Source organism: Rosa rugosa, chromosome 1 (assembly GCF_958449725.1).
Source record: "Rosa rugosa chromosome 1, drRosRugo1.1, whole genome shotgun sequence".
NCBI lineage: Eukaryota > Viridiplantae > Streptophyta > Magnoliopsida > Rosales > Rosaceae > Rosa > Rosa rugosa.
This window is the reverse complement of record NC_084820.1, coordinates 54573304-54643875: the sequence shown is the minus strand read 5'-3', so window position 1 is coordinate 54643875 and position 70572 is coordinate 54573304. Positions and strand designations below refer to the sequence as shown.

Below are 70572 nucleotides of genomic sequence, written 5' to 3'. Positions count from 1 at the left end.
TTTTTCTTTGGATGCATATCTTCCCTCGGCAGGTATCCATTGACCTAAAATCTGAAAAGGTAATACGAAAATTATGGGCTCCGATTGGTGTGACAAGAGGCCATAGAACTTCCAGAGTTGCAGCCGAGACTGGGGTGGTCTCATTGCTGCTCCTCCAGTGCCATCATCGATGTGCTCTTGCATTTAGGTCAACACAAGCAAGACTGGGGATTAGAGCGTCTCACACCAGGATCTCCCCGTAGGTTTTGAAGTAATATCCTGTATGTTCAAATTTAGGTAGGAGGAACAAGAGAGCTGAAAGATTTTAGTTTAGGTGAGATATATTCAACAGTCCCAGATAACAGAGCACTACTGGCCCGGGTTAAATTGTTATTACATTAAGTTAAATTACATTTAATAAATCCTAAAAAAAAAAATTAGATAATGAAACTGAAATAAAATGTAGGGTCCTTGACCCAAAGCCCCAAAATCAGGAAAAATTATCTCACTTACTCCAGCAAGAGATTTTTATTCCTATTACCCTATTTCAAGCAAAATATCAAGTTTACCCTTAACCAAATTGTTTATTCCCTCGATATCTCTCCTCTTTCAGATCGCTCTCTCTCTCTCTGAGATTTTAGATCTCTCTCTCTCTCTCGTCGTCATCCCGGTCAAAACAGTCGGAGCAGGGGTACTTGCCGGAGTCTCCGATTATTTCCACCGACCTCATGAACATCGGGCTCGTCATCGACTTCATCCGCCAGGAAGAGCCACCGCCTGTGGAGAATCTCGCGGCGACGACCTTTTGCTCCAGAAGATTCTGCCTCTCCGGTTTGTCCGCCGGGAAGAGCCACCACGGTGTCAGATTATGAAATATTGAGTTGAATCAAAAGCGAAAAGAGGAAGAGAGAGAGAGAGACCGAGACAACTCGTTTGAAGAGCTAATTGATGTTGCTGGAGACATCACCGCAGAGTAAGATTTTGGGAGGAGCCTTTGCGGTGAGAGAAGAAGCGGGATTTGGAGGTTGAAGAAGGGTGAATCGTTCGAGAAGGTTTGTTTTGATTTCGGTAAATATAAATGGACCTAGTTGTTGAAATAAAAATTGATGGGTCTGATGTAGTTGGCACTTAAGGTTCTTTTATTTAGAGCCCGGTGGTAGAGTGGCTCTAGACTCTCTCTGTGACGTCCCGAACCTAAATTTACCAGTTTACGAGTATTTCGATGGGTAAACGACATTTACATTTACTTTTTTGGTTCCGTTTCGACATTTTAGGGGCCCTAAAAGTTGGCTTTTTGTTCGGGTCAAAATTTGAGAAAATGTTCTTCATGAAAGTTGTAGAGGACGTTAAACCGAGCGCGTGCATATGTGGTACGTAAAAATCGGAGTTCGTATGCGAAAGTTATAAGCGAAAAGGTAAAATTACTGTTTATGGTAACTTTCTATAAATAGGACGAGTTACTGTGGTAACTCGTCATTTTCTCTCTCCCCGATTTTCTCTCCCTCTTCCCCCGCGTCGCCCTCTCTCCTTCTTTTTCTGATTTCTTCACCGTCCGGCGTCCGATGGACGTGATTCCAGTTGTCCTTGGACCGTCTCTTCCTCCTCTACACGATGGTACCAGTGGGTATCGGCGATTTGGCCGGCAAACCCCGAATTTATGCAAGCATTGTTACTGTAGCAGTTTGCTTCTCCGGCGAAATTCTCCAGTTTCCGGCTATCTTCGGCGGTGAAATTGGCTCTATTAGGAGCGCCTCGGGTCACTGATCATCTTCCCTCAAGACTTCTAGTTGGAATTTCCACGTTTGGAAGGTGAATTTGAAGGATTTCCAAATTTGTGGGTTTGGAGATTTCCGGGTTTGTGTTCATCGGCAAAATTGGAGCATTTCAAGGTATTTTCTCACTTGGTCACAGTTATGAAAAGTGCTTAGAATGTTGAGATGATTCTGTGGTTGAAATTTGGTGGCCGGAGGAGGAGTTGGCCGCCGCATGAACAGTGTAGCTGCATGAATAGTGCGGTGTATGAACAGTGATTTATATTCTGTTTTTTTTAGCTAGTTAAATCCTATAAATATTGTAGAGCTTGTATATGAAATTTGGTGAATTTTGGAGAAGCTTGGAATTAATTATGAATTTTTGAAGTTTAGGGTTTCGATTATGAATTACGAGAATCCGGCCGTCGGATATCTCTCGGTTCTGCCTTGGAACCTTTAAATTAACGAAATGGTATTAGTGGTAAAATTTGGGTTGAATCAGAGAAGAAGTGGCGAGATGATTTATGAGGATTTGATTTTGAGAATCGTATTTAATTGTTGAATAGTTATTCACGAATTATAATTGTGTACAGGGCGATATACCGAACTATTGCTCGATGAAGGAACTCGTATGCGTGATCGCCTAAATAGTACTGTGAGTGGACATTTGTTTTTAAATTAATTATGCATGCAGTATTATTATTTCCTTCCAATTGAGATTTAAATTATGTTTTGAATTATTGGGTTTTATGGTTTATTGAGCGTTGATTTATCGGGATTTATTCATGAATTACGAGATTAGTATTGAAATTCCTTCCCGAGGGCTTTTAGTAGATTTTTGAGATAGTTATTCAGGAGTTATTGAGTTGAAAAATGATTTTCGGGAAGTGACTGATTAAGAAAATATTATGAGAATTATTGATTTCGAATATCAGTTGATACGATGATATACGAGTACGAAGGATTTAGTAAATATTTGAGCATAGTTGAATTATCGAGATTTATTGAGTTTTGAGCTTTTCAGCCTTGAAGTAAGATTGAGTTTTCTTTCCGAAAGCATTTATTGATTTACAGAGTATTTGATTTATGCTTTCGAGGATTTATTGAGATATTGAGGTATGAGTTAGCGGGATAATCCTGAGTTATGCTTTCAGTGGATTATTAATGATTTATTGAAGTATTATCGAGTTTATTTCCGAAAGCAGGTAATTGTAAGAGGCTGTTTCCAGTTTATTGAGGAGGCTATTCAGTTTATTGAGGAGGTTATTTACGGCGCATGCGCATATTACCTAGTTGGCAGTCCCTTCTAGGTAATAATCTGGTTGGCAGTCCCTTCCAGACTATATTCCGGTTGGCAGTCCCTTCCGATGCGTCATTTGGGTGGCAGTCCCTCCCAAATGACATGAGATGGTTAGTTGGCAGTCCCTTCTATCCACCGCCTCCTATTCCGGTTGGCAGTCCCTCCCGATGCGTTATCTGGGTGGCAGTCCCTTCCAGATGACATGAGGTAGTTAGTCGGCAGTCCCGTCTACTACCTGTGGTTAGTTGGCAGTCCCTTCTACCACCGCCTCCTATTCCGGTTGGCAGTCCCTTCCGATGCGTCATCTGGGTAGCAGTCCCTCCCAGATGGCATGAGATGACTAGACAGCAGTCCTTTCGAGTTATCAAGCAAGCCTCTTGAAAAGGATGTTTTTATAAGGATTGAGGATGAGATTTTAAGAGATTTTAAGATGTTTTATTTCTACGCGATTAGATTGCAGTAAAGATGATGATTAAAAGTATTTTTCAAGATTGTTACTGCATGCGAGATTTTAGAGAATAACTTGGGAAAACATTAAGTTTTACTTATTCATTCGAAATTACTTATTTTTTTGTCCACTCACTCTAACGGATTTTAAATGTTTTCCCCTGGGCCCTTCGGTTTTAAATGCCCAGTTTGCAGGCCAGTTTAGCTTGAGGTCGAGCGTACTTGGGGTTGAGGCATAGCTGTCATAGCTTCCGCATTATAAAAGTATCGGTCATTTATCTTGCTTTCTATTCTCTTGTTCGCTTGTACATTAGATTGCTCTGATAACCTATGAGATTAATATTCTTAAATTCAGAATTGTTTATGAAATGAGAGATGTGAGATGTTGTGATATAGGGAGCAGGGTGGCTCCAGGAAAATAAGGATGGATGATTTGGAAGTGTGGATGTTTTTCTACAGGTTTTGGGTTGTCCATTTTTAGGGGAAGTTCTGTCAAATTGTTGGTAGAATTTCTTCTAAAGTGGGCCCCGCAGGGCCTCTTCGGATTTCAGGGTGAAATCCGGGGCGGGTCCTGTCAGTTGGTATCAGAGCATTAGGTTGTAAGATTCTGTAGACTTGTTTCGATCTAGTTACCTTATATGCTTGATGTTGCTCAGTACCTCCCGAGTGATGGCCCGACTGCAGCGGTTCCCCATCGTTTACTCTTCGGTGCTGAAGTATTCATCAAGTGTGTAAGGTACATGGTTAGTGATTTTCCTTCAGGTGCTATGCCTCTTATACGCCGACCTCATAGGGATTTCTCTGCGTATCAGGTTGATTATGTGTCTTGCACCTTTTCCTGGTGATTGTGATGTTAGATTACCTTAAAGGTTTGAGTTATGCTCCGAAATGTGATCCGAGGGAATGTGGTGGTTATCTCTCCCTCGATGCCAACAAGTTTGTTGGGGCAAGGTTTAAGGTGCAAGACTGGAGTTCGATTTTGTGTTTGATTGTTAGAGATGAGTGGACATAGCTTTGGGCTGTCTCTGTTTGCTATAAATTGCTTTGGAATCAGAATTGTTGATGGAAATGGAACTAGTAATATTAGTGGTTCTGACGTTGAACCAAGTTTCAGGAGTTATGTTACATGAGATGATATGTTATATAAGCGACATTTGGAATATCATTGACAGTTGTTGGAGATTACTTGGTAATCACGACTGGTTATCTTGGGCCTTTGACCTAACCATGATATTTGGATTTCGTTTTGTCCGGATTGGAAGAAATTGATTTTAGATACATTGACTTATAATTGATCCTTTTGAAGTTTTGGATCGTATTGAGTAAGAAGATAGACAGAATTTAAGTTTGATATAGTTTTATGTTTGAAACTTGAGTATTTAGTTGGACGCATAGAGCTTTACAATCGAGTTACGATCTTTGCCAGTATTTAATTGAGAAGATTAGAAACAACTTTTGTGTATGAGATTGTACCGATGTGTGTACTTGGTTATCCGTTTTTGGCTGTAATGGTTGTACCTAAAATCGGAGAATAGTGGTAGTGATATCGTTGGGTATTCATAATAGTGCAAGTGGAATTTACTTGTGATATTGAGTATGATTCGAGTTATAAATTGTGGAGCCTTCAAGATTAATTGTGATAGATTCTTGGTGAAGTTTTTGCTAGACAGTTGGATTGTGATATTGTAAGAGTGGTTAGTGGAATAACTTTGAGGAAATAAGTTTCCTAGTTGGCTCCGGAAATACTTCTAATTAAGGTTTGACCAGAATTCTTGTTATATGTGGGTCAAACGTAATGCGGTTTGTCTTGGCAGTGACGTATTTCAACAGTGATTAAATGGAGGAATTGGATCACCATGTGGTTGGATTAAATTTCAGATCCAGGTACTGCTTGGTGTGATACGAGATGTTGGACGGGTGTCTGTTTTGCATCAAGGTTGTTGTTCGAGGAAAGATTCTGTGAACGGTGTTTTATCATCTAGGAAAATTGGTTGTTGCTTGAGTTGAATACGTATATTAACAGTTTGCTTTTGAGGAATTAAGTGAGTTTTACTACCTTGGTACCGTTGTTGGTGGTAATGGGTTAAACAGTTTGAAATTTAATTTTTACTTTGATCGATCTTTCTACCGTATGGTGGCCTTGATTGGAGAAGTATAGAAAGTTGTTGGTACGATTGATATTCGGTCACCATCACGGGTTTATAGGTACGATGACTTAGCAAGATGTTGGAGTTGAGTTTGAAAATTAATTGTTTGGACTTGGGTTTTATCAAAGGTTTCAACCGACACTTGAAGTATTAACTGTTGAGCTACTATGGTTGAGATGTGTTGTTGGATTAATGCTTAGCGAGATGAGGATTGAGAAATTTTGGTGCAATCTTAGTTAGCGCAGATTAGTTTTTGAAATTGTTGTTGTAGCTGGAATATTATTGAATAAGTGTTGTTAGAGGGTGGATCTTCAGCTACTTTATCCTCAATTCAGCGAAGACAGTGTGGCTTGGGGGTATCAGCATTGAGCCATGCAAGGAGAGTTGGCTATACTCAAGTACTTGCAAGTTTGACGTTGATTATTGGAATATTATGGTTTGGAAACGCGGAGAAGAAAGAATGGACTACTTTGCTAGCAGTCTGGTACAGCAATTTTGAACATGAGTAGGTGTGCGAAATGTGTCGCCTTATGGCCAGCGGGGTATATATCAAAGAAGTTTCTCTAGTTGACTTAGATGTCATCCCAAGGCTTTGATCAATGTTTTAGTTAGGTATCAAAGTAGCGCAAAGGAAGTGTAGTGGCCCCATAACCTTCATGATTAAGAATTTATAGATTGATTCGAGGCTACTCTTTGATATGCTTGACAACTATGGGACCTCTACGTGCACGACATTCGATCAGAAATTTAAGCACAAACAGACAAAAAGCAAGTGCAGTTTTGTGGTTGCTAAGAAAATTGGTTGTTTCAGACATGTGGGTTATCAGTGAACAGCTTGTGGTGTTTTATTAACTGTTGGACTTTCCATAAACCCGTGTACGAATTGAAATTGTATTAAGTGTGGGTAGATGTATTATCATCATGTTGTTGGTGAACAAGTGGATCTTCACTGCACGAGTTATATGAAAAAGAGTATGAATGCTACTATTCAAACTGAATAGTTTGTGATATTGATACCATGAGTTATCTGGACTAGTATTTGACCTAAATTTCTTGACGCCGGAGTTGTGTACTTGTGAGTATGTACTACTACATAGTTAGGTAAGACAAGGGTATCCGACTTGGAACATTTATAAATTTGGGGTTTTAAGTATATGTTTTTAGTTGCTTGTGTAATTGAGATTGTTGAAATTATCAGTTGCTCCAGTCGTTGACTTAAGATTGCAAAGGGAAAACTTAACCCAAAGAAGATTTGATTTTCGTTATGCAGTTTCAATGTGTAGTTCGTTCAAGTAACCGACCTTGATTTAGCCTTGAGTCTTTATTCTGGAAATTTTAGTAGGCGTTTCTGCTCACATAGTTGAACAGTTTACAGGTTGCTACAAACATAATGCTTTGACGATGTTCTTCCTCAGTTGTTAGGACTGTCAGTAATGAATGGAAGTAAATCTACCTACTATGACACTGAATTTAGTAAGAACACTATGAGAATTATTCAGATCACAATAATTGACTAGATTTCAGCTAGAGGGTTGTTTCTTATAAGGGTTGATCTCCCTGTCCTAATTGGTCAAGTCTTGGATCAGTTTTGAAGGTAATTTCTACATGATTTGAGTAGATTTGCACATCTTTTCTGTGCCTTATCTTCGCCACTGCTGTAGGATTGATGTGCTATTCATCTTCGTGACTGTTTATTATGGATTAACGTGTGCACCCATCTCTACTTCAACAGTATGGAATTTCGAGGGCGAAATTTTTATAAGGAGGGGAGATTGTGACGTCCCGAACCTAAATTTACCAGTTTACGAGTATTTCGATGGGTAAACGACATTTACATTTACTTTTTTGGTTCCGTTTCGACATTTTAGGGGCCCTAAAAGTTGGCTTTTTGTTCGGGTCAAAATTTGAGAAAATGTTCTTCATGAAAGTTGTAGAGGACGTTAAACCGAGCGCGTGCATATGTGGTACGTAAAAATCGGAGTTCGTATGCGAAAGTTATAAGCGAAAAGGTAAAATTACTGTTTATGGTAACTTTCTATAAATAGGACGAGTTACTGTGGTAACTCGTCATTTTCTCTCTCCCCGATTTTCTCTCCCTCTTCCCCCGCGTCGCCCTCTCTCCTTCTTTTTCTGATTTCTTCACCGTCCGGCGTCCGATGGACGTGATTCCAGTTGTCCTTGGACCGTCTCTTCCTCCTCTACACGATGGTACCAGTGGGTATCGGCGATTTGGCCGGCAAACCCCGAATTTATGCAAGCATTGTTACTGTAGCAGTTTGCTTCTCCGGCGAAATTCTCCAGTTTCCGGCTATCTTCGGCGGTGAAATTGGCTCTATTAGGAGCGCCTCGGGTCACTGATCATCTTCCCTCAAGACTTCTAGTTGGAATTTCCACGTTTGGAAGGTGAATTTGAAGGATTTCCAAATTTGTGGGTTTGGAGATTTCCGGGTTTGTGTTCATCGGCAAAATTGGAGCATTTCAAGGTATTTTCTCACTTGGTCACAGTTATGAAAAGTGCTTAGAATGTTGAGATGATTCTGTGGTTGAAATTTGGTGGCCGGAGGAGGAGTTGGCCGCCGCATGAACAGTGTAGCTGCATGAATAGTGCGGTGTATGAACAGTGATTTATATTCTGTTTTTTTTAGCTAGTTAAATCCTATAAATATTGTAGAGCTTGTATATGAAATTTGGTGAATTTTGGAGAAGCTTGGAATTAATTATGAATTTTTGAAGTTTAGGGTTTCGATTATGAATTACGAGAATCCGGCCGTCGGATATCTCTCGGTTCTGCCTTGGAACCTTTAAATTAACGAAATGGTATTAGTGGTAAAATTTGGGTTGAATCAGAGAAGAAGTGGCGAGATGATTTATGAGGATTTGATTTTGAGAATCGTATTTAATTGTTGAATAGTTATTCACGAATTATAATTGTGTACAGGGCGATATACCGAACTATTGCTCGATGAAGGAACTCGTATGCGTGATCGCCTAAATAGTACTGTGAGTGGACATTTGTTTTTAAATTAATTATGCATGCAGTATTATTATTTCCTTCCAATTGAGATTTAAATTATGTTTTGAATTATTGGGTTTTATGGTTTATTGAGCGTTGATTTATCGGGATTTATTCATGAATTACGAGATTAGTATTGAAATTCCTTCCCGAGGGCTTTTAGTAGATTTTTGAGATAGTTATTCAGGAGTTATTGAGTTGAAAAATGATTTTCGGGAAGTGACTGATTAAGAAAATATTATGAGAATTATTGATTTCGAATATCAGTTGATACGATGATATACGAGTACGAAGGATTTAGTAAATATTTGAGCATAGTTGAATTATCGAGATTTATTGAGTTTTGAGCTTTTCAGCCTTGAAGTAAGATTGAGTTTTCTTTCCGAAAGCATTTATTGATTTACAGAGTATTTGATTTATGCTTTCGAGGATTTATTGAGATATTGAGGTATGAGTTAGCGGGATAATCCTGAGTTATGCTTTCAGTGGATTATTAATGATTTATTGAAGTATTATCGAGTTTATTTCCGAAAGCAGGTAATTGTAAGAGGCTGTTTCCAGTTTATTGAGGAGGCTATTCAGTTTATTGAGGAGGTTATTTACGGCGCATGCGCATATTACCTAGTTGGCAGTCCCTTCTAGGTAATAATCTGGTTGGCAGTCCCTTCCAGACTATATTCCGGTTGACAGTCCCTTCCGATGCGTCATTTGGGTGGCAGTCCCTCCCAAATGACATGAGATGGTTAGTTGGCAGTCCCTTCTATCCACCGCCTCCTATTCCGGTTGGCAGTCCCTCCCGATGCGTTATCTGGGTGGCAGTCCCTTCCAGATGACATGAGGTAGTTAGTCGGCAGTCCCGTCTACTACCTGTGGTTAGTTGGCAGTCCCTTCTACCACCGCCTCCTATTCCGGTTGGCAGTCCCTTCCGATGCGTCATCTGGGTAGCAGTCCCTCCCAGATGGCATGAGATGACTAGACAGCAGTCCTTTCGAGTTATCAAGCAAGCCTCTTGAAAAGGATGTTTTTATAAGGATTGAGGATGAGATTTTAAGAGATTTTAAGATGTTTTATTTCTACGCGATTAGATTGCAGTAAAGATGATGATTAAAAGTATTTTTCAAGATTGTTACTGCATGCGAGATTTTAGAGAATAACTTGGGAAAACATTAAGTTTTACTTATTCATTCGAAATTACTTATTTTTTTGTCCACTCACTCTAACGGATTTTAAATGTTTTCCCCTGGGCCCTTCGGTTTTAAATGCCCAGTTTGCAGGCCAGTTTAGCTTGAGGTCGAGCGTACTTGGGGTTGAGGCATAGCTGTCATAGCTTCCGCATTATAAAAGTATCGGTCATTTATCTTGCTTTCTATTCTCTTGTTCGCTTGTACATTAGATTGCTCTGATAACCTATGAGATTAATATTCTTAAATTCAGAATTGTTTATGAAATGAGAGATGTGAGATGTTGTGATATAGGGAGCAGGGTGGCTCCAGGAAAATAAGGATGGATGATTTGGAAGTGTGGATGTTTTTCTACAGGTTTTGGGTTGTCCATTTTTAGGGGAAGTTCTGTCAAATTGTTGGTAGAATTTCTTCTAAAGTGGGCCCCGCAGGGCCTCTTCGGATTTCAGGATGAAATCCGGGGCGGGTCCTGTCACTCTCTCTTATGATTCTTCCTCTCTCTGCATATGACTCTCCGAGTCTCTGTGAAAAAGTCAAGCTGGATGCTCTTGGTTGCAGATGGATCTGAAACAATACCCAACTAGACCCCACATTGTATTGCTTTGCTTTTTTCAATACTTTATCAATTACTCTTTTTCTCTGCAATTCTTGCCTTTTAGATTAGCTAGCTTTTGTTGTAGTGTGGCTCGGTTAACACTGCTGTTGGATCTTTCATTGTCATGTATGTGATAACATCCATCATTTACTGGTCTAATAACTACAGCGCCAAGACATTCCCAGATCAATTATTTATTTATTTTGCTAAAATGGGGGCAGAAGTTTTGAAAGAAAAAAAATTATTGGGAGGCAATACAGGGCTATTGGGGGACAATAGACGTTTTGAATTGATGTAATCTTCTTATTTTTTCTTTAATCAAAGTTTTATTTGTCTAAATTTAGGGATATTAGTTCTAATTTCGGCGATTGAAAGTTCTATTGGAGGGCAATATACGTCTATTGGGGGGCAATACATGGCTGATAGACGTCTATTGGGGGCAATAAACGTCTATTGGGGGCAGTAGACGCCTATTGGGGGCAATAGACCTCTATTGCCCCTCTATTGGAGGGCAATAGACATCTATTGGGGGCAATAAACCTTTCCGGTGAGGTTTTCAGAAATTTCGGTGGGCGGCGACCGATGACCGGAATCCGGCCGCCGGTGGCCGGATTCCGGCCAACTAAAAGCCAGATTCCGGCGGCCGGTGACCGGGTTCCGGCGAAGTCCCCTATGGTTTTTCTCTCTCTCTCTCTCTAAGTAACAAAGGTGAGGGTAAAATGGTATTAAAAAGAAAATAAAAACAAAAACAAAAAAATCTTAATGGGGTATTAGAGAAGATCTCCTTAGAGTGTTTTGGGTAAAAAGGAATTAAAATAACTTAATGGGGTAAGTGGGAAAAAAATCTCTAAAAATGAGGTAAATGGACAAAAACCCTAAAATGTAACTGGATTCATTCAGAGGTAGAGTTTTTTTGTTTAGTAGAGGATGGGTCTGATCGGCTCATAAACTATTTTGATTAATTTTGCTATTCAATAACGCTGGTGATACGTCTGCTTTTATCATTTAAAAAAAAAAATAAAGATTATCCATTTCAAATATAAATTTTTAGAAGACTTTTAAAATAGAAGAATAATAATATAAGAAAATGTCTCTTGAGTGAACTCTAAGAAATATCATTCTCAGAAATAAAAAAATGAAGTAAAATAATAAATAAAATTAGTAATAAAATGAAAAATATATTGTAACATCAACACACGATCATTATCATTTATAGCAAAAAACAATTAGTTTTGTGTAACCAACTTTAGTACCAAAAAAGAGACAGAAATGAGGCTCTACCCCACCGGAAACACAGTGGAGGTCGGTTTCTAGTTTCTACGCCCACCTTCCCCACTCTCACCTTCCTTCGTTTCCCGCCACGTGTCTCCCCCTCCCTCAACCCCACAAAAACAACGCCGCGGACCACCTTGCCGTTTCCTTTGAAAAAAACCTCCCCTCTCATTCTCATTCCAGAACACATATAAATACACACGCTTTGCTTTTAATATAATCTTTTTTTTTGATGCCTTAGAGACGAAGCCATTAATCCTCTCTCTCTCTCTCTCTCTGCCAAAATCGATCTCTTCAGGTACGCTCATTCTCTCCCAAAATCATATTCACCATGTTTATTAGGTTTTTCCAATTTCTCATTCTAACCAGGTCCGCCCTAATTTTCGTTCCCAATTTTCTCCCTCAACATTTTTTTTGCTGCTAATTCAAGGACGAAGAACGTTGATTTTATTATTATTATTATTTTTTGTTGAGAAAAGCTTCAGAAATCGAATTTCGTTGGTGAAATAATTGTTTTGTTTTGGGGTTTTGGATTATGTTAGGGATAGTAAGCTAATGGCAACTGCAACTATGGCCACCGCAGCCGGTGCAGCTGCTCTCTTGTATTACACATTGAACCGCAAGTTACAGACCGGCGGTGATGATGACGAAGGAGGTGGTGGTGGCTTGCCCGATCAGGCGCCTTTGGGAATCGACCGCGTTTCCAATAGGTTAATTCAGGCCCCTGCTACCTGGTTGGAGACTATTTCCACCTTGTCTGAGACTCTTAGGTTTACTTACTCTGAGACTCTCGGCAAGTGGCCTATAGGAGACTTGGCTTTCGGAATCAGCTTCCTTCTCAAGAGGCAGGTAAATAAGATAGTGGCTTTCTAATTTGACCTTCGTTTGAAGATTTCGTTTCTCTGAATGTAGTCATTGGATTAGAGATGGAAATGTCGAAAGTGTCACTGTAATTCAGAGGAGAAGACAAATGTCTAGATTGCAACTAACAGTAAGAGAAGTACTCCATGACATTTTGCAAAAAAAAAAAAAAAACACCGGTGCTGGAAGTTAACCTATGAATTCGACTACCGCTATTGTTTCCGATGATGAATTATTGATGAGCCATGGCCGGCATTATTCAGTTCAAATGTTGTTTCTCAATCTTTGAGATGATAGATCATTGTTTTTGTTTTCTCATACTTGTATTTTCCGTTTGTATCTGATATTAAATCATTAAATGATATTCGAGTTGTGGTTGTACCAAGCAACCCCTTATCTTGTATGGAAGAGTGATACTTGATAGTTACTTTGTAGGGAAACTTACTTGTTGATGGTGTATTTGGTGGAGAAGAAAGTCAACAGCTAAAGGGGCCTGAAATAGTAGAGGAACTTAAGTACCTCTTAAACTTATTAACACTGTGTTGGCACTTTTCCAAGAAACCTTTTCCTTTATTTTTAGAGGAGACAGGTTATTCTGAAGAGAATGTCCTTCTTCAGGAACCCAAAGCAGGAGTAAGTTTTTGTTTTAACTCAAATTGTGCTACTGTTATTGATTGTTCATCACTGCTGTTTGCATATTATACAGTGAACAGTTTTGATGATTTTCTCAGTTACTCAACAGTGATGCAAATTCATGCTGTATAGTTCTGTATGTACTTGTGTTGTGCAGATCTTGAAGCCTGCTTTTACAATTCTGGTTGATCATGACCAAAAATGCTTTCTCTTGTTGATTCGTGGAACCCATAGTATCAAGGACACTTTAACAGCGGCAACAGGGGCTGTTGTACCTTTCCATCACAGTGTTGTGCATGAGGGAGGGGTCAGTGATCTAGTTTTGGGTTATGCACATTGTGGAATGGTTGCAGCTGCAAGGTGGATTGCAACGCTTGCAAAACCGCGTCTTCTAGAAGCGCTTGACCAATATCCTGGCTATGAACTTAAGGTAATGTCATTGGTTAGATAATCTTACCAATTATCTTAGTAAATCAATTTGCATGCCTTTTAATGAGGATAAATTTGATGACTACTTAAATTCCTATTTTCATGTACAGTAATCCAGTTCTTATTTTGTGCGAAGATATCCGTAGTTGTTTTGCACCAGAGTTGTTGCCTCTGAAACTTTCTAAGGCAGTACATTTTCTTCATGTTTAGTTGTGTGATCTTCTTAAGGGGGCTACATATATATATATATATATATATTATATCATAGGTACTCCTATTAAGTATTAACTATATGATTACAATCATTTCAGTATTCTAACCTCTTGACACATGCTAACGTTAGAGGGCCCATATAAAATGACCTATATATGAAGGACATTTGACTTTTGGAAATATAATTGACATTAGAATCAGTCACAAGTAGAGTTTTTTCCCCCCTCACAATTTCACCAATTTGGCCTTCTAAATAAATGTCATAATGGTTATAAACAGATTGTAGGGCATTCTTTGGGTGGAGGCACTGCAGCTCTTTTAACATATATATTGCGTGAGCAGAAAGAACTGGCAACAACCACTTGTGTGACATTTGCTCCAGGTTTGTTTTCATTACTAAGTCATAACTAATATAAACTTCAGTGCTATGCAGCAACCATGTGTGGTCCCTTTTCCATGTTACTAACTCCAAGCGATATTTTTAGTTATGTGATGTATTATTTTGCTCTGATGTTTATTTAGTTTAGCATGATAAAACCATTTGTTCTCTTGCTTTATGCTGTTAGTGCTAACTCGGTATATAAATGCAGCTGCCTGTATGACATGGGAATTGGCAGAATCAGGCGCTAAGTTTATTACTTCCGTTGTTAATGGTGCTGACTTAGTGCCCACCTTCTCTGCTGCATCAGTGGATGATTTACGTGCTGAGGTTATGCTCTTGAATTCAATGATGAATATTTTTATATTCTACTGTATTTTTATTTGATTGGAGGTTAATTAGCAGTTTGCTCAGAATGTGTTGGTATGGAATGATGTTGTATTTGTCTGGTTGACTAATTCATATTGACTTGTTGAGAGAGTAGTTCTCAAGTGGAGACTTATTTATTTAGTTTCCTTATAAATTGAGTGGGAGTAATTTCCTCGTACTGGACTTCTATTGTTGCTGTTAAAAAGGTTCTTCATTGTGCGGCTTTGTTTTTTTCACACGTATTCCTCCCAAAACATGTTTTTAACTTGTTATAGTCAAATTATGACTTGAAGTTGAAAAAAGGAGCTGGAGAACTTGTTTAGCAAGGATTAAAGATATTAGTTGTATATGCCCAAATTTTCATGAGAGCTTGTAAGGTCTTTTATAAATATACTCAGACAACTGTATGATGCAATCAATTGGTTCTCTGGCTTGTTGGGTAGTTGAAAACATGCATATGCTTGGTATAGTTTTGTTGGAACATTGCTAATGTTTGCAATTTTTCATACTTTTAATATTTCTAACACAGTGTGTTGTAAATTTGTACAGGTAACTGCATCTGCTTGGCTAAATGATCTGAGAAATCAGATAGAGCAGACAAGAATCCTTAGCACTGTCTATCGTTCTGCTTCAGCTTTGGGTTCACGCCTTCCATCCATTGCCACTGCTAAAGCAACGGTTGCAGGGGCAGGGGCGATTCTGCGCCCTGTTTCCAGTGGTACACAGGTAACCACCTTACTTTTAATCTCATTTAGTTGCACATCATTTTCCTTTCCTTTTTGAAACTCCTTGGCTTCTTGTGACTATTGTATACTATTCAATTATTCATCATGTCTGTCTCTGGACATCTAGCTGCTGAAGCTATAATTTTTTTTATTAGATTGTTGGTAGTTATATTCCTTCAGCATCCCCAGTCGTTGTCTAACAAAATTGTCTTTTTTTTTTTTTTTTTTTTTTTTCTGATAAGAAAGTACTACAACATTATATAGTCTGACTAAGGTATCTGTTAAGAATATTTCATTTCTAAAACTTTTGGACTTAAAAATGTCCTATACTCTTTTAACCTCTTAAATATCCATTTCTGGCCTCCCACTAGTTATTCCCATCTTGGTTTTGTCACTAAATTTTTACTGGAAGAGGCAAATAATCAAAATTGTAGTTGAACCTAATATCTAAACATCTGTTGAACATACATGAATAACAAGTGAATGTAAAATACATCCAACAGTATTTAATATTAGTCACACTTTAAATAATCTTTCTAATGATATATTTCAACAACAATCGTACACCATACTGGAACCTATTAGCTTCTTTAAGTCAAAAGTGCAAAAAGGATATGACTTAAGGAGTTCTGCTTTTAGTTTAGTTTAAACAGAAGTTTAAAGAGAGAATAAAAGGTATCTGAATAGTGAAGTTTATCTGTAGAAAAAATATATAGTGCTATTTGGTTTTTAGAGAACTGGTTTTGAGTCTACATGGAGAGCAAGATTGGTTCTCCGAAAGAAAACCCTGCATTATGAACCATGCAATTGTGAATGTTTGGAGTGGATATTTGTGTTGTCAAGAAGCCTTGGAGATGCAACAAAGCTTATTAACATTGTGTTGTATTTAATCATTTGGTTGGGTCGTGGAACTTTCTGTTTTACAGGTTGTTATGAGAAGAGCTCAGAGCATGGCAGCATGGGCACGTCCTAACCTTCGCTTATCATCATGGAACTGCATGGCTCCTCGTCACAGAACCTCAGCTGTCTGTTCAAATTCAAATGATGAGGCAAGTTCTGCAGAGTCCTCATGTGGCCACACTGAGACTTCTGAGCCTCTCCTTACGTCTCCTAAGACAAGGATGAGCTCAAGTGTCATTGAAAGCCTTGACCTTCCTGTATCTACATCTGTAAGAATGGAGTGGACTTCGGAGATTGGATGCTCTATTTCTGATAGTGGGATGCGTCCAGATACTGATGACGATGTCGGTAATGAAGGTGACCATGATAGACATGAAGATCGCATGACTGAAGCTGAATTGTGGCAACAACTTGAGCATGAACTTTATGATAGAACAGAAGGTGAGGAGGCAGATGTAGCAAAAGAAATAAGGGAAGAGGAAGAAGCGGCAAGAAGGGAAGAAGTAAACGAAGCGTCAATAAGGGAAGAAGAAGAAGCGGCAATTGCAGAGGTAAGCAATGGCCAGCCGGAGAGCTCTTTTCCAGGAATGAAGGAAGCGCACAGATTTTTTCCTGCAGGCAAAATCATGCATATTGTTACCCTTCATAGTGGTGCTGCTAATTGTGAAAGTGGCAGCCCTAGCTCCAGTGGCTCGGATGAGCAGCAGCAGCCAGAAGAGACTAGGATTGGTATTTTCCTCACTCCAAGATCTCTGTACAGTAAGCTGAGGTTGTCGCAAACAATGATCAGTGATCACTTCATGCCAGTCTATAGAAGACGGATTGAGAAGCTGATAAAAGAATTTGAGAAAGAAGCAGCTTCCATTGGAGAGGTAGTATTATAGGGAGAGGGAGCTTGAAATGGTAGTTTGTGTATAGGGGTGTCACAGAAGGGCCGTAAAAAGCCCCCACAAATTTTGAACCCGAGCTGCATTGAGATAACAGCCCTCCATTGCATTGCTGCAATATAGAAATCATGGTGATCTGAACAATTAAAGAACCTGATGGGTGAAAAGTACTTTTGGATTGTGGCTGCTCATGTGCATCAGTTTTGCTGGGACAATGTGTTCTTTCACTTAAACATATATGCTGTAAATAAGTTGTTGTTTTACAAATTACAATTGATTCATTTGTTTTTGTTTATAGGGTAGTCTTACTGTTGACCTGTTTAACCTGTGAATTATACCATATGCTCCAACATGTTGCTATAGCATCCCATTCTCCTCTTTTCATAATTCATAGTATCCTTCTTTTACTTTTCCTTTTCTTAAAATGTCATCCTGTATAGGAATTCCACTTGTAAAAGCTGTATCATTGAGCTATGCTGACTTGGAGTTCCCCATCAAATCCAATTATGCAGTCCAAATATTATGTCAAATCTCTTCAGAAACTTGATTAGTTTTTAAATTACTTCGTTTTCTTTGTGACGTTACAAATCAAAAAAAAAAAATATATATATATATATACCCGCTTGGCCGCCAACAATTACCCCTTGTCTAAGTAACAGCAACCATGCTTTGAGCTTGTTGACCAACCCCTGCCCTAACATGATTTTCATATATTTTTGCATAAATTATTGTTAATTATTTGAATGATGAGCCACTTCCAAGCTCACATCAATGGATTTGGAGACTCAAACATAGAGATATTTTCTTCATTATTTACTACATAACAATTATTTGTGGCAAAATAGGGATGTGAGGATCAACTCTACTTCTCCTAGTGCAAGATATTTTGATTTCTATAAAGGTGTAATTTATATGTGATGATGCTCCTAATTTCTTTGTCGAGATTGATTAGTTGAAAGTTAGAACACAATTTGGCCAGAGTCCAAAAGGGAACAAACAAATGGTGTTGTAGACATGAACCAAAGCAAAACCCAAATGCTACACCATGTTTTGCCTGTTATATTGTATATTTATTTTTGTTAAAAAAAAATTGTATATTGATTAGAAACTTTTTTTATATCTTAGTTTGACTTCCATACCTACCCTTAGCAGGAAGTCGAAGGTGATTATGTCTCCATTAGCATAATGCGGGTTTGTGAAACACGATATCATTATGGTTCATATATGAGATTTAAACGGAAATTGTTCTGGCCTGTCATTAGCTCCGGTAATCTTGTTTCTGGTGTGAAACCCTATATATGTTTCTATTGTCTATCTATAGTATCCGGTCCTTGGGAGAGGCATTTTTCTCAAGAAAAGTGAATAGGTTCTCACTCAAGCTTTTTGCAATGTATTGAATTTAGCAATTAAAAATGTTAATCTTTTCTAAGGTTCCGTTTGGGATTGCTTCACTTTTTTTTTATATATATTTTTTTTTTATCAAGAAGAAACTTCATTAATAAATGAACGGGATACAATGAGTTCTGACATCATCTCATACACAGAAATGGCCACTGGACTTCACACTGGAACTCCAACATGACTAACTAATGGAGCCAAAAAGGCCCCGACTCAACTACAGACTTAACTTGCACTACAATTAAAAGGTAAAGACAAGATACGCAGGCGCAGTGAATTCTTGATACACAACTTTGTCAACACTAACGCGCCACTCAGAGTCCTCCTGACCTGCTTTTGATCGACCAAGTCTACACTAGTCGTGACTTCGAACCCGACCAAAAGAAATGCTGGACCGTCAGACATGAGACTAAAGTAAACCCAAGACCATGGCCACCTTAATGTCAACACTGTCAATCCACAAATGCTCCAAATCGCCATCACCTCCGACTCGAAGATCAGACAGGAACAATCCCACTAGAAGGCCAAGGATGATTGTCAATGCCAGTATGCCACCGCCAGACAATTTCGCCACCATTGCTGACCTAAATCCAGAACAGGAACGACCGCTAGACCGCCGAATAGAAGATTGTCTAAGCCAAAATTGCAGTGCACCCGACCCAACATCTAAACTTAAAACAAGACCTTGAAAGTAACTTATTGCTGAAAAACAAAACAAAGAAACCAAAACGTAAACTTAATATGCGAATAACATAAAATAACACATTTTGGGACCGAGCCCAAGCACAGGCCCAGGCCCAAACTCCATCTAGCCCCAGCAACAAGCCCCTGCCCAAACACCGCAGGCCGAGGCCCAAGTAGGAGAAGCTCCACCAGCGGCCGAGCTTGGCCCATACCCCCCACTGCCGCCGGACCACCGACTACCTTGCCCTGCCAGATCCGCCACCCATGATGACCATACCAGTTCATGCCACCACGATCATAGCAAATCCAAACCAGAAAGCGCCCAAACCTGCTCAGATCTGATCCCTTCCCAGATTGGATCCAGAGATCCAACCCGGATCGCGCCACCGACCACCCCAGATTGGACACCTCTGAAGGAGGATGAAACTGCCGCCGATCCGGACCACGCCACACCTCCATGCCCACGACGCCACCTAGCAGCCTCCACACTTTCGCAACCAAACCACTCCGCTGACCAAGCCAGCGAGGATCAAGCCAAAACCCGACTGCCGCCTGGATCTCCCTCCACTGCAAACTCCCCGAGCCGAACGAGACACGCTGGCAGAGGCACAACTCACTCTAATCCTAGATGGGATCGACAAAAGCCCGTCTGACGACGGCGAAAAGGCTCGCCGCCGGACAGGGTAGGAGGCTCTCACTCGCTCTCTCTAGGTTTTTTTTCCAACTCCCCACAAGTAGAATGCGATTTTGATGGGATTGCTTCACTTTTAAAAGAATCAGTTTTTGTCTAAAATTTTAGATTTTATTGTGTTTGATAAATAAATAAAAAACAGCTCTAATTAAAAATTATAGGTCACTTTTAGAAGCTGCTTTCGATTAAAACATGCTCTGAAGTTAATTTATGTACTGACAACACTTTTAAAAGTATTAGTTACCAAATACGAAATTGTTTTAATTCACAACTGATTATTTTCACAACGCATCAGCAATAATTTTTTTTTTTTTTTTTTTTTAAAGTCACAGCAATCTCAAACTAACCCTAAGTATATATTTCAAGAATCAAACCGATTGAATCAAAATCTGTTTGGTCATCTATTTTATTATAGTGTATGTAAACTACTGCATGCTATCTTCTTATTCTTCTTCTTCTCTTTCAAATGCATGCTACTGAGGTTAACAAAAGCTATTTATTTACTCGGAAAACTTTTCAAAATTGTGTGAAAATAGATCCCAGTACTCGCCAAAACAACATGTAAGCACATAAAAGTTGAAAAACTCGTGTTCCTGGCCTGCTTTTCTTTTGGTCCTTTATGAAAAGGAAGGGCACGTCTACTTCGTCGGTTGTGAAAGCAATCTCAGGAAGATCGTCTCACCAGAAACTGTCAAAATCCAAGCAACAAAATATTTGCTAGGTGTCATTCTGACTTGCAATTCCGGCCACCAGAATCCTTAGCTAATACCAATCATTTTCTTTTTCTTTCTAATCAACTACCATGGTAGCCTGACCTTTTCACCAAAAGAAGCAAAGAGATGAAGAAAACACATAATTAGAAGTGATGATTTTCGCGAACAGTCAAGATTATGGAGACACTCTCTTGACATATGGGCCAAGACAATCATACACTTCATATATTATGAAAGATTTCATGCATAAAAACAATAAAATTAGCAATTGAACAGATAAGAAAGCATTATACATGATGAATTTGATTATGATTTATTTGGATTCTGAGTAGTGTCCAACACGTCAGCGCTGATTGTGATGCCATGTCAGTTTCATTTCAATCAGTCACCCATGTCAACAATTAGCCAATTAGGGATATGCCAATATGTGTGGTTGACCTAAATAACAAATTAACAAAATGTGGTTAACCACTATAGTTTATAAAGAAATCAACTTATAATCCAAGTCCACACCGCAAACACGCAACAAAATTATTGGGGCATTCCATCCAAACACAAGAACGCTTCGATAATTTCTACATGTTCGTTTACATTTGTGTTCGCACTTCATCGGTCGGTTATGTGTATGAATATATATATATATAGTTCAGATGTGTGTCCAATTGTTCATACGCTATTAATTGATCCAACCACTGCATGCCCCAAATGTATAATTAATTAAACAACCACCTAAAAGGCTACTTCTTTGAGCCCTTTTCCCCATTTCATAACCCGTAATTAGTGATTATACCCAAGTTTGTTCCATACTTCTATAACCAGAGATTGGTAATTTGATAGACAGACTTGTCCTTACCTAGAATGCATGCATATAAGATAATATGAATGTGAAGTTTGATGATGCCATGTGAAGTACTTGTGGGTATCTGGTCACTTCAAATTAAGAGAACAATTTTGGTCCTTGTTTTTGTGATAGGAACAATTCTTTTTAGGTGGGTTGCCTATCTATTCTGGCAAGCTGTGTGTTTTTGCTCATTAGTGGCAGTCTCTTTCATAATAATCACTTGGAAAATTAAATCGTAGGTCCCTTTCATGATGATCGATAATGTAGTAGTGCAATAATTTCAGTCTCTCTAGCTTTAGGTAATGGCAAAGGCAAAGCTTTGGTCCATTCGTTATTGTTTCTTATTTGTAAATCGAAATGTACGATATATTGGTCAAGTTGAGTAAGAAGCACTGCTGCTGTTCAACGTGTGAAACCCAATAATTAGAGGCGTGATCAAATATCACTGTTGGAAAGTCTAAATGTGGTCGTTTCGTAATTCTTTTCATTAACATGCAATTGAGGGCATATGTTGATTTACATGCCTAAATTTCTGTTAGTTGTTGATGCATGTGAATGGTTAGGATCAGATGGTTTCTTAATTTGGAGTGATTAAGCCCACCACGCAAGCATAATGATAATAATATATCACAAATTATAGGATATAAGAGTAAGTCTTCAAGTGGAGCAGTCGTATCACATGACATGTCTGATTCATCAATTTTAAGTCAAATAAATAAAACATAATATTAAGACTACCACCAATTTCTTATATGAAAATATTGAATACCTTTCACTTTTTAAACATATTTAGGATAGTTTAGTGTGAAATTGGTTGGTCAGACAATGTCGTTTTTAGTTCGACAAAAGACATTTTCAGAAGCAAACTACTTGTTTGGACAAACCAATGTTTCAACCAAAAACATGTTGCTACAAATTAAATTGAAATGCATTTATACCCATAAACTTGTTTATGTGATGGGTGAGATTGGTCGATTAAACAAATCAGTGGATCAGACATCTCACAAAAATACATTTTCATATGAAACAAACCGTTTGTTTAGACGAACCAAACAAAGTTATTACAAATTCAAATCAAACATTTTTTTTTTACTCAATCCTTTGTTTTTTAGATGTTCGGATAAGGTTATGGTATGTTAATATTTCTCATACATCAAATATTTTTACCACTTTTAGAACTCATTTTACCACTTTAAGGACTAATTTTACCACTTGAGGACTCATGTGGTAATTAAAAAAATTTACCACTTTAAGGACTCATATGGGTAAAGCTATGGTATGTTAACATTTCTCATACATCAACTATTTTTACCACTTTAAGGACTCATGTTACCACTTTGAGGACTAATATTACTATTTGAAGACTCATATGGTAAACTAAGAAAATTTACCACTTTAAGGACTCATGTTACCACTTTGAGGACTAATATTACTATTTTGAGGACTCTTGTGGTAACTAAGAAAATTTACCACTTTAAGGACTCATGTTACAACTTTGAGGACTAATATTACTATTTTGAGGACTCAAATTACCACTTTTAAGGCAATTGTATGCATGTCATACGTTAACATTTTGTAGAATTTTCCGGACTCATATTACCACTTTGAGAACTAATATTATTATTTTGAGGACTCATTTTATCACTTTAAGACAATTGTATGCATGTCATACGTTAACACATTGTAGAATTTCCTTGTTCTACAAAGAATTTAAAAGAAAAAAAAATAATTTTGAAATGGTTTAATTGTCCAACTTTGGTCAAACAAAAGAAATAAATAAACACATACCAAAATTAATAAATTACACATTAGTTCTGGCAAAAGAAAAAGTACTATACTACTATTACTAAGGGGGTGTATTGTATTTGGATTTGTGCAGATTTTTTTTAAATGACAGACTTTTTGAAAAGTCCACAGACTCTTTATAAAGTTGATAGACTGTTATGGATTTCTTAAAACCATTGATTTTAGCAACAGACTTTTATTGATTCATGAAAATCCATATACTTTATTATGAATGACTTCTACAGATTTCCTAGGATGTACAAAATAAAAAAAAATAAAAAAAAAACAAATGTAGCCCAAACACAAAACAAAATAATAACTTGTTGTCTCTTCAATGCTCCAGTATCTTCTAATAGAAATTAACTCAAATAAATGATTGTTAGTCTGTCTAGCGAGTTTGTTCTCAGTCCTAATCTCCCAACAACATAAATATACAATATAGATCACTTGATGTTTATGGTTAATTATTCTCATCAATTTTGTTTTCGTCGATTAACATATAGGTCAATGTCTTGATCTATAATCAATCAATTGAAATTTAATTGTTCAACCTTTTTTTGAACCATAATATAAATTCAAATTAATGAGAATAATTAATTAATAAGATAAAATTTAGTATGGTTCAAGGTCTAAGGGTTAGACCACAATATTTGAGTTTTAGGGTTTCATATATCATTTTTATTGCTATTAGGGTTCGAAGTATCACAATTGAAAAAAAAAAATTAAAAAAAAATCACATTCAACCACTACAATGAACATGTTGGGTATTAAAAAAGGTTGATATCATAAAAGATTAGAGAAAAAACAAAAAATTAAGAAAGAGAGATGATGAATAACAAACTTCTTCGTGCGTAGAGAGAAGAACTTTGATAGACTTTTTTTTTTTTTTTTTTTTTTTGAAGAGGAAACTTTGATAGACTTTTTGAAATCTTTGGTCTGGAGGTTGGAAAATTATTGGAGTTTAGTATGTATAGTTAACACTACAAAGTCCATGATTATCCATGATTTTCTAATTCCATAAGTATGAATGATATTTTGAATACCTCTGTACTTTTATTTATTTTTAAAAGTCCTAATTGAATACCCCTAGATTTTGGTGGAATTCATGAAGTCTTTAAAAATCCTAATTGAATATCTCAAGACTTTCATGGACTGTTAAAAGTCTATATTTAATACACCCATACTTTTAAATTCCATAGATTTCTTTAAAAATTCCACTAATTCCATATACAATACACCCCTAAAACTTTTGAATGTCTTAAGTTTATTTTTTTCTCTCAATACCAAACTACCACTAAATTCTTGCACCTTGTATTAGATCGTGTACACAACGGAGACCATATGCATTAGAGGTGAACCTAGCTAGCTATCTTCTTTCATGATCAATCTCTTTCATTACACATACATATGAGAAAGATGGTTGATTTTAATTGACATGAAATCAACCTACCATATGCAACTACATTGCTACATAGTCCTAATTGCGTCCTAATTTCAGCGTGTACACTTTGCAATGCAAACAAAAATTTACTTTTCCTACAGAACTCTTGTTTAGTTTCTGGAGAATATAGGATGCCCTATAAGAAATAAATTTCATATAATCAATTTGTTTGTTAAACTATTTCATATTTGACCAAATTGTTAGAATTATCTTTCAAAATTAAGAGATAAGACGTTTGACGAATTTTCTTTAACGAAAACAACTAATGCATCAATTTCTTTGTCGCACGTCTTATCAAAGATTACACGCATAAGAAAATATTAATATTATTTAGCTTCATGGACATTCTTCTGTTATGAACTAATTAACATAATCAAATCAGTAAATCACTAATTAATTTACAAAAGACTTGGCAGAAGTTTCTAGCCAAAAACAAGAAAGACTTGTGAAGTCCATGGCAGAAAAAAAAAAAAAAATTAATCAAAAGAAATATACCTTACACGTTTTTGACATACACGTGGGTGACATCCATTGGTAGGTATATAACTAAAAAATGGAAAAAAATAGCCGAAACAGCACATATTGGGTAAGAATAAGTCTGAAAGCATGATAATGCTTAGCTGGCAATCCCAATAATCAACGGTCAGAAATCTCTGACAGCCAATGCTGCTGACGTGGAATATAAAATTAGTCCTTACCCTTTAAACCTTCAATCATTGGGCTTCTCTCTAGAAACTCTCCCTCTGTCCTCTTTCTCTCTCAAACTGTTCCTAACTATTCCATATAAGATTTTGGTGGAGGAGAAGAATCACTAACCAAAAAAAAAAAAAACCAACCCAAAACCAAAATCTCTCCCTTTTTTTTGCTTATAACAAGATTTGGGTTTCTGCAAAAAGCATCAAAACAGAGGAAGAAAGATCAAAGTTTGAGTCTTGATCAGGAAAGAGCATAACTTGGCTTTGTGAGTTTGAGAAAGGAAAAGGGTTCAGCTTGTTTGGAGAGCTAAGGTTGAAGAAGATCAGTTCAGTTCTCTGAAATGGTTTTCATGTTTGACATTTTCTTTGCTGAGGAAGAGAAGGTTGAAGAAGGAGCCGGGGAAAAAGAACGATAAGGACAAGCTCAAGCAAAGCCAAATTCACAGAAGAAGTGGGAAGAAACCGAAGTATTGGGATTCATTTTGATCTGCTTCAACTGGTAATAATTCTAAATTCTAATTTATTGTCTATTTAGAGCTGTCTTGCTCTGTTTTCACGTTTCTATTTGAATGAAATTTCAGAAAATTAACTGTTAAATTGGAAGTGGAGCTTGTTATATGTGATTTCCAGGTCACAGTTTTGTTTTCCACTTCAAAAATCTTTCTCTTTTTGGAAAGTGAAATCTGCAAAACTACAAAATTTACATACATGTAGCATAAGCCTTTATGCTTGTTTTGTCTTTGCCAACATTAAGAACCATAAATAAAAAAAACCCTGTTTCAATTTTTTTTTCATATAATTGATGGTTTTGTTTATGATTTTCAGGGTTATTGGCAATGTCTACAACTATAATCAGCGACCCAATGGGAGGTCTATCAGCCCCAGAAAGCCAAGCAGCAGCCCCAAAACTCAATCCCCAATCAGAGATTGAGTCTGCAAAGTGTGACTGCTGTGGGCTCACAGAGGAGTGCACCCCCGCCTATATAGAACATGTCCGAGAGAGAAACATGGGCCATTGGATTTGTGGGTTGTGTTCTGAGGCTATAAAAGATGAGATTGTGAGGTCTGAGAGGCTAGTTAGCACTGAAGAAGCCATGGCTACACATATGAACTTTTGCAAGAAATTTAAGGCATCCGGGCCTCCTTTGAACCCTGCTATTCATTTGATATCTGCCATGAAACAGATTCTCCGGCGTAGTTTGGACTCTCCGAGGGGCTCGAATTCAACTCCGAATAGTCCGATGAGGATGGGTGGCCGCGCGGCGCTTACTAGGTCCGGGAGTTGCTTTCCTGCCCTGACCGGAGTGGAATGAGAATGAGAATGAAAATGAAAAAGGAAGTGGAACTTGGCAAAGTTACCATCTCAATTGATGAAAAATAAGAACCCAAAAGGGTGAACAAAAATGAATTTAATTGAGGTTAGATGCCTAATTTAGCTGTGCTTAGTAATGGAATACAGAAGTTTAATTTTACTTTTGAAAGTTAGCTTTTTCTTTCATTAACATTTTATATTTGTCACGACTCATGAGCTCTGTTAATCTTGATAATAGAAATATAGAATGGAAGGTATAAGATTCTGCACACAACTGGGTTAACATTTTGATCTTTGGTCGGTCTAATTTCATTTATGGTTTTATTGTTCAAACTCAATGAAATTTCTCGAAAGTGGAAATTTTGATGTATTCAATCGGAATAAATCCAAGGTATTAGGCAATTTTCAGAAAAGTAAATTCTTCGTTCTTTAATTAAAGTAATATTCACTATTTAGATCTTTTTTGTTTCAACACTTGCTTAGTTTGAACTCATATTCCTTTTATATGTGATTACATATTTCATCTCATCAAGTTAGATTTATAATTTCATCAACTTAATTTTTATGTATGCATTATTAAAATGTTTGATAAAATGATTCAAAATAACTAAGCAAGCAGCACCGACTTTGTAAATAAACCTTTCTAACTCCATTTACCGGCGGTATCCCAAAAATGGAAAGATATTAGATATCTTCATAACTCAATAGTGGCAGAAAACAACGCACGAATGCAGTGACAATTAAGATAGCAGCATTCGAATCTAAAGACAGACTAGCTTCAAAGCACTGCTACCTCTTCTCTGAGTCTCTGCCAAATTGAAGAAGAAGAAGAAGAAGGTTATGTTATGGAGCATCGGATATTGTGCATCAGTTCAATGCATCCATGAAATGGCATGGCCATATCCACACAACAACTAGTTGGCCCTCCAGTTGCTTCAATAATGAATGAGACATCATTGACATCCCATACCCCATATTCGACCAAAAAGACCCTCCACTATATCCCTAACTCAATCATTGATAATACCCCATTTTTCAGAAAAGTGAAACAGGCTATTAGCAATTTAAAACTTCGTCTACAGGTATATAGGGTTTAATATTAGAACTCATGCACACCGAGACATACAGAATAATTGTTTGATTCGTAATACACGACTCATATTAGAAGTTAATAAGTAAATAAACGACATATCTTCTGTGAGTCTGTGACTACTCATATGTTCCTAAAGTATCTAAATTGTTGAGTTAATTGGTGCAAGATTGGAGGAGGTCAAGATATTAGATATGCTCACCAACTAGGCTGAAAGCAAATATAGTATGAGGAAATGGAGTGTCTTTTTCTTTGGAAATAATGGCCAACTTCCCGGAAAGAACAGCAACAAATACAAACTGCCCTAGCTAGCTAACTCACAAGTTAGAGGCATCTAAATACAAATCTTATCTTCCACCAATTATGTACAGGCCGAGCTACCTAGTCAGCTTCCTTAATTGAAAAAGCTATTTACCCAATCAAATACAATAAGATAAGATAATTGTCTTTCACTTGTGTTTCATCTCCATACTCAATCATTGATCTTTTAATTTGTTATGTATAAAATTAGTCACATGATTCATTCTTGCTTGTCTTCATATATCTCGATATAGGATTGATTCTGGGAATATCAATTTTTTAACAGTTTGGTTTAGGTTAAAGCTAGAGTACACCCTACAGCTATATATAGGAATCTACACCCAAAAAATACGAAGTTAAATTCATCATTTTTTTTTCTTTTAAGGAAAGGACGTCAGTAATATTAGAAAATTATCAGGATCGAGTAATACAGGGGTTACCGTATCGCAAATGAAGTCCAATTGTGAGGATAGAAATGAAAAAGATACAAGAAGCGAAAAAAAAAAAAAAACACACGCGCGCACCAAATGATGTAAAAGGAAAGAGCTGTTGCAATCCAACTACCATCTGCCCCTACTTTAAGCCCAGAATCTTAAATAGAACGGGCATTTCAAACATGTCGGCTTTTCAATAATTTGCTATAGCTTTTTGTAAATTATTAAAGGAAAATCGTCCAAATAGTGTCTGAACTTTTTCAAACTATTAATTTTCATACCTATATTTTGAAAAACATCAAAATGGTACCTGACGATTTAAGCCCGACCCAATTTCCATACCTAACAACATTAAAAACATTAACTCCGTTAACTTTTGAAGGATGTTTTCGTCATTTTACTATTCATCTTCTCCAAACTAGACAAATATAAAAAATGAGCTTGCCATGGTTCGAACTCTGGTAGATTAATTCACTTCTCAGTATCTCAGCCACTGCGTCAACAATTGTTGACAATTAATCGTTCTCTTTTTTCAATCAATATGTCATAAATTAAACCTGACGATTAACTCAACACAATTAACTCTAGATCACCCCACCACGCTCAAACCATATCAAATCCAGAGTGTGCCCGATCCATCCCCAGAGCAGATCCCATAGAACCACCTCGCCGGAATCCGACCCACCTCGGCGCCGATCTCGTCGTACTTCTTGGTTTTGTGAGGGATTCTGGTGCTTCTGGGTCCAACTTGGATTTTGTAAACTTTTGGGTGTGGTTAGATCAATGAAGAGTTTTGGGTTTTTGTTGAAGAATCCAATTGTCAAGGATTTGTTATTGTTGTTGATTTATGGTGTTGGAAAGAACTGGTTTTGGATCGAAGAGTTGAAATGGATGTACATGTGTTCCTTCTCCAATTAATGGTAAGAAACTTTGTGGCTGGAGATCTAGAATGAAGGAGGAGGAGAGAGAGAGATACTTTCAGAGACTGCAAAACACGAGAAGGAAGATGACAGAATGGTCAAAGAGAAAGTGTTTTTAAACTAAATGATATACATATACAATTTTTGGTTGCCTCATGCTAATGCCATGCAAGTATTCTGGTGGTTAGGGCTTTGGTTTGCATATATGTGGGATGAGTTCGAGTCTCCGCAACTTCAAAATCTTGAGATTATTTTAGATTTTCATTGTATTTAAAATTGATTTACTGTATCAAAATACATGAAGTACCGGTTTTACCCTTCAAAAGTTAACGGAGTTAACGTTTTTACTGTTGTTAGGTATGAAAATTGGGTCGGGCTTAAATCGTCAGGTACCATTTTGATGTTTTTCAAAGTATAAGTATGAAAATTAATAGTCTGGAAAAGTTCAGACACATTTGGACGATTTTCCCAATTATTAAACTATAGGGGAAATGATCATTTACCCAATTTTGGGGTCAATTAACCTCAATTACCCAAACACTCTAAGAGATTGACTACTTAAACAACAAGTTACACTTTTTAACCCCATTTACCCATCTTTTCAAAACGGCCCTGCTTTTCCCCAAATTTTCTGACGATTTTGCCCTTTTATAACTGAATTCTTTCAAATTCGTAACAGTAACGAGATTTAGGGAGAGAAGATCTCCGATTTTGGAGAGAGAGAGGATCGGCTTTATTCCCAGAGTGAGGATCGGCTAATTTCCAGAGAGATGAGCTCGCCTGTTTTCAAGGATTGAAGCTCTCAGATTTTAGAGAGAGAATGGAGCTGTGCGATTTGTAGAGAGAGGAGCCGTGCGTTTTCTAGAGTGAGAAGCTCTTCGATTTCTTTTGAGGGAAGACCTACGATTCGTAGAGCGAGAAGATCTGTTGCGATTATCACATGGAGCGAGATGGAGCTCCTCTTTCGGTTCCTCCATTGCGGTTAGCTTCTTCTTGTATCTGTAATTGTTTTATATTCAGCACGTTTTGAATTTCTAGGTCTTTTCTGTGTACGATTTGCTTTGTTAACTACTAACTAATTTTGCTGAACCTGAGCTTCGTGTTAAGGTTGAACTGGTTGTGAAGTTTTATTGCAGTTATGATTTGAATTTCTAGGCCTTTTTGTGTGCATTGTATTTTGGTGTTATCTTCGTGTTGTTTTCGGCTAATCTGAGTTTCGTGTTTGTTTTGAGATTGGCTCTGAGGTGTTTTTATACTTTAGACTATATTATTGGGGTTCAATAATTTTTCCACTGGGGGGCCAATAATGTGTTCTTGTAACGTCCCGAACCTGAATTCACCGGTTTACTAGTCATTTGGACGGTAAACGATATTTATTTTCACTTTTATTGTCATTTCAGCACTTTTAGTGGCCCTAAAAGTTGACTTTTTGTTCGGGTCAAAATTTGAGAAATTGTTCTTCATGAAAGTTGTAGAGGACGTTAAACCGAGCGCGTGCATATGTGACGTAAAAATCGGAGTTCGTATACGAAAGTTATAAGCGAAATACTAAAGTTACTGTTCATGTGGTAAGTTTCTATAAATAGCCAAGTTACTGTGGTAAGTTTCCATTTTTGGAAACCTACCGGCCTTTTCTCTCTCTTCTCCCACGACCTTTTCTTCCTCTTCGGCCCGATTCTTCCTCCTCCGATTTCTTCCTCCTCCGGCCACCCCACGATGGAATCCGGGCATCAGCTGGCTCGCCTCTTCACCCTTGTCATGTCTGTGGTGGTGTTTTGTAGCGATTTGGCCGGAAGAGCTCGATTTGGAGATGTGAAGGTTACTGTAGCAGATCGGGATTTCAGTCGATTTCCGGCGATTCCAGCCGTCTCCGGCCACGAGATTGGCATCGAAGGTTCGGTTTTTGACATAGATCATTTCCCCTAAGGTCTTTCATTTCAATTTGCAGTGTAGAGGTCGAATTAACGATTTGCAATTTCTAGAGTTCTTGGAGTTTTCTGGAAATTTTTCACCGGCCATATTGGAGCCCTTCAAGGTAAAATTGGAACTTATTGTAGTTGTGAAAAATGTTGGGTCTGTTGAGTAGGTGGTGCTGCCAAAATTTGGTGGCCATCGGGGGTGGTGGCCGCCGGTGCGTGGGGACCACGCGCTGCCACTGTTGGTGGTGCGTGGGGACCACGCGCTGCCACTGTTGGTGGCGCGTGGAGGCATATAGGGCAGTGTTTTAATTTCAGTTTTTAGCCCATTAAATTGTATATATGTTGCAGAGCTTGTATGTGAAGTTTGGTGAATTTTGGAGGAGTTTGGAATTGTTTGTGAATTTCCGAAGTTTGAAGTTTTGTGATGGAATTGTGGGAAATCCGGCTGTTGGATTTCCCTCGTTTTCATTGTGGAATATGTAGATTGAGGAATTGGTGTTGTGGAAGAGATTTGGGTGGAATTTGAGAAGTATTGGAGATAGAGATTTTCGGGTTTCGTTTAGGTTCGTATTTATTTTATCGGATTGCCGTTTACGGAAATATAATTGTGTACAGGACAATATTGTGAGCTACGGCTAGATGAAGGGACTCGTTTGCGTGGTCGCCAACTAGTACTGTGAGTGGACGTTTGTTTTTGAATATTGATGCATGCATTTATTTTTCGAATTAATGTTTTATTAATTATCATATTATTTTAGTTTCGGATATGATTTCGGTTTTGGAATATAGCTTGGATTTTCCATCATGATTTTTGGAACGTGAGTTTTATTCGCTCGGATTTGAACTTGTGATTTAAGTGATTTTCGACGAATTATTTTCCGAGGTGATTTCCGGAATTTATTAATATATTTTATTCGTCGATATTGAGATTTCTGGAATATTTTTCGAAATGAGATTTCGATGGAATTATATTTCTTGTTTATTTATCGATTTACGGTTTTGGCATTGGGAATGCCTCATTGATGATTCTGGTTTCGGTTTTGTTTCGGAACTGCGATTTATAATTGATCTAATTATTCTTTTAGCGTGTGGGACACGCTGTTGATTTATGTGACTTTTTACGAGAATTTCCGGGTACGGTTGGGAATCGTACTCGTGTGTTTTTATTCGCGGGACTTATGGGGAAGCCTTATAGATTTACTGGATTTTAATGGTTTTTACCCGCCATACCTGGGTCGTCATATTTATTGCTAGCTAGCCTATTAGTACTCCTCCCTGCTTACTATGTGTTTGTGGGTGAGTAAGAGCAGAGCATGGGATGCTCCAGAGTGTGGGACACTCCGACCCGAGCCTGGGAGGCTCCCTTCTTTCGTATGGTGAAACTTCTTCCCCATATCTTATCGTTGCTTGACTAGCGGGGCTAGTCCGATTTTCACTGTAGCCAGCGGGGCTGGTCTTATCTTCTTGAGAAACGAGATTTCAGTTTTACGATATATTATTTTCGAATGTTTTGACTAGCGAGGCTAGTCGGTTTATCATTTTGAAATCCTTGGATTTAAAGCTAAATGTGTTTTACCATTTGTGCATGCATCGAGGTTTTTAATGAAATAAATGTGGGAAAGTATGAAATCCTTCTTATTTTAAATTGTTTATTTTTGTCCACTCACGCTAACGTTTTCGTCTACTTTCCCCTGGGCCCTTCGGTTTCTAATGCCCAGTTTGCAGGCGTTATTAGTTGAGGTCGGGCGTACATGGTTCGAGGCATAGTTGATGAATGGCTTCCGCACTTCTTTGTTGGCTCTGATCTATTGTGGGTTAGTGTTTTGGGTAGTCCACTTTAGGGGTGACTAGGCCAGTTCTCGGTAGAGTTATCTCTAAGGTGGGCCCCGCAGGGCCACCTCGGATTTCAGGGTGAAATCCGGGGCGGGTCCTGTCAGTTCTAGTTGTTACTCAGATCCTAAATTTGTTGGTTAATGATCTTTTCATTTTTGTGCAGAGCTATTTGTTACATTTTCTGAAGCGTTTCGGTAGTTTTTATTACATTATTGGGGCCCAGTAATATGCGTAGTGGGGGGCAGTAATGTGTTTTAACTGTTATGAAGTCTCTCAATTTGTTGTCTAGTGATACTTTTGTTTAGTTTAAGAGTAATTTGGAATTTTTTCTGTTGTGTTTTGGTAGTTCTGTTTAAATCATTGGGGGGCAATAATGTCTTTATTGGGGGGCAATAATAGTTTTGTTCTTTTACTTTCTTTCAGGATTATGCCCGACCCCCTGGTTGCTAGGTGCATTTATTCTGGAAAATGTTATATGATTCCTCTGAATCAATGTATGAGCTTTTCTGACTTGTATGAAGACGTTTTCCATACGTTCCAGTTTTTGCCAAGTGATGTTATTGAGCTTCAGTATTCAGTACCGGGTTGTGAAGCATGTTTTCTTCGTTCCGAACGTGATTTCCAGATGCTGTTTTGCGGTGCTACAATACATAAGTTAGAATGTGTTGATATTTCTGTTTTAAAGATGGGTGGAAGTTGCAGCAACATGTGTTCAGTGGATAGTCGTTCGGAAGTTGTTGATGAGGACGATTATTTGGGGGAGGCATTTAGGATTGAAGTTCACAAGTCGTATTTGTCTGATGAGTGGAGTTCCTATATTCATCATGTTGGGGAGAAGTTTCATGGTGCAGCTGAGCTCCGTGAGAAACTCAGGAAGTATGCAATTGCAGTTGGTTTCGAGTTCGTTTTTTTAGAAACGATTTGGACCGTATTCATGCAGTTTGTTCAAATGTTGGAACTGAAGGCTGTGATTGGCATCTTCGCACACTTTCATCATCTGCCAATGGTTGCCTTTATATAACAGAGTTGAATAATATTCACACTTGTAAGGGTGTAGTTAGGACTCAAAAGCACAAGCTTCTGGGATCCAAGGTTGTGAAGACTTGCATTGCTGCCGATGTTAGCTATAATCTTTCACTGAAGCCAAGGGAAATTATGAGTAAATTCAAGTCAACATATGGTTTTGATATTTCCTACAAGGTTGCCTTGAAAGCGAAGCAAAGTGCTAAGGAAGCGATTTATGGTTCCGATGCAGATTCATTCAGCAAGTTATCTTGGTATAAGGAAGCCGTTTTGGAGAGTAATCCGGGCTCTTATTTTGTGTTAGAAGTTGACCCATCCACTAATCGTTTTCATAGGCTTTTCGTAGCTTATGGAGGTTGTATTGAAGGCTTCCAATTCTGTTTGCCGGTGTTGTATGTTGATGGAACGTTTGGTAAAAGCATTTACAAGGGTCAGATTCTTTCTGCAACTGGCAGGAATGGAAATCAAGGTAACTTCATAGTTTATTGCCCCCCAATAATTTGTTTATTGGGTACCAGTAGACTGACGTTTTTGTGTTCTGGTTTTGTGCAGGTTTTTACCCTCTAGCCATATGTTTTTGTGATTCTGAGACGGAAACAAATTGGACATTCTTTTTCAAGCAGTTGAAGAGTTTACTTGAACCTCAAGGAAGAGTAATCACATTTATTAGTGATCGGGGTACCGGACTGTTGAGTGCTTTCGATAAGGTATTTGCTGGACATCCTCACCTGTTTTGTTACAAGCATTTGGTGGCGAACCTTGCCGGTAAATATAGGGGTAAAGGCAATTCTGTGATGATAGAAGAAGTTAAGAAGTTTTTTAAGATTGCATATTCCTCTACTGAGAAGGAATACCGTTTCAATTTGCAGTTGCTTAGGCAAGAGGGTGGGGCTGAGATTATTGACCCATTTCTTGCTGAAATTCCAGTTGAACATTGGTGCCGTGCATTTTATACAGGCGGCCGATATGGAATAATGGCCAATGGGATTGCAGAATCATTTAACTCCTGGATTTCACTTGAGCGTTTGATGCCGGTATATTGTATGTTGGATCAGACCAAAATTAAGCAAATGGAGCATATGGGTAAGAGGAGGGATGAGGCACAACGTTGGACGACAGAACTGACTCCCAAAATGGAGGAAAGGCTGAAGGTGCAGATGGAGATATCTCGTCGTTTCAGTGTCCATTACTCTAGCCCTGGTGTTTACGAGGTTCGATCTAACTTTTCGTACGTAGTTAACATTTCCGAGCATTCATGTTCATGTGTGAAATGGCAGATCAATTGTTTTCCTTGTCCTCACGGCCTTGCTGCAATACAAGCTGCTTCTGAAAATGTCTATGATTATATTGATAAGTACTTTCGTGTTGATATGTTCAAGAAGAGCTACAGTTCTCCTATCTGGCCAATAACCAATGTTGATATGTCTTCTTCTGAATCTGCTACTGACTTTATATTACCTCCCCTTGCGAAGAGGCCACCCGGGAGGCCCAGGTTGAAGCGGTTCAAGTCTATTGGAGAGGTCGAAAAGAAGCTGATTCGTTGCGGCCGTTGCGGAAAAATGGGCACTCATAACAAGAAGAGCTGCACACAACCTCTCGTTCAGTAGTAGTACATGATTCTGTAAAGGGTTGATAGGTTTTACACTTTTCTATTGGGGGGAAGTAATAGGTTTATTGGGGGCCAGTAATTGTTTATATTTAGGGTCAATGAACCATTATTCTTTTCAGAATTACATATTTTAACTTTTTTTTTATTTTCGATTCCTTGAAGAGAAATAAAATGAAATTATTAACAGGTTTGAGTTGATGTTGTTGGTTGTAGATGGTTTACTGGGGGCCAATAGACAGATTATTGCCCCCCAGTAATGCATGATTATGAGAACTTTAGAACAGCTTGTAATTGGAAACCTAAACTATACTTTTGCAACCTAATTTAACACCCAAAAAATATACATGTGACCATCTTCCTAACTATTATTGGGTTCCAAAAATTATCTTATGACACCCCAGTAAATCTGATTTTTGGTGAACTTTGATTTCATCACGTATTGGATTCGAAGATATTTACCTACATAAACTAACCTAAAGCAAAACCGGCACCTTTAGACCAAAATTTTAAAGATTATTGGGGGGCAATAAACCTGTCTATTTTAGTGCATGATTCTACTAGAAGCTTGTTGAAAGAAACATAGGTATATTACATCATCCAATATTGCATGTTATTTAACCACAATTCCAAAATAAGTTTAACTGCCCAAGTATTTACAATCCCTGCTTTTGAAATCCTAATGTTAAATTTCTACATAGGCTATCCCGGTTTCCAGTCTTCACTTTCTTCCGAATTGTAGGTTCATGATTCTCTCTAGTATTATTTTTCTCATGTTGTCCCCGCCTTCCTTGCTTGGGTCTTCGCCATTCACTATGCTCTCCATGAAATGGAGCATAAACGGTCCGCAATCAGCACTATATTGAAGCAAATAAATTCATGATTTATTGGGTTGCAATAAACAGGTAGTTCATATTTGCAGCTTTTAGATGTAGTCAAACCGTGTTGGTTGAGGTACTTACGATGTTGTGTTCTGCTGCGGGCACTCGAAGTCTTCATAGTGTTCATAGTCTGTCTCCACAATGTTGTTCTGCAAGATCCAGTTCCTGGTTTCTTTTTCCTCCTCGGTTATTTCCTCTTCAACGATAATTAGGTTTTGACCCTCATCTTCTCCTTTGCATTTTTCTAGCGTGACCTCTGGGTCTTGGCTGTCACTAGGGAACCTGATCTTTGTCAAGTTCACAACATGTATGAGCTTCTTGATGTGCCTCACCTGTTTTTTGCAGATATAAAGGATTAGTTCTTGAAATTCATCCTCAACAGTATGGAAACAAACATGTCAGTAGAATTTGTCACATACCACTCTTGATGCATTCAGGTGGTACTTCTCCTCATTTGTGAATTCATTGATTGGTGGCCTCAATGAATTCATGTATGTGAAACACCTTCTTTCATTGTCGATTACCAGCAAAGTGTAGTGCATGCTTGTGCTGTTGTGAATGGGTACTAGCACCTTTGGGAAACGGAAGATCGACCAAAGTGGTCCGGTGTCGTCATTGTTTCGACACCACACTCAAACGGTCCGGTGTCGTCACCTGCTTCCTTCTTCAGCTCATGATTTATCGCATAGTACTGTGTACACAACATAACCAAGTTAATACAAGTTTACTTTCGGAAAATGTACGGTTGATAAATCCTTTTGGGGGGCAAAATACGTCTACTACCCCCCAATAGACCATCACCAAACACTCCATTTACAATCAATAAGCTGCATTCAACATAGACCTTTTGCAGAGACAAGAAATAAACGATTACTAAACCACTATCAAAACATTATCCGAGGGCAATAATGTGTCTATTGGCCCCCAGTAAACCACCAAACAAAGACTACATTTCAGTAATTCACAGTCTACTAACATTAAATAAACAAAAAATTCCTTCTGCTAGGTTTCGATTACTTACCGCTGCGTCTACACGGAGAAATCCCACTTTAGCTTTTAGCTTTCCGGCGTCAGACTTCAACAAGTCAATATAAACGCTGACCACCTGCAATTGTGACATATTACTCACCATCAGAATTGCCATTTTAATGAGGGGCAATAATCATATTATTGGCCCCCAGTAGACGTGTTGAATCGACCAGACTTACATCAGTTTCTACATCACCCTCTTGGATGATCACTCTGAGGTCATGCTTGGTTTTCCGGCGTAAAAGGTCGCTACTGATCCAGTAGTCGGTACTGTACAAACAGAAACAATCAATTCTTATTGGTTTGTAAACCATATGAAATACATAAACTAAATGAAAACAGGTTGTGTACTTATGTGTCTTTTGCAGTAGCATTGAAGAATTCTTGAAAGTGCTTTCCGATTGTTGGGTCCAGTGTCCTCCAAGTAGGTTTATCGCAGTTGACACCATTGATCTTGATCTTGTTCTCCATTTTTCTGGTCGGCGGCACGATCCTAGCTCTCTTAGGTGGGGCTCTCTTCCTCATCTTTGCTTCTTCGGGTGTGTCGTACTCCCAATCATCTTCTTTGGCTTTCTTCGCACCCCGCTTGTATGTCTTGACATTTTTCTCTATAGACATGATCTCCATGTTTTTCTTCTCTTTTTGCTTGCCTGGGGCACCTTTTTCCTCCTTTTTCTTTCCAATGTCCGCATTCTCTTCAATTTCAGCAACCATGTTCACGATCATATCAAGATGGGCTTCCTCCTCTTGTTCCCCACCTTCTCGTTGTTCATGTAGTTCCATAGCCAGAGGACATGCTGTTATCACCCTCTCCGTCTCATGTCCCACAGTGGCTGCATAACTTGTTTCCTCTCCCAGACTTGCTCCAAAGTTTGGAGTTTCTTCCTCAACTTCTTCTTGTGCCACTCTGGGTGTAAATGGAACTACCTGAAGCTGTGTTTGTTGTGGAGGCAACTCTCCCTTCTCCTTTCCGAGCCTAATGTATAGAGCCCTGATGAGGTTGTTCTTCGCTCTCTTTCAACTTCAAGACCTTTAATCTTCTCGTCGGCCATCTTTAGCTTTGCCCATAAATCCATGTTCTGGGCATTGAGGTCCTCGTTTGCTTTCGCAAGCCTTTCTAGCTTTTCCTCCATCTCTTTGGGGGGTTTCGTCTCACCAATTGCTGCCCCCATCTCACTGATGAGTTCTTTGATATTCCCCGTAAGCCTTTTGTTTTGTTCCTCTTCAGCTTGGCTTGCCTGGGGAACCTGCAAATAGTGGCACAAAACCATTTAGGTTATTGGGGTCTAATAATGTCATTATTGGGGGGTAGTAAACGAATTATTGCCCCCAGTAGAGTACATTAAAAGCAGCAGTTTGAATGTTTTCCAGGCCAATGTTCTTTAATAAGCACACAAACAGGTAGAATACTCTTCAAAGCACTAATTTATGTAATAACTTCACCAGGTAAAGACATTACTGGGGGGCAATAATCAAATTATTGGCCCCCAGTAGACGCAGCAGACAAGACCAGTTTGTTATACTCACCCAAGAGTTGAAGCTTGGGGTGCCCTTCACCTCATCATCCAGCTCAATGTCGCCCAGTCCTATATCAGCAGTCCACGGTCCAGCTTTGATTAGATCCTGTTACATTTATAAGTCACTTCTACGTAATAAGCTACGTAAAGTGCATGAAAATACAGTTTGCTCGTTTTGCTTACCACAGCCAGGTTCTCATTTTTGAAAACCTGCTCCAAGTTGAAAATTTCTTTTATTGACCATCGAAGAAACCTTGGAGTTTCAGTCTGCTTGCCCGTGATCCAGTTCTTCACCTTTGTCTTCTCAAGGAACCAGTAATAAATCAGAAGCAGGCATCCATTCATTGTTGCAGGACTGTTTCTCCTATATTTTTGCAGCCCTTCCATCAAGAAGTTCAGAATCAACCTTGGCCAATTGTACTTGTTGATGGTCCAAATTCGTTCGCAAACAGCGACCATATCCCATGTAATCTGAGCCCCGGTTCTGGTGAAGAAGAACGTGTTGAACAGGTACATGATCATCAACACGGCTAACTTCCGTGCGTCCTTCAGTTTTGCCGGCTTCTTCAACTCAGTTATGAGCTTTGTTTCCACATCAGATCTAAGTACAACCTGCTTCTTTAAAGGGCTGCCAAAAATTGGGGAGTCTTCCATTTCTTCCCTGACCACCCTCTTGTTCACATTGAACACTTCTCCTTCGGCAGGAAGGTGAAACAAAGCCGTGATGTCTGAGTCTGCTTCATGCTTAATGAGCTGGTTCTCGGTTATCTTGTCTTCCCATAATGGTTCGATCATCTCACCAAAATCTGTACCCCTCAAAATTTCCTTTGTTCCTTCTGGTATTCTCTCCTTGTGTGGGTCTGCCACTCTCCAGAAGGAACTGAGTGTGCACTTCTGCTGCCTCCATTCAATCTTAGCTTTTTGGACCTCCTTCTTCGGTTCTTCCTTCTTCTTTGTCCCTTTTACTGCCTTCTTTCCTTTACTCTTCGGCTTTTGAACATTCTCCTCTTCCTTGTTTCTGCTTCGACTGAATTGGCTTCTTCTTCAACTGTTTTCCTTTTTGTCTGTTGTCTTGTTTTTATGATAAACCTTTTCGTTGTCTGTTCACCTTGTGATTCTGATTCGTTTTCGAGTGATTGCTCGGAACCTTGATTAACCCCTTCTTCTGCAGATGCTTCATCGGTGATCTCTTCTGCCTCTTGTCTCTTCCTCTTTCTAATTTGGTTTAGTTTCGGCTGAAGTGGCTGGTTAAATGTACTCTCAGTTCCCGCATTGGAACTCTCCGAACTGCGGACAGATTCTTCATAATCACTGAACAAGGTGAATTTAGGTCTAGACATTCTGCGCACCAAAAAAAAACCAACATTATAAGATTTCTGGCCCTAAATAAATACAATATTGAGGCGCAATAATGTGTCTACTGCCCCCCAATAGACCCCAAAGAAAACAGCAATTTCGATGGTTCACAGAGTGTTGCACATTTTTACAAGCAAAACAATAGATAACTTCTCAAATCCACACATTTTTGGGAGTCAATAATGTGTCTATTGCCCCCCCCCCCCCCCCCCCCCCACTAGACCAGCAATAGGCACACCATTTCAATCACTCACAGTCTACTGCTATTTAATAAACGAAAAAACAAAAGAACACATTCTGAATACCTAATTACATGGGATAAATGAACCACAGTTTAGTCATTAGTGGTTGGCAATAATCCCCCTATTGCCCCCCACTAGACCAGCAAGATATATCTCCTTTTACATTCAAATAGCAGATTATAGTACTGTAATAAACAGAACAGTGATCATTGACCCCCAATACAAAGTCTACTGGGTGGCAATAGAGTTATGTTTTTATGGTTAGGACTTCAAAATAGGCTTTCAATCAGTCTGCATTACCACTCAATGGAGTGTTTATAATCAATGAACAACTTCCCGAACAATATTCCACACATGCAAATCAGAATCCCTAGTTCTCACAGATTTTCGTACATGCCAAGTCAATATCACTGATTTCATAGATATGAACCAAATTGAAGCCATCAACAAGTTGAAATGCAACATGTATGTAATAGATTCGGCAGAAAACATGAAAAACTAGAAAAATTAGTCTGAAATCGAATTTTTACCTCTTTCGATATTTCCAAAGCCGGAGGAACGTGAAGCGTTGCCGGACCGAGAAACTTGCTCGACGGTCTCCGGGATTAGAGAGAGAGAGAGAGAGAGTGAGCGATCGAGAGGGGGAGAGAGAGAGTGAGTCGTATATGGAGGTACTTTGGAGTTTCAAACCGATTTGACTTGGGAGGGAGAGAGAGAGAGAGAAAAAAAAAACAGGCACGATTTGAGTCGTGTATTTAGTGGTTAGTGGCAGGTTTGTAAATCGTGATTTTTTCGGAGCCTATATGCGTCGTGTCACTGGTTGTTTGGGTAAGTTGGCACAAACAAAAGTAGGTGGAGTGTTTGGGGAAATGTTGGGCCAAATTTGGGTAAGTGGTCACAGCCCCTAAACTATATTATGGAGTATTGATAAGAAATTCTTTTCTGTATGTATAGCTGTCATTTGAAGTGATATTCTTTAATATTTTTTCATTCACAAGTATCAAATGCTTCTTCAAAAGCCATAAAAAAATGTTTCTATAACTTAACTCAAAATGCACTTTTACGTATTTTACTAAGCGCTATCAAAAGTGTTTTTGCAAATTTTAGAAATTCATAGCCATAATGTTTCAACTATGAGTAATAAGATATGAGTGTGAGTTGAGTCACTGATGAAACTTGTAAAAGTATACAAAGTGGATGTAGTATTAAATATGGAAGAAAAATAGTTATCGTTTCCATGGAGAGATTAATTAATTCAATTTGCAATTTGAAAATCTAAATTAATTCTGACTAAAAACATAGAAAACAATGAACACAAATCAATTAAAGAAAACAAATGCAATTCTAAGGGATTCACCAGTACCATTTGGTTCAGTGACATAAGTGTCCTATTTGTAAGTGAGAGATCGTGAGTTCGACTCAAAATAGACTAGTTGCTGTATTTGAGTTGTTAATTTGATAAAAAAAAAAAATCTAAGGGATTCACACAATGATTTGAACTAAGACTTATAGTATTCACGGTTTTGGAAGTAAACTTAAATCAAATTAATGAGAATGGAGTTGATACTGACTTAAGGTAAAATTATGGTCATGAACCTAGGGTGTCAAAATCAACCACAAAAAATCTTGTATACATTTTTATGCAACTAGTAATTTCTTTATAGTTAGATTTTCTACTCTATCGGTGTGTTTAGAAACTTGTGAATGAGTGTATGCAATTTGTTTCTCCTATTTGATAAATGCAATTTTCGAAGAAAATAGATTCTTCATACTTCAAATAAAGTCTTCGTTTTTATAATTTATACCTTTAGTTTGAACTTTTTTTTTTTTTAAAAACTGATAAGGGATTAGGCGATATTAGTTCCTCGGAGGCAGACGATGTAGAGAATGATCCCAAAGGAGAGGGGCCTACCACACTCTGGGAACCCACCGCCTGTTCCCTTATCGTAAAATTTTATTAATGAAAAAGCTAAAATTACAAAAACACGGGACAAAAATGTACCTCCCAAGTATAATGCAGAAAAATAAAAGATGGAAAAACTGAATTCCATCTGCTACTCTAAAAAGGCAGGTTTGCTCACCTAAGGGACAGTTTTAAGAGACTGTAAGGGACAAATGCATCTCAACCACATGTATTAAATATAAAAGCAGAAATTATAACAATTTAAAACTGTGTATTTATTTTTAGCCGTCAGATTCACTTGTCCCTTAAAAACTGTTCCTTAGGTGAGCAGACCTTTCTTCAGTGGCACAACTCGTAGTGGTAGAACACAACGCACGAATGCAGTGACAGCTAAGGCAGTAATTAACATACGATTATACGAATTAGTGCCACACGGACTAGCTAGCTTCAAAGCACTACTCTTCTCTTCTGTATGTCTCTGCCAAATTGATGATGAAGAAGGTTATGTTAAGGGGTATCAGATCTTATGCATGAGTTCATGCATCCATGAAATGGCCAAATCCACTTAAATAATAAGTTGGCTCCTCTAGTTACTTGAACTAGTTTTTTTTTTCTTTTCTTAAATGGTGTATTTGATTGACTCATGAATTGTACAGTGTAGACTTATTCCATCAGCTATTGCTTTAGAATTCTCGCTACCATGTTCCCCTGCCGTATGCTTATTCTTCTTGCAATAATGAAAGTTGAGCTTCTCAACGTAAACTGGAGGCCGATCCTCACTTTGAGAAAAAAGGAAAAAGAAACCTTTTTTTTTTTTCGGTAGAATAATTATAAAAAATATATATAAAACAATATCGGTCTGTTTGCAGGCCCAATTGGGCCTTCTTATATGCCCATTTTGGTTGAGAATCGGGATTCCGGAGCCAATAAACCCTAGTACTGCTCTTTGATCTCTTGGCCTCTTTTGAACTGTCAAAAGCTAGCTTTAGATCACGAGATATCGAAGCCATGGATCGGATATCGCAGTTGCCGGAAGCCCTTATGCTGGAAATCCTCCTGTGGTTGCCTCCGATAGATTCAGTCCGTCTGAAAATGACGTCGAGGACATGGAACTCACTCCCGGTCTCTTATTTTTGTCCTCCTATATTAAGTAGTTGGGATGAGCATTCTGTCTCTAGTATTGATCAATCCTTGAGAAAACTCCATGAACTGCATCCGAAAAACATATTTCACTGCTTTACCCTGCATGAATACCTTTCCGACGAAAGTAATGATTCCCATGTCTACAGATGGATAAAGTTGGCCACCAATTGGTCTCCACTGTTTGCAAACACTGTCTGAATCAGCTAGATCTCCACATCTATGGTCAGCAAGTAAAGTACTACAGCTTTCCTATATTCGATTTTGATTTTGGTTCATTAATTGTGTTGAGGTTCCGTTGCATTCTGGTAAAACTATTCTTTCCAGGGGAGCGAAAGAGGTTTAACTGCCTAAAAGAGCTGCGTTTGCATGTTGATTTAACCAGATTATCAGTAGTGGATGTGTTTTCTATGTGTCCTTCCCTTGATATCTTAGATCTCAGATACTGTTACAACATAAACTATCTTCAACTCTGTGACTTTCCTAAGCTAAAGCAGGTTTACCTTACACCAAGATACTATAGGGACATTTATAGTTACAAGATTGAAGCAGCCAATCTCGAAACTCTCCATCTTGAAACTTATCACTCAAATTGTCAATGTTACCCGACTTGTCAATGCTCCCAGCCAGTGGACCTTGAAGTAGTCAGGTGCAGTAATCTAAAGGAGTTGATCGTTATGACTCCCGGTAGTACCATAACCCACCAATATGTTGAAAAACTTACTCGTAAGTTTCTCCATCTTGAGGTGTTAAGCTTAGAAGCCTCTTTCGGATCACCCAAGCTGTTGATATCAAGTCATCAGCTCAAGAAATTGACATTACGAGTAATCCTTTAGAGGAGGTGAATCTACATACTCCAAATCTTGCTTTTTGCACATACAGCAACAAAAAAATCCACCTCCGGCGGTTTTTGTTGGATTCTACCAAGCTTGAAGAACTGAATGTTCGCCTAGATAAGAGCGATTTTCCTAACGGTCTTGACTTCTTTATTACTTTGCAAAAGAGATTTCGAGAATTCGCTGCACAAGAACGCTCGACTGTTTTTATAAACGGTTCAGAAGTAAGTCGTCTTTACTTGATGTTGATGTAATTGTTTTTGCAGACGTAAAGTTGTATATATTAATTACTTTTCTAATTATGTAGATCAAATTTTGTCTGAAACTATTAAGAGAAGAACCATCAGTACCAGAAATTATGCAGTTACAGTTGAAACCTAGAGATGATTTTACACGGGAAGACCTCGGCTATTGCTTTTCAACTTTACTTGATAACTTGCTGTGGAGTTGTCATCCAATGGCCTTATCCATCACAGAAAATGGATGGATTTTAAAGGTAGTTTGTTAACCTTCAATTTGAGATATATATATGGTACACGAAGCTTGTATTTATTTGTACATATATACAATGCATGAGTTTTTCACATTTCAGGCCATCTGCAAGAAGTTCATGTCTTGGGAAGAGAATTCACCATGTTGTAGAGACAACAGCATCAAATGTTGGCGGCACTATTTAAAGTCTATTGAGATTCAAAACATGAATGGTCGTGATGCAGATCTATCGATACAAGCAATACATATCGAAGGCGTTGATAGTATCACTTTTGCGCTACGATGGTTAGTGCCAGACAATTAGGCTAAGCCACTCTTATTTGCAGGACCAATACTTGATGCATTATATACGAAGCATGCATTTGCATCACTAGTCCAATTATATATGAAGAACTATAATGAATTTGAGAATATTTATTGACTAAATTTGATAGGTTTTTGCAAAAGCAAATGTGTGAATATTTCATATTTGCATCAGTTTAATTTGCATATTCACTTATTAAGTAGGAATAAAAGACTTTCTACATCCATTCACTTTTGGAAGAGGATGTTTGAAGAACTTTCTTGGCATGGTCTTCTCTTTTACCTTAATTTACGTAATGGAGCATTTATCCGTTTTCTCTTTACCAATTCCATTTTAGTGATTGGTTGGCCTATACGAATAATTAAGCACTGAGTATACACTACAAAAAAGAATTGCAATGGCTACACATGGATAGCGTCGGCACTGATTTGCCGTCGCCAAGCCAATGGTGCAATATTTGCTTCGGCAAAACATGCAGTGGCCAAAATTGCTTCGGCAAAACATGCCGTCACCAATGGTCTAGTATTTGCTTTGGTAAAACGTGCCGTCGCCCAAAATTGCTTCAGCAATATAAGGCCGTCGTAGTAATTGCGACTGCCTGTGGTTTCCGTCGCCATATCCTCTTTTACTCTGCATTAAGCACCAACCCTAGACATCATATTTGACAAGGAAAAAAAATAGACATCGAACCGGCCAACCACTTCAAGCACAAGTCCTCTCTCTCTCTCTCTCTCTCAATCTCGCCATCGACACCAGTACTTTTGAGAAGCTGCCATCGCCGCCACCAGGATCTCTGTCACTGTCGCCGCTGGTGTCAGGATGTAATCTCCACCATCATCACTTTGTGGTCAATTTGAGATCTGAATATTTTTCGACTCAGTGGTTAGTCTCCGACGAGATTTGATATCTAATCTTGATAGTTGTTCACATTGTGAAGATTATCATTTATTGATTTTGTTTCATGAGATAAATTGGCGAAGCCCTGGCTACCTCCTTCAAGCTTTTTCTGCAATTTTTCTTTTGTTTTGAAATGTTAGGGCTTTTACTGCAAAGAACTGTATGTCTCTGTCTTCTGTGAAATTGGAAAGGATTTCAGACAAATCAATTAGTTTTGTTTTAGTTTCTACTGAATTACTGATAATAGTTGTGGCCCTGTGGGTACCCAATTCAGTAATCATGAAAAGTTTGAAGCTTTTGTGAGACTGATTTGGTGGTTTTGATGTTACAGTTTGTGTTTTGAATTGGAGTTTGAGGAGGTTAGAATAAAAAAAATTTATGCTTTTGATTTTTGCAAAGGCCAAAGTTTGTTTTGGTAAGTAAGCTTTGAGAAAGAACTGCTTTGAGAATGAAAAATAAACAAGCCAATTTCATTTGTTAGGATCGTTGCTATTGTTATTATTATCCATTAATAAAAGGTCTTTCAAATAGAGAAAGGATTAGAATTGTGTATGTGAACTTAATTAAGGCAATCAGGTCTTGCATTTCTTGCATATGCTATAAGCTGACCGTGGATACTAGACAGTTCATCTGATTAGTTATGCAAAATAGATAAACAAAGAACACATAGAAGTGGATAACCAATTGTTCTCTGCGTTTTTTCGGAGGTCACTGGCACGAGGAGCGTGGATTCTCATACAACGCATATAATTAAGGACTTTATAAAGCTGCCTCATTTTGCAACCTGCTTTTATTTCTTTATACCGGAAGGTAAATGCTTTAGCCTTTACTTGAGAGATGGTTCTGTTAACTCCCATGAACTATCCATGTTAAATTAAGCCAATTTTTTAAGAGGCACAAGTGCACAGCATCTAGAGTTGGTGGTTTGTAGTTTTCTTCCTGGATATATTGAAAAGTTCACTGCACATACGACCTCGCATTTTATGTTGAATGAAAATCAAAAGTTAGTTCACTCTTGCATGAACCTTTTGATAGTCATCTCGATTTGTTTACTTTCATTGTATATAGATCAACCTGTTTCTAAAGCTGCATTTGTATTGAAATAATGTGAGAATCTTTCCATGCAAAGTTCTTAAGTTGATCCAAGAACAATAATATTTCTGTGAGCTTTATAGAACTAAATAAGCTTTCATTCACATGTTGTGATGCAGGTATAGGACTCTTATTGAAAGAGCTTTAAGAGCTAGGCTGGTCTATGGGAGCCCAATCATGAACCGAGCAGTTAGCTTTGAGTACATGAACCGGAAGTTAGTATGGAATGAATTCTCGGTAGGTTATTGTATTTGATTACCCATGACTAACAAGTCAATAAGATGTCTATGAAACTTATGGCAGATTTGGTAGTAGGTATTTTGGACTCGAAACATTTAAGTAGGTTTCATTTACCTGATCTTGAAGTTTTACAACATTATGGATGTGCATGAAAGGAAACTGAATAGTTAATCTATTCTTTGGTTGGGGGAATAGTCAACTCTGTTTGGCAGTTTTGATGTTTAGGGGTTTTCCTATACAGATGAGCTATAAATGTTTTATTAAAGAGATACGGAGAACAATCGTTTATTGAAGTTCTTGTTTTACCAATTAGATATTAAGAATTAACAAATAGCATTGACCAGACGATCTATAACCTTGAGGTTTTTAATAACATGTTTCTCCCTCTTATTACATTATGTATGCATACTCAGTGCTCAGAATTTGTGGTATTCTTATTTTCAGTATATATAGAACAAACTTAGATATGCAAAGAGTTGGAAACAGATTATAAACCATAACTCTCAATTGATACTTGCATGATAGGAAAATTTAAACAAAGCAGTTCTTTAATCAGGTTGCAAGTGTGTGTAGCAAAATAATTGTCTCTCTTTTAACTTCTATGGTAACGGCTGTATGTATCAATTTTATCTGGCTGTATGCTCTTTCCCTGCCTGTTTTGTATGTTTTTGGCATGTATCTGGATGGTTTTAAATACACAAACCAAACATCACCGTATGGATGTCTATTACAGCGAGTATTTCCGCAATTGTAATCCATTTGACAAAGCAAAAGCATCATGAGAGTTTTGGATTTGCAAAGGGAAGTTCTAGATTTTGATCTACCGATCCAGGTCCATAGTTGAAAAGGGTCTTTGGGATGACTTCTTCCCCCTCAAAGGCGGTGGGTTTCTGCATATGAAATTGCAGTTTTTACTCAATGAAGAAGAGCGCAATCAAATCCATGTGATGGTACTCTTTTGTGATTCTGTTCTTATTTTTCAATGACTAATTTCAGTTTGTACTCAAGTTAGTGTAAATTGGCTTGTAGCGAGAATCTGCTGTGAAAAAGAAGCATGGGGAGTTCATTCATAGCAGTCCCATTATTATGCTCCTACAGCTCTGTTTAGATATGAAATGATGATTTGCTTTCTCTTCAAAGGTTGCATGATGAAAATGAAGGGTGTTTGGTATATTCACAGAGAAAGCATCTTTGGCTGCACCACCACAGGTCTCTCCCTTTTCTTTTCCTACCCTCCCTCTACCTCAAAATCTCATTGTACTGAAAAGTATCAATTTAATGTCACTATCCACTGCATTTCTCACAGTTCTAGGTTCTAATGAAATTAAATATGACTGAAACTTGCAAGAATGATCTGTTAGGTGTTTATCAGTTGATGGTAAGAATCATGAAGATTTGGATATCTATAGTAATACTGAAGAGAAGTCTAGACATTCACTTTACAACAAATACTTATAAAAAGAAAAAAAAAATGTTGTGCTAAAATAAACAAAAATAACTGTGACAGTAAAGACTTTCAAAGTTTAAAGGTTCACCAATCATCATCCAAAATGTCATACCACTGTACTTGATTATTGTGCAGTGGAGGGAGGGATTGTGCTTGATAAGAGGTATGTATGCCGTTCATGAATCTGTCTTGTATATTTGCCTTTATTTATCTTATATGATCAATCTACTGCCTCTGTCCTGTTCAATTGCTTCTTTGCCATCACTCTCCTAGCAGCAATCAATAGTTTAGGTGATTTCCTGTGAGTGGAATACTTTATCAAAGGCCTTAGTTGATTTCTGAAGGAACAACAATAAGCAGCTAGTGAACTACTCACACTTGCTGAATGCTGACTCAAAAATTAAAAAAGTATCTTAAGAGTTCAAGTGAAATATTGAATTTACAGGTATGAACAATATCTGTGTCATGTACATCTCCCATTGATTTTCTAGCTTTTTTTTTTCTTCTTTAATGAATGCTTGAAGATTTCTGACTTTCTTTTATAGGAGGCTCGCAACAAAACTAGAGTAATTGGTACGTGAAGTACATAGATCGAAGAAGATTTCTGCAAAGTTTATCTTGAAGTAGTGGAAAATAACTAACTTATAAAATTTAATTATCTTGTAAACTTTGGTAGAAGCTTCATTCCATTTGTAGCATTCATGAGGAAAATTAAAATGTAACATTTTCTTTTATATTAGCTTCATTCCTTTTTGTATAGCTTTTATCCATAAAAAAGAAAAAAAAATTGGCATGTAAATGCTTCATTCCTTTTTGTATAGCTTTTTATCCAACAAAAAAAAAAATTGGCATGCATATTTGCATGCTAATTTTTTTTTAATTTAAAAATACTACTTTTACGACGGCAGTTTTGCCGTAGCAAATTTCTTTTGGTGACAGCAAAAAACTTTAGTAGTGATTGGTGGTGTCGCTATTGGTATTTGCAACGGCATTTTTCAGTTGCAAAATTCTTACGACGGCAAATGGTTTGCCGTCGCTAATAATCTTGCCACGACGCAATTGCCGTCGCAAATACTATTGGCGACGCCACCAATTGCGTCTGAAGCATTGCCGTCGCAGAGCCGTCGCCAATGCTCTTTTGCGACGGCAAAAGATGCTTTTGCCACGGCATGGCACCGTGGCTGTTGCAATTTTTTTTTGTAGTGGTAGGGCTGGTGAGGATGATTGTACCTTTGTGACTATGGTACGTTGGCTGCTTATCGAGCAAACGGACATGGGTACGGTCTATGTCTTCCTCTGTTGATTCATTGTTATATAGGGCCATTGAGCTTTGTGACGAGTATAGGACTGTTATGGAGGTGAGCCAAGTTCTTCTCTTACAGTACGTACTCACAAATTTTGGAGTCCTCCACCTTTGCATTATTGCAAACTAAATGCTTATTGATGAAGCAGCATCGAAGATGGCCTAATGGTTCGCGGTGGAGGGGCAATGATGCGTAATATTGATGGGTGAAGTAGCAAACTGAGAAGCTTGTGAAGTTTCTATGCTTCCTTAGTTGCCTTCATGTACGTGGTCAATCTCGTCAATTCAGAGGAGCTTTGTTTGGCAACGAGAGGTTTATTGTAGAGGAGAATAAGGTTTGAGATGTTTCCCTTAATGAATGTGGAATATCCTGTAAGCCTCGAGACGTACTGTAATGTAGTTGCTCATTAATTTGTGTTATCCACAAGGGTGGTGGTGTTTTCTTTTGGTCAGAGGATGACTCTATATTACTCATGGCCTTGATATTTATGTACTCTCTCCCATAACTTTTGGGGTTTTGGTTTTACCTCCTCACATCGTATAATGTTTCATCTCCGCGTAATAATATAGCCGTGAGCTTGAGTGTCACAAAATCTCTTTCTTTCATATAAACAAATATGACTTCGTTGTACTGTATTACCACGTACATAATAGGGTGCCGTTTATAGATAGGAACTAACAAACAGTAATTGTCTTGTAAAAGACTTTCAAAGGTAGCTGTAGATCACAAGATATGGCTAGTGATAATCTACGCTACGGATGGAAAATCGCAGTTTCTTGAAGCTATTATGTTGAATATTCTCCTCCAAGTGCCTCAAAAAAATGAATTGGCGATAATCTCCTCGAGAAGTACAATGCCTATTTATTGATGAGTTTTTGTGCATTGCCGTGTTGTAGATATTGACGCGACTACTTAAAGTGTATTAAGATTCAATGCTATAGTCTAAAGTGTAAAGAAGAAAATCCCCTCTGCCATAGAAAAATTCGCATCAAATGTTGGCTGTATTACTGAAAGCACATCGAGATTCAAAAGTTTAAGGTCTGCGATCGATGTTGATTAATTGACAGTACCAATAGATATGGACCTAGCTAGTGAAGGACATTAAGGTGTTTGATCGAGAATCAAAAGTTTGGTTGGTTATCCATTTTTGTGCATTTAACTAAAAATGTCTTCCACCAAGCAACAAGTGAGACGCTTTGGCCGAGTGGTTAAGGCGTGTGCCTGCTAAGTACATGGGGTTTCCCCGCGAGAGTTCGAATCTCTCAGGCGTCGTTATTTTTTGTGCTCCCTTGTTTGTTTTGTTTTGTTTGTTTTCCTTAGTTGTATACTTGTATTGAGGTTAGGAAAGTTTGGCCTGGTAGTTTGCTTGTTTGAATAAATGTTGATGCGTTCAAAGAATCAATTTCCTCTCTGTTAGTTATTTTGATAGTAAAACCGTCCATATTGAGTATGGACCACCAGGGCCGGTCCTGAGATTGTAATGGTTTGAGGCGAAGAATTAAAATGTGGCCTCCCGTATATATATGACCTCCCATATATATATATATATATATATATATATATATATATATATATATATATATATATATATATTTTGCTTCAAATAACAATACAAAATCATGTATTTTGAATAAAAGTAAATATGAAATTAATAACAAAACAAAAGTATATGAATTTTTATTCCCTACATAAATTTCTGAATTAAATTAGATAGTCATATGCAAAAAGGAAAAGGAAAGTTTATATAGAAAAAGAAGAAGAAAAAAAAAACAGTGGGCTGGGCCACGGGGTCCAAGAAAAATTGACTTAAGAGATTAAATAAAAAAAGAAGAAGTGAAAACAAGAATGAGAATCTGGGATTCGAACCTTGGTGGGGAGGACGCAAACTGATTAGAGTTCTGCTGGAGCAACATGCATGCCATCCATTGTTTGTAAAAGCAAACAAAATATTTATACTATCTTTAACATATCTACAGAAACTACGGAGGCCCCCGAGAGCCGGTGGCCTGAGGCGGCTGCCTCAGGCGGCAACCCTCAGGGCCGCCCCTGTGGATCACAAAAGAACAATCTTTTGAGAAGTTACATATAGTTATACCAGAAATGTATGTACCGCTGGACTTTAGCATATATAAATAGCAAGGTTCTAAAAAACGCTAGGCGCTAGTCGGGCGGAATCCCGGGGCTTAGGCGGGGACTAGGCGGTTTTTTTTTTTTTTTCAATTTATTTTTATTTTTATAACATATAATTATATAAATAAAAATTGTAAAAGGTATTATAATGTTTGAAAATAATGAAAATACTTAAAATATGCATGGAAAAAAAAAATTGCAAATTTGATTCTTGCAAGACTAAATCCCAAATGGAAAAACATATGCCAAATGCCCAAAACCGGATACTAGTTAAAAAATTCAAAAGAGAATAACAAATATTTATGGGAAAATGATCATTTACCCAATTTTAGGGTTAATTAACCCCACTTACCCAAACACTCTAAGGAGGGTGTATTGTATTTGGATTTGTGCAGACTTTTTTAAATGACAAACTTTTTGAAAAGTCCACAGACTCTTTAAAAAGTTGATAGACTGTTATGGATTTCTTAAAACCATTGATTTTAGCAACATACTTTTATTGATTCATGAAAATCTATATATTTTATTATGAATGACTTCTACAGATTTCCTAAGATATACAAAATATAAAAAACAAAAACAAACGCAGCCCAAACACAAAACAAAATAATAACTTGTTGTCTCTTCAATGCTCCAATATCTTCTAATAGAAATTATCTCAAATAAATGATTGTTAGTCTGTCTAGGAGTTTGTTCTCATTCCTAATCTCCCAACAACATAAATATACAATATAGATCACTTGATGTTTATGGTTAATTATTCTCATCAATTTTGTTTTCGCCGATTAACATATATTGTAGCAATATTGGTCAATGTCTTGATCTACAATCAATCAATTGAAATTCAATTGTTCAACATTTTTTTGAACCATAATATAAATTCAAATTAATGAGAATAATTAATTAATAAGATAAAATTTAGTATGGTTCAAGGTCTTAGGGGGGTATAGTTAACACTACAAAGTCCATGATTATCCATGATTTTCTAATTCCATAAGTATGAATGATATTTTGAATACCTCTGTACTTTTATTCATTTTTAAAAGTCCTAATTGAATACCCCTAGATTTTGGTGGAATTCATGAAGTCTTTAAAAATCCTAATTGAATACCTCAAGACTTTCATGGACTGTTAAAAGTCTATATTGAATACACCCAGACTTTTAAATTCCATAGATTTATTTAAAAGTTCCACTAATTCCATATACAATACACCCCCCTAAGAGATTACCCACTTACCCAAACACTCTAAGAGATCATTTCCCTAATACCCAATTAAGTTTTTTTTATTCTTTTTTATTTATTTTTGGGACAATTTTGCCTTCTCCTTCTTTGTTACTTAGAGAGAGAAGTCATCGGAGACCTTGCCGGACTCCGGTGATCAGTGGCCGGCCGCGGACTCCTGTGACGGACTCCGGCGATCGGTCACCGGAATCCCGAATCCGGCTACCGGACTGGTGACCGGATTCCGGCGTCTGAATTTATTGCCCCCTAATAATACCCAGTAACCATATTATTGCCCTCAAGTGAATTGCATAAACTCCCAAAACCAAAATGAATACACTAAAGACACAATTGATCAATTTAGATGTTCAATTGTACACGTTCACTTTTTTTTTTCCTTCCCCATTCTCGGAGCTCACAGTATACCAAAAAAAAAAAAAGGTGCTCTGGGCACCAGATCGGATCGACCGGGGATGAAGACACCGGTGGCATCAGAGAACAGCGACGGTGTTGTGAACGAGAAAGAAGAAAACTCGATCTGTTGGTGAACGATAACAGCGACGGTGCTGTGAACGGGGAAAGAAGAAGACCCGATCTTCTCCTTTAACTACGACGACGGCGTGGTGAACGAGAAAGAAGAAGACCCGATCCAGGAACCCTCTCTCCTCCGCCGCCGCCCTACACGGCTTCATCTCCTCCATCGGACCCTCCGCCGCCGCCCCGCCCTGTGGTGCCCCATGGCCGTCTCGACTGCGTCGACTCGGGCGCCGACCTCTGTGGCCTTCTTCCTTATCGAGGCCGCCTTCTTCCTAGCAGGGCGATCAGTTCAAAATGTTAACTAGATAAATGGGCCGCCGGAGCTGCCATGGCAAAGAGAGAGAGAGAGAGGACCGTGCAGATCGGAATCGGAGGATGAGAGAGGGAGAAAACGCAGATTGGAGGGATGAGAGAGAGAGATATGAGTGTAATTTATAAATTAAAATGAGGGTAATACTGTCAATAGATATTACATTGGGTAAATGGGAGTAAAAAACTCTTAGTGGAGTAAGTAAAAAACTCTTAAGCTAAAATTGTGTAAATGGTCACGGCTCCAATATTTATTTGGATTATTTGCTGCAATGTTGCCACGATCCAACCCCATGCAACTAGTCAATTATACAACTAGACACGTATACAATTCAATTGCCAAATTAGTATAGAAAGCAGCAAAGCAAATATCCATTATTCGATCTTACCCTCAATCATCCAAAACGGCAAAACAAGAGCAACCCAGAATAATTGAATACCCAGCAAAGCAGCAACTTACCAAGCGTCCAAGCAAGACTTCGACTGAAGATTGAAGAATCGAACCCAGAATGTGGAAGAGAGCAATGACCAGTTCGAGACTTTAACTGAAAAGTGATAACCCAGAAAGTGGATATGTTCATGAGAGACAGATTGATTGAAACTTTGAAAGTTGAAACCCAGAAAGTGAAAACCCAGAAATTAGATCCTACCAATTAGGCAAGTACCACCGTCAAGGAGAGGCTGGAGAGCAAAGGAGGCCACGCGGCCATGCCGGAGACTCGGAGAGAGAGAGAGAGAGAGAGAGGGCGACTGCAGTCACTGCAAGACTAACCTAGAGTCGATTTTGGGTTCAAATTTTTAGTTTACTACGATCGGTCTGTTGAGTTTATCAACGAGTTAAGAGAAAAAAAAAAAAAAAAGTAGGCATCGCCTAGCCCCCAGCGCCCAAGACGCCTAGACTCCGCCCAGCCCGACTAGGCGGCAGAAAATCGGTCCAGCACCTAGCTCAAACGACTAGGCAAAAATCCAAACGGTAGTGCGGACGCCTAGGCCGATTTTTAGAACCTTGATAAATAGCAAAGAACTTCTTGGAGTACTTTATGGAGATATAATTCAGGACAATATGGCTTTATATAACCTTGAAACTAAATATGTTTTGGAGGCTCAAATTATGTTCACGTCTTGAGATTGTTGTCTCGACTTCCATGCTTGTGCATACATTGAAAGTCTGGTTTTGTTCCACAAGTAATTAGAGATCACAGCTAAAGTGAATTCTTAATGTAATTACGATCGTAAGTGTATAAGCTTTTGTTTTCAATAAGCTGTTATTTTGCTGGAATATTATAGTACTTTGAAAGTAGTAATTGTTTTACTATTGAGATTCTGGAGTCCCATACCATGACAATTTGTACCTATTAGTCTTTTTCAAAGAACAATAATGCAAGATGGTGCTTCAATGCTTTAGCTAGCCTTGAGTGATGTAGTAACTGTTATATTTTCCAATTAAGCAATGAAAACATGTAGAGGATGAGATATTAATATAATCTAGTTGGGAAACTTCCTCTTGGTCACGTCATTAAAGTTATGGCATGAGAAAACAACACTTTGTCCAAAAAATGTTACTTTCTCTTCCATACAAGAAGTTTGGACCCTAGAAATTTGTCTAAATCTGGCCTTAAGCGTGAACAACCGTGAGTCATTGTGATATCACTTATATAACTAATCTAATATATGTTCATGAATGATGTGAAATTTATCCAAAATCTCATATCATTACAACTATTGTTTATCGGCCAAATCATCTTATCTGTCTAAGAATCCACCACTTAATAAAAGAAACAATAAACTAAAGGTTGGAGATCGATAGGTCCTAGTTTAAACATACAAACATATTCATATCTAATGATTCAACTGGTTGAAGACCTGCTTGAATGTTCACTCGATAAACGATGAATGGTATCTATTTAAAAATATCTTGTAAAATCCAAACCCATACTATAGCCAAATGACCCATTCCTACCTACCGGATTGTATATACTATATATACACATGGACCACTCAGCAGTTTGATACTCCAATCCATGTCGTTTTCTTCGTAAAGACTCCCATTGATTCCTCTGTCGTTTCCCAATTGATTTCTACACCCAAATTGAATATACCCATCTCGGCTACTGTGGTAGTCTCTGCCTCCACGACGATGCCTTATATGGATTGCTCGGCTACGGCCCATGTGAAACCCCAATCTCACAAGAAACCCATAAACCACCAGATATGCATCTTCCAACCTTTTTTTGGACACATTCTCGTTGCGATGAACCTGACCTAAATACGTGTACAAATTAATCTGTTGCACCTTTAAAACTTACAAGCCAGCCGAGGATTTGTCAGACAGTTCAGTCTTTCAGACCCAGTTGTTTCTCCAAATTCTGAGGAACCAACCAAAACCCTCATGGCTGTTTCATCTTCATCTTCCTTCATCTTCTTCTTCTTCTTCTTCCTTGTCCTCTGTCTCGTTCATGTAACTTCTTTCTCAACTGACCAATCCGACGGTCACCGGACCTTCATCGTCCACGTGTCGAAATATTCCAAGCCGGCTCTGTTCTCCTCCCACCGCCGCTGGTACACCTCCATCCTCCGCTCCCTCCCTCCTTCCCCTCACCCCACCAAGCTCCTCTACACCTACTCACGCGCCGTCCATGGCTTCTCCGCCACGCTCTCCCCCTCCCAGGCCCACGCGCTCCAGTCCCACCCCGCCGTCCTCTCCGTCGTCCCCGACATGCCGCGCCAGCTCCACACCACCCGCACCTACAACTTCCTCGGCCTCGCCGACAACTTCGGCCTCTGGCCTAACTCCGACTACGCGGACGACGTCATCATCGGAGTTCTCGACACCGGGATTTGGCCCGAGCGCCCGAGCTTCTCGGACTCGGGTCTGGGTCCCGTCCCGGAGACGTGGAAAGGCAAATGCGTGACCGCCGGCGACTTTCCGGCCTCCGCTTGTAACCGGAAGATCATCGGCGCCAGAGCTTATTTCAACGGCTACGAATCCCACCTCGGAAAACCCATGGACGAGTCCAACGAATCCAGGTCCCCACGCGACACAGAAGGCCACGGCACCCACACAGCCTCCACCGCCGGCGGGTCTAGGGTTTCTAACGCCAGCTTCTACGAATACGCCTACGGCGAAGCCAGAGGTATGGCCAGCAAAGCCAGAATCGCAGCCTATAAAATCTGCTGGACTTTTGGTTGTTTCGATTCCGATATTCTCGCCGCCATGGACCAAGCAATTGCCGACGGAGTCCACATCATCTCGCTCTCCGTCGGAGCCAGCGGCGGCGCTCCGCCTTACGATCGCGACTCCATCGCAATCGGAGCTTTCGGCGCGGCCCAGCACGGCGTTCTGGTCTCGGCCTCTGCAGGAAACTCCGGGCCCGGCGCGTTTACCGCCACCAACATCGCTCCTTGGATTCTTACAGTCGGAGCTTCCACTCTTGACAGAGAGTTCCCGGCCGATGTCGTTTTGGGCGACGGCAGAGTCTTCAACGGCGTGTCGTTGTACTCCGGCGAGGGTCTAGTGGACTTCAAGCTCCCGTTAGTCTACGGCGGAGACTGCGGCAGTAGGTACTGCTTTGCAGGGTCTCTGCAACCGTCAAAAGTACAAGGCAAGATCGTTGTTTGTGATCGTGGAGGTAACGCCAGAGTCGCCAAAGGCAGCGCCGTTAAGCTTGCAGGTGGGATCGGAATGATAATGGCAAATACAGAAGAGAACGGTGAAGAGCTTCTTGCTGATTCTCACCTCGTCCCAGCAACAATGGTGGGTCAAATCGCTGCTGATCAGATAAGGAACTACATCAGATTGGGGGACTATCCGACTGCAACGATCAAATTCCGAGGAACTGTTATTGGGCCTTCTCCACCATCGCCAAAGGTAGCTTCGTTTTCGAGTAGGGGTCCGAATTCTCTGACTCCGGAGATATTGAAACCCGATGTGATTGCTCCTGGAGTGAACATTCTAGCTGGGTGGACTGGTGCTTCTTCCCCTACTGATTTGGACATTGATTCGAGACGAGTTGAGTTCAATATAATTTCTGGCACATCCATGTCCTGCCCACATGTCAGTGGCATTGCAGCTCTGCTTCGAAAGGCCTATCCGGAATGGTCTCCTGCTGCTATTAAATCCGCATTGGTGACAACAGCTTATACTTTGGACAATTCCGGGAAGAAGATTGAGGATCTTGCAAATGGGGGAGAATCGACGCCTTTTGTTCATGGAGCCGGGCATGTTGATCCCAATAGGGCACTTAATCCGGGGTTGGTGTATGATATCAATGTGAATGACTATGTTGCATTCATGTGCTCGATTGGTTATGGTCCTAGGCAGATAGCTGTTTTCGTGAGAGAGTTAGCTGGGGATGATATATGTGCTAGAAACAGTTTAGCCAGTCCTGGTGATTTGAATTATCCGTCATTTGCAGTGGTGTTTAAGCCTGGCCAGGAGTTGGTGAAGTACAAGAGAGTTGTGACGAATGTTGGGAGTGTTGCTGATGCAGTTTATGAGGTAAATGTGGATGCTCCGGCGGGTGTTGAAATCAGTGTTGAGCCGAGTAAGCTGGTTTTCAGTGAAGAAAATCAGACTCAGAGTTATGAGGTTACATTTGCGAAAGGTGTTGGATATGGAAATGGGGAGAGATATGGGTCGATTGAGTGGAGCAATGGGCATCACCATGTGAGGAGTCCAGTTGCTGTTAGGTGGAGCAGTACTGGGTATTCAGCCTCCATATGAGTTGTGCAGTGGGCGATAAAGGATAACTATGCTGGGATTCAGCATTGGCTTTGTTTTTCTGCAAATTTTAACCTAGCAGCCCCTGTGTAAATTTTACGAATGTGATTTTGGGGTAAGAATGTGGTCTGCGCAGGCCGTGTTTATTTGCATATGTTGCGTTGTTGTAAAGTTGAAGCTTGAAAGCTTATTTAAGCAATAAATTCATTAAATTGAATCACATAAATACCGCCCCTCTGTAGCATGGTGGGTAAGAAAGAGTTGCAACCTTAGAATACACTCTTACTCTTCCCTTTTAGATTGCCTCATGTGTGACATAACAGGCCTTGTCATGAAAGAACTAGCACCTTTCAGATTTATTTTAAGATTCGAATAGTGTCATGCTATCCTGGGATCATTTATTGAAAACTGAAAGCCTACCAAAATTTCAGAATCACTTTATTGTGTATAAGATACACCTACAGAAAGAACAAGTATAGAAACCTGAAGAAACTGCACATGAACATAATTTAGAGCCTCAGTGACTCCAAAGGCTCCATCACCGGATTTTGTTACGCAAAAGATGGATTTGAATGGGGAATTTTCTTATGATATATATGATTCAAAATAAACTCATTAGGGAGGTAAAACATTTGAATTTTTAGGTTGTCCTGTGCCTAAACTTGATTTTCTTGTCCTAACGTACTTAAAGAGCAACATACAAGTCGCCCAACACTGACACCAGGCCATGAAGTAAAATTCATGTTTTACAAATTTACTACCATATGAAAATCGGAGTGACTAACTCGAATGCCCTAGAAGGGAACAGACAAATTGCAGAAGGAAAAATGGTAGTCTGATTAAAATTTAAGATAAAAATTTCAAACTCAGAGTCCGATATAGTATATAGAGTTATAGATCCACTATGGTGATGTGATGTGAGTTCATATTAGTTTTGCAAAAGTATTTCAGAACACATCAGATCACTGAATTCCAGATAACATTGAGCTCTTTTTCTTTCTTTCGTCCTGTTTTATCAGTTTCCTTACTAACCTAACTTGTGTCCCATAGAGAACTTGCTTCATTTTTTGCGGCAATACTCACTTTGAAGAAATTAAAGAACCAGACATCCTTCAGAAAAAAGAAAAAAAAAAAAGGAACCAGTTCATATTGAGTGTTACTTATGAAATTTGATAGATTTGTTATGATGCAATTACTAAGTCGTCTGCTGATATCGATCAAATAAAGTAGCTTAACCATATCAACTACAAACAAAGCAGCAACAATCACAGAATACAAAAATGAGAAGTCAATGACAGTAAAATGGAAAACTTAACATGCTCGGGAAATTACTTTTGAACAGTGGAGTATTTATTGAGTAAATGATATTTGTACATATGAGACTGATCTGCAAAAGATCAGGAAGTGAGGAAACAACATAAAAGAATTTACTTTTTTAACATTTAGATAGTGTTACGAGTAACTACAGTGTAATCTCCAGAACTACAACTAGAACTCCCGTAGGAGGCTGATCCTGTTTGAGAACTAGTACGGTGATACTTCTGCAACTGCCGCATCTTGAAAACATCTACTGGGAGTTCCGGCTGGTGCTTGACCTCCTTAACAACCTCCCTTTCATTGGCTTTCCTTTTTCTGCTGGTTGAGTTGCTTGGTATATCACTCTGCAAAACAAATGATAACACAACATCCACATCTGGGGTTGGACCGCCAACTTGCTGCGGCATATTTGTCAAGAAGGCTACCAAAGCAGGTGTGGTTTTTAGTATGTCATCAAACTTTGGATCTCCACCTACTAGTGCCATTGGGGTTTGAACATTTCCAGCCACGGGTGTTTGGCTTTGTAGCACTGGGTTTGGAACAACAGCTGTTGTAGGTGTGGTTTGATTAGTAGCTGGATAAACTACCTTTGTAGACACTGGCACTGATGAATCCGGTACCACAGATGGTTTAGCTTCAGTTGGAACAGGGGAGGAACTATCAACCTTCCTATTCATATTTCTAGATAGGGACTCTTGTCGGGTTAAATGATCCAAATCCTTCATAGAGCAGGGACAAAGATTCCTGAAACTATATCGTGATACAACATCCTGCAATGAACTTTCCAAAGATAAAGGTTGCTCTTCACCACCTATTCTAGAAAGTGCTTCTTTTTTTCTTTGCTCAACCTTCAACATACTGGTCAAGTTTCCATAAGTTTGCTCAAACTTGACAAAACGGTTCAATATCTCAACCGATTTCTCTGTTGGCAATGAGCATAATGCCCTCTCAAACAAGGCTCTAGCATTCATATCATCATTCAAACGAATCAAATGTTCTAGATACTCAAGAATGTACTCAGGCTCATGCATAAACAGTTTCATCCCAGCTTCAAAAACATTGTGTGCAAGTTTCATATTTTTATCATGACATAAGGCAATATTCGCATATGCAACATATACATTATAAGTACAATTTGGGGATTTTCTAGCTTCTAAAAAGTAGCTGCGAGCAGCTTCAATACCTTCAGTCCTCCTTAAGAATCGAAGAAACTGTATTTGAGCAAGTCCTGGTGATGTGCCAGCACCACCATCTCCCAAAAGGCTCTCGTATATCTTCTTTGCAGCCTTGATTTCTCCCCGGGATTCTTCCAGGTCCGCATACGCATACCTCAGCATCTCGGACTCAGGAACAGCCTTCAAAGCTCTCTCAAACACTTTCACTGCAGCATCCATGGAACCACTTTTCACAAGCCACATTGCGTAATCATACCACATATCAGGGTAATGGCACAGATACATCAGACACTGCTCATATGCCAATTCAATTCGCTTGTTGCACGATGCAATGTCTATCCTCTGTCGGTTTTGTTTGTCGAAAGCCAACAGCTTCTTCCACGCCGTCCACTGCCCTTCTTCCCTGGGAGAGCCAGTCGGCGGCACAGCAAGCATGCCAAAGTCAATGTCCTTAACCAGATTCCTCCTCTCCCAATAAGCCGCCTTGGCGCCCTTGAACTTCTGCGAAAACTCAGCCAACAGGCTTTTCGCAAGGTCCTTGTTGTAGGTGTTTTCGAAACTCTGATACTCACTCCAAAGCTGGTCCATGTGATGATTAGGAGTCAAAATGGCCTTCTGGTAAGCTTTTCGCAGCGAAACAATCTGGTTGCTAGGCTTCAAGAAACTAATGTAGTCCAACCACACAGGCCCAGAAGTGATATCATCCCCAACAGAACTAATCACGAAATCAAAGGCTTTCCTAACCAAATCTTGACCCTCTTGGCCGTTGTTGGCATTGACTTTTCTGATGAAATTGATGTAGGTCTGCCAAAGAGGGAGGTGGCGGCATTTCATCAAACACCTGGTGAATATGTTTTTGGTGGCCTCGTCGTCGCTCGCCGCCATCTGGGCCTCGGCGTATTGGGTCCAGTATTTCGCGGCGGTCGGGAACGCCGTCAGGAGATTCTCGTAGATCGGCGCCGCCTCCGAGATCGGCAAGCGGCGGGCCTGGTTGGCTTGGTAGGAAGCCGCCTGGACATTGTATTTGGGATCCATGGTGGGTTTTGGGATCTGGGTTTTTTCAGGGGATGTGATTATAGAGAGGGAGAAAGAAAACCCTAATTCGATTGGGGGAATTTATAGAGTCGGGAGAGTGGGAAAGAAAACCCTAATTTCGATAGGGGAAAATAGAATTGGGGAAGAAAGGGTGAGAGGCTTTCTTGATTATGAGGATTTGGGAATTGAGGAAAGCGGTAGATACTTATAGACGGTGTCGAAGTAAATCCTTCTTGGATTGGGAAAGTGGAAAACCTAATTGGAGGCGGAAAGAGAAAATCTAACTTCACGCGGAAACACAAAGGGAAAGACACGGAGGCTATTTATTTATAATTATAATTTTTTTTTTTCACTAAAACTATATGTTATTAGTATTACTGTTAGAGTCATAAACAGAAGCGACGCTTTGGCCGAGTGGTTAAGGCGTGTGCCTGCTAAGTACATGGGGTTTCCCCGCGAGAGTTCGAATCTCTCAGGCGTCGCAATTTTTTTTTACATTTTGTTTCCATTTGATTGGGCAACAATTTTCCGTCGGCTGTAAGATTATCAATTCCAAAGATTCAAAGAACAAAAAAATTGCTCATTCCATATACATTTTTGGTGTTTTGGTTAGACTGTATGAATGGTTCCATTTAGTCCTTACGTGTAAAATCATTTTTCTTGCAAGTGAGTAACATCGATGCTAATCATGCTATATTTGAAGGAAAAATCAAGACCACATACCACAAAACCCCCATAACCGACTCCTCCGCGGTTTAAGCTACGCACACACCGCTACCATCAACCAAGGCGAAGAAGACAATTCGTATAATTTATGTGGCAGCTGGTTTTCGACCGAACACCACCACCACCGCACCAAAATATCCCTTACCACCAAAGCCACCAAAACCCCTCAGACCACCAAAGCCACAAGGATACCAAACAAGAATGTCAATCAAATAATCCACATGATTATGTATAAACAATATGTGAGAAAGTTCGAGTAGTCACATAATCAATAAGCGACAACACATAAACATCGTTGCACTAATTGGTCTTCTATGAGGAAGTACCAGTTCTTACATAAATTTTAAGGACAACCCTTATAAGTCATTGTCTGATTGGTCTTCTGCAATAAAGTTCTACCTCTCACATAAACATTAAGTGACAATCTGTAAAAGTCGTTACTTAATGTGTCTTATGCGAGGAAATTCTAGTTGTCATATAAACATTAAGCGACAGCTCACAGAAGTCGTCACCTAATTAATTGACTTTCGAGAAATTGTGTCACATATTGTCATATATGCTACAAATTGCTTGTCATCAATGGGAACATGTGCCATAATTGAAATTTCCTCGTATAAACCTTTTTTTTATGAGAAATTTTAGGTTGTCGTAATGAAATTCCTCAGTTCGTCATCTCTCTTGTGGTGCAACAAACGTCATTGTTATCCTACCAACACTAATTCATCCAACCAAACAACCTGCCAGACCACCAAAAATACCAATAGAGAACCTATCAATGGAATAAACTGGTATCAGAAAGGGACAAAAAAAAAAAACTCAAAAGACTCGAGGCTAGATAACGAGAAAGACTGCAAAACTTAATCTCTAACAAAAACAAAAAATCAAAGAGAGAAGTTCTCCATGCTAGTTCATCAAAGAACTACTAAGAATTCAAAGAAAAAACTCGATTCACTGTCCAAAACCCTAAATTATCATTGTCTCGTCGACTTGGTACTTGCGACACTAAACTCTTAACAGAGAGGAACTCACTCTTTGTTCTCTTTCCTGAATAGGACTATAAATTCAAGTATCCCTTGATATGCCACGTGGTTAACAAAGTGAAAATAAAAAATATATGTGAGGTCACACATTTCTATATATGTAACAAAGCACAATTATATATGGGAAACTTCTCTGATTTTTATTATTTTTTTTTATGATATGGTAAACTTCTCTCAGTTCTCTGATTAGAGATGAGAGTTTAAGTATATTCTAATCAATCTTCTCAAAAAGTATATTCTAATCAAGGACAACCAGAACGTGACAATGATGCCCCAGACAATAGACAGACCACTATCGTCATCATCTACGTAACAATAGATGTGATTGTGTACGAAATACCCCATTATTTTACTAAATTAATGTTGCTAAATTAATACTTAGAGAAATTTTTCTTCGCAGTGCGATTCGATTCGATCTTATTTTTAATCTCTAATCGTTAAGAGTTTTGCATTTTTTTTTAAAGGGGTTTGGAACCCAGCCTAGCTGGGAGACTCAGTCCCACGCTCGGTTCCATTTATTGAATTTTAAACTTGCATCGGGGGGAGACATATAACCTGAACCCCGAGCTACATAAGTACTGTTACAATAATTATTATAGAGAACATCCTGAAATTCCTGAATAATAGCAGGAGTTTCCTCTAACTACACATCATCAATATAAAACAAACTAGCTAGGTGTGCAAGTCTATCTGCAACACCATTAGCTTCACGGTAGATATGACGAATCCTAACAGATTGAAAAGAAGACATATAATCTTTACAATCATCTAGAATCCGACTAACCTCCTAGAAATTCTTCTCTCCACTATTAAGTGCAGCAACTAGAATGGTAGAGTCGCTTTCAATCTCAATTTCAGACCAACCCTGATGAATACCAAGAAGTAAACCAGCTCTACACGCCTTAGCTTCCATAGCCTAGCCAAAGCAGCAATACCCATGCCAACATCATCCCTGACTACTACACCAATGCCTCCACATCCCACATCCGCTCTAATCTTTAATCGTTAAGAGTTTTGCATTTTGCATATTTGAATTTTGAGCAACACATATGAAGCGCAAGATACATGTGTATATATAGTGAAGAAAATCAACGTAATTCCCCATTATTTTACTAAATTAATGTTGCTTAATTAATACTTAAGTTTCTCTATTTTTCTTCGTAGTGCGATTCAATTCGATCTTATTTTTAATCTCTAATCGTTAAGAGTTTTGCATTTTGCATATTTGAATTTTGAGCAACACGTATGAAGCGCAAGATACATATGTATATATAGTGAAGAAAATCAACGTTCACCAAATCAATCTAACAAGGTCCAACTCCAAGATTATAACTATTTCAACTATAATTTACTATGTAAGGTAATACTTAATAGGTATTGTTTGGTAAAAACTCAGACTGATCTTGGTCTAGGGTTTGTAAATTTCTTCTTGTCCAGCAGCACTCATGGTCAACGTTGACTCACCTCGCCGGCAAGAGGCTGCTGCGAACGGGGAATTGAATACTAGATGCCTGGGAGCTTCTTGGAGAGGGGTTTGGCTCGGGGTTGGGCTGGATGGTTTGGCAACCACCGGATGACGTCTTACGCGCTGTGGTTGTTTGAACAAGGATGGCGCGCCTCGTCAGGGACTTCCAAGACCCGCGAATCAAAGGTACTAGGCAGCAGTGTGGGGTGCTGGATCGGAGAACACGACATCGTGGTGAAGTTGGTTCGTAGCAGCGGTGCTAGGCGTGGGACGTTGCGGCATGGGTTGGGATGGCGTTGGGTCGCTACGGTGGGGACCGACAGAACTACTTCGGAACTATACATGCAGCAGCCATTGGATGAGGAAGATGGAGTTTGTGCTTGGGTCAAGGCAAACTTGCTGGGCCTTGAGTTTGGACCTCTTTTCTTGGGGCTGCCCTCTTGGGCTGGGGTGTTTTTGCCCTAGTCCTATAACATAATTTTAGTTAGTCTAATTTCAATAATTTCTTTTCTTTTAGGAAGCTAAGCACTTTGTGCGTACTCTATGTATCTCTAGCGCCTCTGGAGTAGTACCAAATAAGAAGTTCCGCTATGCCTACGTACTGAAATGTCTAATGAGTGAGTCTATTTCCATGTACAGCTGTGGGTACTACCGCTATCTTCTTGTCTGTCTATAGATTGCAGTGGAATGGTATGTAACAGCCTATTCTGGCTTGCGAAGAATATATATTGGCACCCGATTTGGATTTGATTAAAAAACAAGTATTGTTTGGTAAGTAATCTGATATAGCTCTTAACATCATTCTGTTTCTATAATGTGCTCTAATTTTTATGAAAGATAACATAGAATGACACTTCCATTACTATCTTGTTTATGTGCCCTAAATTTGATGCTTGTAATTTTAGCAATTTCTGTATTACACAACCATATACATTTCTGAATAGTTGTTTAATTACAAAAATACATAACTATATATTTAACTAATAAAATACATCATGAGAAATTCTGATGTTTCTCTCCCATTCATCACAATTAATTGTACTTGCACGATGCTCATTTGTTATAAAAGAAAGGCTTCGACTAGGCTAACTAGTCACTTTCTAGTTATGCATCAGCTTAGTGTCTTTAACTGGTGACTTTTTTTTCCTTTCGCTACAATAAAACTAAGGTTTCTGATATTTTGATACTCAAACCACACTCACTGCTGATGTTGTGGAAATGCTTCTTGGAATTGATACAAAAATATTAGATTCATTCATATCTTAAATTACCGTGTGTGTGTATATATATACTCTTAAATTACCATGTGTGTGTATACTCTTCAGCTACTCTTGAAATCTTATACAACGAATTATCAAAAACTAACAACAGATTAATAGTTTTTAATATACATGTTGTGTTCCGCGATAGATATAACAAAGAAGAGATAAAGGAAAAGAAAGAAAATACGGCCACATTTTTTTTTTATTTTGAGAAGAAAAATACGGCCACATGAAAAAGAATGGTATGCATGTTGTACATGTGGAGGGTTTCTTTTTTGTTGCAATAACTTCAAACTGCTGTAGTCATTAGATCCAACGGCCAAGAAACTAAAGGGCCCGCATGCCCCACCAAGAGATTGATGCCTATTAGCTCCCATTTTAGTCAACTTTCTCTCTTATTATCCTATAAGACTATTACATCCCCCTATTCTCTCTTCCTCATCACCTTCACAAACATGGCTCAAAATCGTGAGCTCGATCAGCAAACCCGTCCTCTAGCAAACCCAGATCGCCGGATTTTAAGTAACCGGATCTCCCTCCGTCGCCGGAAGCTCCCAATGGCCCGCCTCGGAGGCAAGAAGCCGCCACGAGGCGTCATGCTAGTTAGGATGTTCAGAAAAATCAGACTGAGGTGGCTGAAGCTGAAGTACTTCTGCATGTTGAAGAAGCTCAAGGAGTCTTACAAGAACATGGTGAAGGATCTCATGGAAGCCGGAGCGAGCTTTGAAACGTTTCAGCAGAATATATTCATGGAGACCACGTTTGCAATTCCGATGGGAGTTTCTCTTTCTAGCTACCCCTCTATCCCCGGATCGGATAGGCCCAGAACCCTTTACATCTAGTACTTTATTTCATCATGATGATCAAGTTAAATCATCATGTTTAGAAATAAGAAAAGTGGATTGCCCTTTTTGTTGTTTTTATTTGTACGTTGAGAGAATTATTTTAATGTAATTGAATGAATCTGTATTCTAGTTCTATATAAGAGCTCCAATGGATGAAGAAAATCATGTACAATCTTATTTCCCAGCAATGCAGATGTAAATATAGTTTAATGACTTCTGATTTCTTAACAGACATCTATATATGTATGCTTGTAGGTAATGTTCTTGTGGAATTGTGAGAATCATTTCCGGCAAAGTTAGTACTCTACACATATTTAAGGATTGAATCTGCCTGAAGACATCAGACTGATCAGAGTCAAAATTTAATGACCTTGCTGCAGAAAGGGTCAGCACAAATTAGGGTATATGCAGTTGGCACTAATTACAAGCTAAGTAGGGGTTACACGACACCGCATTGAAGAGCACAAATAATTTGGATTTATTTTTATGAATTACTTCAATTAATTTAATCTTAATGTGGTCTCACTTCAATTCAATTTTTTATTACCCTTATAAATTGGGCTTAGATACAGAAGCAATGTAGTAACCGCTTGGTAATTAATTGCATCAAGCACCAATTGGGAGCACAACTCTACCTAGTTTTGGAATCAAAAATTATTCTTCTTGTCGTAGAAGTGGTACTAAAAAACTATTTACTATATCTCACAATACAAGCAAGAGATGGGTGGATCAGAAATGTCAGCTATGATGTTTTTCATTTTGGCAAAATGTCAGCTGGGATGTTAAAGCTAGCTGCATTGGCATGTCCAGAAAACAAAACAAATATATAGAGCTAAATTGATTTCTAGTGCTAACATAGCATGATGGAATCCAGTCACTTTTTCAATAATTTCTCATATTCGATCCTCAATAATTTAAAGTGCAGCTAGCTAGCCAGTATAGTTTAAGCTTAATTATTATATGTTTCTGATTAAGAAAATTAAACCCTACTTATTATAATGTTATCTCAGAAGAGGGGCCACTCTGGGTTTTCCAATCTTGTATACTGTTCTTTATTTTCTCTCTTATATTAATAGTCACACTTCTTAATTCTTCAGCTACAGTTGATTCTATCACCGTCTTTCCAAAAACTGCACCAGGTCCGAATGTCCGATTGCAGCTCCATCGACTCTTTTTCTCCTTTTTCTCTTCCGGAGTGGGGAAAGGGCAAAGACAAACACAAAGTCCGCATGCGAGGTCTAATCGAATGAAGGAAGTTGCGATTTGAGGTGAGGCATGGATCCAAATTTCCGGACTACCAGGAATCTCTCAGTAAAGTATATCAAAATTCGAGATAAATTATGTGAGCATTAATCATTATTGAGTTTGCATGGGGCCAAACCTGCGTGAGGTGATACGACACTATAGTTATCATGATAGTACAAATTTGCATGACTAGCTAGCTAGCTGAACTACATTTGAGGCTGTCGACTTCTGTTAATTTTTTTTTTCTCCAGCAACAATATAGCTACATTAAAATTTCGCTACTATCTTTTTCATCTTTTGTACGTACAATTTTCATTTTCGACCTCAACTACTGTTTTGGCAATGTAATTAAAGTTTACCATGAGAAACATAAGATATAGATGTTTGTTGATTAAAATGCCTGCAAAAGGGTTAGGTAAAATCAAAGAGACTATTGTTACATGTATTGCCTCATAGAGATTAAGCAAAAACAACAGAAGCAGCAAGGAAATTAATCAAACTGGCAGCTAGCCAGCTAGGCCTCTTATTTTTTTTTTCACCCATAGGGAAAACACAAAAAAGTTCATTAATCCACCAAATTTATATTTCTCTACCTAACTAACCTAATAGATAGAGATTAGGACAATGAACTACAAGTTAAACGAAGTGGATTAGGACAATTAACTACGTACAAGTTTAACGAAGTTGCTTAATTGTTAATTATGCATCAGCAGATGAGTACCACTATTTCAGATGACTCTCAAAGATCCATCTTATGAGATAACAAAGGTTAGCTAGAGGATGGAATTAAATTATTAAGTATTACTTCATCACACCCAGTCACCCACAAACATTAATTATAGAGTAATGATGAAAGAAGCTCCAAGTTCGACCAAAATGACATGTCAAGATTGAATTAGACTTGATGGAATATTTTTTTTTTACTACAAATTATGCAATTGTGTGTGTGTGTATATATTTATATTTTGAACATTTATGCAATTGTATATAGCTTATATTAAGGGATGATAGTTATTGACTCATTAAACGTTAATTATATTTGTCGTCGTCGAATGTGCATTACCTACTTCAAGATAGTGATCTCTGATTTAAACATT

The 70572-nt window shown here is 38.6% G+C and overlaps 5 protein-coding genes, 3 long non-coding RNA genes and 2 other non-coding genes across 14 annotated transcripts; 9 read left to right on the top strand and 1 right to left on the bottom strand.

Annotated features, from left to right (window-relative positions):
* Positions 1 to 1471: 1471 nt before the first annotated feature.
* LOC133741602 (uncharacterized) lies at positions 1472 to 5926 on the top strand. The gene is made up of 3 exons (XR_009862049.1): positions 1472 to 1868; positions 2324 to 2385; positions 3666 to 5926. It is a non-coding gene; the product is annotated as an uncharacterized LOC133741602 (long non-coding RNA).
* A 1784-nt stretch (positions 5927 to 7710) lies between these two features.
* LOC133741591 (uncharacterized) lies at positions 7711 to 11379 on the top strand. The gene is made up of 3 exons (XR_009862039.1): positions 7711 to 8107; positions 8563 to 8624; positions 9905 to 11379. It is a non-coding gene; the product is annotated as an uncharacterized LOC133741591 (long non-coding RNA).
* Positions 11380 to 11826: 447 nt separating this feature from the next.
* LOC133725500 (uncharacterized) lies at positions 11827 to 17488 on the top strand. Its single transcript, XM_062152777.1, has 8 exons — positions 11827 to 11983; positions 12228 to 12534; positions 12982 to 13179; positions 13337 to 13609; positions 14101 to 14203; positions 14412 to 14530; positions 15119 to 15295; positions 16221 to 17488. Exons 2-8 carry the CDS (start codon positions 12241 to 12243, stop codon positions 17076 to 17078), a joined length of 2022 nt encoding a protein of 673 aa, XP_062008761.1. The 5' UTR covers positions 11827 to 11983; positions 12228 to 12240; the 3' UTR covers positions 17079 to 17488.
* A 7891-nt stretch (positions 17489 to 25379) lies between these two features.
* LOC133725498 (uncharacterized) lies at positions 25380 to 26810 on the top strand. The gene is made up of 2 exons (XM_062152776.1): positions 25380 to 25828; positions 26155 to 26810. Exon 2 carries the CDS (start codon positions 26166 to 26168, stop codon positions 26640 to 26642), a length of 477 nt encoding a protein of 158 aa, XP_062008760.1. The 5' UTR covers positions 25380 to 25828; positions 26155 to 26165; the 3' UTR covers positions 26643 to 26810.
* Positions 26811 to 30192: 3382 nt separating this feature from the next.
* On the top strand, positions 30193 to 35814 carry LOC133741575 (uncharacterized). Its single transcript, XM_062169429.1, has 3 exons — positions 30193 to 30366; positions 33561 to 34629; positions 34713 to 35814. The coding sequence occupies exons 2-3, from the start codon at positions 34293 to 34295 to the stop codon at positions 35765 to 35767; spliced, it is 1392 nt and encodes a 463-aa protein (XP_062025413.1). The 5' UTR covers positions 30193 to 30366; positions 33561 to 34292; the 3' UTR covers positions 35768 to 35814.
* A 10064-nt stretch (positions 35815 to 45878) lies between these two features.
* Positions 45879 to 51012, top strand: LOC133725497 (uncharacterized). 5 transcript variants are annotated; one of them, XR_009854481.1, is made up of 6 exons: positions 45879 to 46348; positions 47071 to 47173; positions 47575 to 47692; positions 48429 to 48645; positions 48725 to 49587; positions 49688 to 51012. It is a non-coding gene; the product is annotated as an uncharacterized LOC133725497 (long non-coding RNA). The 5 variants fall into 5 exon arrangements; XR_009854482.1 differs by having other exon boundaries at positions 45879 to 47173; positions 48725 to 48904; positions 49278 to 49587; XR_009854480.1 differs by having other exon boundaries at positions 45879 to 47173; positions 49688 to 50500; positions 50595 to 51012.
* Positions 51013 to 51636: 624 nt separating this feature from the next.
* TRNAS-GCU (transfer RNA serine (anticodon GCU)) lies at positions 51637 to 51718 on the top strand. The gene has a single exon. It is a non-coding gene; the product is annotated as a tRNA-Ser (tRNA).
* A 5115-nt stretch (positions 51719 to 56833) lies between these two features.
* On the top strand, positions 56834 to 59591 carry LOC133725496 (subtilisin-like protease SBT1.4). The gene has a single exon (XM_062152775.1). It carries the CDS (start codon positions 57035 to 57037, stop codon positions 59366 to 59368), a length of 2334 nt encoding a protein of 777 aa, XP_062008759.1. The 5' UTR covers positions 56834 to 57034; the 3' UTR covers positions 59369 to 59591.
* A 1102-nt stretch (positions 59592 to 60693) lies between these two features.
* LOC133725495 (cleavage stimulation factor subunit 77-like) lies at positions 60694 to 63177 on the bottom strand. Its single transcript, XM_062152774.1, has one exon. It carries the CDS (start codon positions 62890 to 62892, stop codon positions 60808 to 60810), a length of 2085 nt encoding a protein of 694 aa, XP_062008758.1. The 5' UTR covers positions 62893 to 63177; the 3' UTR covers positions 60694 to 60807.
* A 115-nt stretch (positions 63178 to 63292) lies between these two features.
* Positions 63293 to 63374, top strand: TRNAS-GCU (transfer RNA serine (anticodon GCU)). The gene has a single exon. It is a non-coding gene; the product is annotated as a tRNA-Ser (tRNA).
* Positions 63375 to 70572: the final 7198 nt, after the last annotated feature.

Bases quoted from the DNA above. Each gene is read 5' to 3' on its own strand.
- LOC133725500 (XM_062152777.1), top strand. From the start codon at position 12,241: ATGGCAACTGCAACTATGGCCACCGCAGCCGGTGCAGCTGCTCTCTTG. The intron at 14,204-14,411 runs GTTTGTTTTCAT...ATATAAATGCAG, and splicing joins TTGTGTGACATTTGCTCCAG to CTGCCTGTATGACATGGGAA. The intron at 15,296-16,220 runs GTAACCACCTTA...TCTGTTTTACAG, and splicing joins CTGTTTCCAGTGGTACACAG to GTTGTTATGAGAAGAGCTCA.
- LOC133725498 (XM_062152776.1), top strand. From the start codon at position 26,166: ATGTCTACAACTATAATCAGCGACCCAATGGGAGGTCTATCAGCCCCA.
- LOC133741575 (XM_062169429.1), top strand. From the start codon at position 34,293: ATGAGTAAATTCAAGTCAACATATGGTTTTGATATTTCCTACAAGGTT. The intron at 34,630-34,712 runs GTAACTTCATAG...GGTTTTGTGCAG, and splicing joins TGGCAGGAATGGAAATCAAG to GTTTTTACCCTCTAGCCATA.
- LOC133725496 (XM_062152775.1), top strand. From the start codon at position 57,035: ATGGCTGTTTCATCTTCATCTTCCTTCATCTTCTTCTTCTTCTTCTTC.
- LOC133725495 (XM_062152774.1), bottom strand. From the start codon at position 62,892: ATGGATCCCAAATACAATGTCCAGGCGGCTTCCTACCAAGCCAACCAG.